The sequence below is a fragment of the Aplidium turbinatum genome, chromosome 12, assembly GCF_918807975.1.
Source record: "Aplidium turbinatum chromosome 12, kaAplTurb1.1, whole genome shotgun sequence".
Classification (NCBI taxonomy): Eukaryota; Metazoa; Chordata; class Ascidiacea; order Aplousobranchia; family Polyclinidae; genus Aplidium; species Aplidium turbinatum.
Window position 1 is genome coordinate 10,729,327 of NC_137483.1, and position 62,266 is coordinate 10,791,592.

Genomic DNA, 62,266 nt, shown 5'->3' on the forward strand with positions numbered 1-62,266 from the left:
ATACACCTTTTATTGCAGTTCAAAAAAGGCACAAAAAGAGTAAGACATTGTTCGCTTCAGAAAATGATCTTCTCTTGCACTACAGGGTAGACCTACCATTTACATAAAAAAGGGGCATACTATTTTTAGCGGGTATTCAACTGGAGTGTGGTGTAAATACAACATTTTACCGTACCTCGAAAAAAAGTTCCTGTAATATATTTGCGACTCCTTGAATCAGCTTTGCACTGTGATAAACGCCTAGAAACCCAGGAAATACAGTTCCATGTATTTTTCACTACCTCTTAAAATGACCTACATCTAGACGACTACGAACCCTAAGACCGAAAGTCAGAGCTAATAAAAATTCTTCACTTGAGGTAAAGCTGAACTTGCTTGAACATAAAGAAAGTTTAGATCAAGTAAATCCCCAAGCTTGGTAGCGCTTTTTGGAGTCACAAACTTCCATGGTGACGTCATAGAAACCCATGGGGGTCTTCTTGCCCTCCATGCAAGTCGTGGATCCAACATTTTGAATTTGCCCGGTCTGAAAAGTCGAGAACGTTATTTTTTGTTACTTTCGAAGCAAGCACGACACACCGAATCGGAGGAGATTGAAATTCGACAGCCGATGATATCTGTGAGTTGAAAAAACTTCACGTTCAGTAATTGTGCCTGTGTTGGTGGCAGAAGCATGCGCGACTGTCAATATGGAGCCACATCAAACTTTTTTCGATTTCAGGATGAATATTCACAATCCTTTGGTTTTAAGCCTGATTAGTTTCTTGGCACCTTCCAATTTTTTTTCTTGTAAATTAATCACGTTATAAATGCAGCGACTGTTAAGAAACTGAACCAGGAAGGAAGCGAGGTGGGATGAGAATGAACGAAAGACAAAATAATATGGGGAAATACTTATTAGACAGAGTTTTTTGACAGATGAAAAAAGCTAGAAGGCTGATATATGCCAATATCAAAAGAAAATGATAACACCAAGAAACGACATTGAACTGAGATAAATCAAAGGATAACATAAGTTGAAGAACATTTAGTCGGAATAGTATTTAAAAAAAACAAAAACATTCCAATTACTTTGAAACGAAAAATCATGAACAAAGTAATATTGCCAACATTAACATATGGAATGGAGCAGAAACAAAGTTAGTCACAATAAAAAAGAAAATTAGCAGCATACTGAATGTAAACAGAACGATAAAATTAGAACTAAAAACCTCAGAAAAATACCAAATATCAAAAATGTTTTTGAAATTGAAAAAATGTAAAGTGGTATTAGGCAGGACATGTAGCAACAATGACGGACAAACAGATGAGCCAAAATAACCATAGAATGGACACAAAGGGATGCACAAAGAACTAGAGGGAGACTAAACAGATAGCGAGACGATGAAGAAAAACATAGTACCACTTGAATGAGAACAGCGAAAGATAGAATGGTGTGGAAATATACATCGAGGCCATCTACCAGCAGTGGGATGACCCGTTGATGATGGTAAAACTTGCGTTTACAACTCGCATTAAAGCAAACAATTCAGATCGTGTGTCTTCCCATACGCAAATGCTAAATCAATTCATAGTAGAAAAGCTGACATAGTTGTAATTGCAGTAGATGCAAAACTATGCTACAGCACCCAGGAACAAAAGGTCACAAGGGTCAAATAAAATGTATGACCAAACGATTCGCTGACCTCAGCAATTATTTTCCACATATGACGAGGAGGCACTTTCGACGTGACCGGGACACAAGGCTGTGTAGTCACGTGAAGGTTTGACTCTACAGTGGCCAAGCAATCATCTTCACGCATGCGCAGTTCGCCTCTAGAATTCAGCTCGAAAATCTAGGATTGGAAAATACACTTGTTGTAAGCGATAGGCACATTATTACTGAAAGTAGTCGCCAAATTAAAAAAAAAAACATTTACTATTTTTTCGTTTAATTACATTTCCTGTGACCTTCTTTGTCGGTCATAGTGGGCAGTGGCGCTATATCCGTCACTCTGTTGTCTGTGATCTAGCTGAGCCAGTGATACAAACGATCTGTTTTAGCCTGATGCTGCTGGTTCGCTGTGGTATAGTAGCGGTTTGTCACTACCGTTCAGAACACAGTTCGCTAGTCATGTGCAATGACGAGTGAAGTTATGTACAATGACGTCATTGCACATGAGTAGAGATCTGTGTTTCGAACACTAGTGACAAACTGCTACTACTACAACAAACCTGCAGCATCATGCTGAAGCTGGTCGTTTGTATCTGCACTTGTGAAATAAACAACGATCGTGCTGCTAAAAGCAAAACTCAATCTATTTCATAAATCGTGCTTACACTTTCGTGTAAAGTTTATTAATCCTTATTTCAACCATTTTCAATAATCTTTTATGGTGGGAAACTGATACCAAACGATAGCTCCATGAAAGCATTTCACTACAAGCACACATGCATAAAACAAAAACCAACTTTACAAACAATCAATACGAACTGTTTTGGTAGGATATGCCATAACCTAGGCTACCTGTACGTCAAAGGATTGCTAATTTTAAATATCCCTTCAAAAAGTCGTAGTGTCTTTAGAAGTCCGCCCCGATAGCTCAGTTGGTTAGCGCGTGACTTCGTAAACCAAAAAGCTTCAAGAGCAAGCGGCGCTGGTTCGACTCTCGGGGTGTGCGCTTGAGCAACGCACGTTAAGGACTGCTCTCCATTCAGCGGCATCTAATGGATGGAATAATTCCTCGGCAACAACACTTCAATAATATCGGAAACTTTACTCTGTCAATCTCGGTTCAAAGCCTCGACAAGTACGCGAAACTGCCAGGATTAAGCTCTCAAAGAAGCTTTCCTAGTCCGAAAAGTCAATTAGCTACATTTTGGGCTTTTAATTTTTTGGTTAGATTGACAAGGCGTTTCAATCATTTTGCCTATTATATATCTTCCAAAGTAATTTAGTCTTTGGGCAGTCATCCAGTTACAGGTTTAAACCTTTTTGAGATAAATTCAAAGTTCGACAAATGAAACAAAACCCGTACCTAACTAACAATCATAATTCTCAGGTTAAATTGCTTGGCATAAGTAATTGATGAGCTGAACATACATATGACCATGACGCTTTTATGAACAAATAAACGAATGAAACGTATTTTACTTTCATTGTGGACACGTATTTTTCTGGAAAGGCTTCAGGTTAGATGACTAGCAACGACACAGAGAAGCAATCAGTCCGCTTTTACATGAATTCAAGCGTTTGCAGACGTTTAATCTACGTAAGAAAGAACCGATTTTCTGACTGACGTTAAACTCACAAACGTAGACGTCACGGTAGGCACAATTGCGAAAACAACCGTGGCTTTTGACGCAAAAAAAAGAACAAGTCTAAATGATCTATTGAGCAAACAGAAATAGGATTCTACCGCAACAGAGGACAATGGAAATTAAACATACATGAATGGGAGGCTTAAAAGAGACTCACTTGATTGTCAAAGCCATGACAAGAATAAACACCAATGCGTCCACCGGCTGTCGGGTTGTGTGAATAGTCCAGACATGCGTTATTCCTTGCTTTGCTTTTAATCTAAAAATGGTCAAGATTTTTGGTTAAATCACAATTGTCACACAAGAGTCGCCGGCCATGCTGATGGTAAAGTCACTCATTACTATCAAGAAATTGGTGGGCCAAGGTTCCTTATCAAGGCACATATGGGCCATGTAATCCGCTCTAAATACAGCAATAACCTAGCTAGCAATGGTTAGCAAGATGGCTACTTTTGAATACCGTGCTGTACATTCTTTTGAAAACTTAAGTTACAAATTTTTGTTAAAGGTAACTTTTTTTAATCATAAGCATATACAAGCAAATGTTCAACGACATGGCATCCAACATATTATAAAGAAATAAACTAGAAATTGTGCATGATTTCAACTCTTCATGTTTTTTAGCAGAAGACGTTCGCGATTTCCGTGCCGCCATAGTTGCTTGGTTTTATCTGCTTATTAGTTACAAAGTACTTTCAATGATACGGTCGAGTGAACATGTAGCGTTTTCTTTGCATTGTGGGAAGTAGAGTAGAATATACCATCATACTGGGACAATACGTTTTAAAAGCAAGCATACTGCAGCATACGCTGAGACTTCAGTTTAGACACATATTCTACATAAACTAAAGCATTAAGCAACATAGTTAACGCGATGTTCTGCTCACAGGCAATTCCAAAGTGACCATGGTAATAGAATACCACAGGAGAATACTTGATTTGTTGTGATAAAGATTGCCATCGGTAAATTATATTTTCACGCCAATCAACTGAGTGATTCAATAACTGAGTGATGACAATAATATAACATGACAATAATAACTGATAACAATTTTCAACTGAGTGATGTTGCCTTAGCTTTTTCCGCATCCTTTCGTGAAACCAACAAAGTTTCAAAATCATTTCAAACAAAACATTTCACGCATTGCATGACGCTTTGTGACGTATTGGGCGTTCCAATAACGTAAATATGTACGAATTGGTTAAAATAGGAGAAGCACAACAACATGAAAGTAAAAGCACTAACATTTTAGGCATAGTCTGGTGCTGGCAGTATCGGTATGGAAGATGAAATTCTCTGCTAAAAATGAAATTATCTGTACGAGAAGTAGAAACGGCTGAAATCCAAGTTAATATATAACTATCTTGGTATAGTTAGTGCAAAAACAGGACAACGCAGATTTACCAGGCGACTTATTTTGCATACATTCCATGTTTAGCGACGTGAAATCATCGCCAAATAGGCTAAAATAACTTTCCTTGAAAAGAAATCGCAGCGCTCTACACAATCCCAGGATGCAAGTCGACTCTGAGATAGTCTTATGAGTATTTTTTCGTTGCGAAAATAACATCCAGTAACAACTCCCAGGCAGCAAATAACAATAAATAGATAAAAAAAACTCACATTTCCGAAGCGGTTTGGCCTGTCTTCGGGAATGTAATGCTCAGGGTGAACGTTATCCAAGTACCATTTGAAGTCGTGGCACTTCAACCGATCGCGGAGTGCTTTCCTTTCCGAAACGTCTCCATATTCAGTCTAAAGAAAACAGATTTGCAACAGTCGATTTTTGTTAAAGATTGCATTCACTTTTGGTGCATGACCAAATTAATGGCGTATTTACAAAAAAAGTGCATTTAGTTCCCGTGTTAAAGCGTTCATTTTGCCGTTACCAGCACTCAACGTAATCCAACGTTGTAGATTGTTTTTCTACAGCACAGCTAGCAAAATTAGTCTGTTTTGAATTAATTTAACGTCTGTAGACGTGCATAACGAAGTCTTTTTAAATTTCAAACTAGTTTTGTTTCTTCACGCTCGAATTCCATTCGTTTTGCTTTTTCAGTCTGTACTTTCAAAGTCTATACATTGCAATATACATACCGTGTATACAGTACACGTTAAATCAATGGAAAGAAACAAAAAACACCATTCGTCACAGCAAATGACTGGGGATCTGTGTTTCCAAAAGCTAGTGACGAACCGCTACTAACACAGCAAACCCGCAGCATCAGCCTAAAACAGGTCGTTTGTATCTGCATTTGTAAAATAAACAACGATCCTGCTGCTAAACGCAAAACTCAACCTATTGCAAAAAAACAAAACATTAAACTAAGAAGCCACTAGTGCGTAGAGTAGACGATGTTGAAACGATGCAAAATTGTCAACTTTCGCGAGCTAAGAACAAAACCAATCTTGCCAGTAAATTAACATTTACTGAAATGTATCACTCGCATGAAATTTTTTGACAAGTTTTGTTTAAAACAAAAAAACTATACGGGCTTATTGTCACATTGGAAATTGTTTTGGGCAAATTCAAAGTCGTCAGATTTGCATTGTTAGCGACGTAAAAGAAACGTTGTATTTGCTGAGATTGTCACCAGAGCAGCTGTGGAGTCGGAGGTATTTTAGCATGTCCACAGTCGGAGTCGTCAAAAAAGGTCGACTCCGACTTCACACAAATCGATAAACAGTAAAATTTTTGCTAACAATCTTTTTTCAAAATATTGTTTTTCTTCTTTGTATTGCGCTCTAAAACATTAGGCTACTAGAAAAAAGTGTTTGTTCTTGCCAGTTTTTGTGAAAGTCTCTGTTTCAATTGCGATCACAACTTAAGGGTAATTACTAATTAGCCTACATTTTAAAAATATTAAAAACAAAAATATAAAAAAACTGGCAACCCTAAAAAATCTGGCAACACTGAAGTCGGCCAGTTATAAACCGAGGAGTCGGAGTCATATATTTCTCGCCCAACTACACAGCCCAGATTATCACTCGTGTATAAGCCTTGAATCTGCAGACTGAAAAACCAAAACTCATGGAATACGAGCGTGAAGAAACAAAACAAGTTTGAAATTCGGAAACACTTCATAATGTCTTCCAACGTGCTGTTACATCAATTCAATTATTTGGAAAAGCTGCACTTTCATTTAATTGCTTCCATAGCCATCTTAAAAGCAAACACACACTTACATCTTTTTCCGAAGGCGGTAGACGATTGTAAAAAAAGCGTTTGTAATCATCGAGCCACACTTCGGCAACTCTTTTCACGTTCTTCCATATCGAATTGCGTGAGTATGTATTGTGGTCACGTGATACGTGACCAATATGAGAGCAGGGATGGATGAGCATTCTGCCACCGCACATCCAGGCCTAAAGAAAAAGATACAAGGATTACAGAAAGCATGACCAAACTGAACGTGGTAAGCAATGCGAACCGTGTATTGAAAAGACAACCTTATTCATCAAGATGCCCGCGTATGCCATGATGTAACATGGTTAAAAGCAAGCAGAGCTAAATTATACAATACGGGTTGTGAAAAACATGTATTAATAACTACACAGGAACACAATGCATTAAGAAAAGCAACAGCTTTTAACATTCGATCACAATGTATTCTGAGCGAAAATAAGTCTATGCACAATTGCACATGGTTTAATATTTCTATAAGTTCAACACATGACATCATTGGATGAAAAAAGGTCTTTATTACATAGTCTTGCTGTTAAAGACTTTTCCGAGTCATTTCCAGAAATGTTATTTATGACTTGCTAGATTACATAAACTTGTAAGATCAGTGCAGTGGTTAGGCTAGAGTCTCTCTACGTTGCTGACTTTAGTTCATTTCTAAATGGGTTTTCACACAAACTTTAAAACAGAGCAGTGACAGTATTCTTTGTATAAACCAGTAAGAATAAGTTAGTTAGAGTAATCATCTCATGGCCAAGTAAGGTCATATCAGAAATAGGATACGGAGTCGAAAAGAAGTGCAGTCGCTAAAAAAACAACAATAAATAAATTTTCATACTATAAGTAATATAGTATGCGTTTGGTGGTTGTGCAGTTTATGGAATCACGTCGTGAAACAAATTCAGATGTGACAAACCCATACGAATCAATACAATTTTTCAAAGTAAAAATACCCTGAAGGACAATTCAACATTTTCTCCTCCCCACACGTCCATCCCAGCATCATAGTTTCCGATGTGGTCAAAAAAGTCTTTGTTGATGGCAAAGAGTCCTCCAGAGATGGTTGGAGTCTTAATAGGCTCCGCGAGGTTCTTCCTCTTCGCTCGCTGGGATTCGGACATAAACCTCCAGCGGAAGTAGAGCTGCCATGTGAAGCCTCCAATGCTTGGTTCATACGCTCCGTAGTAGTATCTGAAATTCGTGTGTCTTTAAGAAGATGTTTCTTGTGCTTTGCGTGTGCTTAGTAAAGGAACAAACGCACCATCACCCCCCCCTCCTAGTGTTCGGTCATACCAGGATATCAAAAAGAGGATACGAAGGCTTTTATTACGTCTGACAATAGAAGATCTTCTGTTTACCTTAAATAATCTCTGTTTGTGGTAAAATGACAATTGGCACCGATAGTAATTTAATAAATCTTGTTATTATAATGTGCATTGCGCTATTAGCACCAAGCCTGGATATTCACGGCATGCTCACTGCTCAGGTTACTACCCGTATATTTGCTTTACATCTAGCCTACTGCAAAGGCTTTGTTAAGAAAAACAGCTTACTGGTAACTTTTCAACTGTCTTTCCAAACAAGTATTCTTTAAATATGTTCTACGTAACATTTGCTAACTGTCTTCTGTAGCTGACTGTACCAGCTGCACTACAAAAGTTTCTGCAATTTAAAAAACAGCATGTTTAACGCGCTACAAACTACCGCCCTGGTAGTATCGTGAGAATACGGTCATTGCTGAGAGTCTTCGTATCCCCTTCTTTAGATATCCCTACTGGGTCATACCCGTACAAAGTATAGAAACCGGAATAAACTATCGTTGGTAGAAAAGAAGGCCTATAACAAGATTAATCTAAACAGCAAGAAACAAAACCTTCATCATTATTATTTACTTGATAGGAATCTGTCAAAAGCACATTTTCATCTTTGATTCTCGTAAAAACTACCGGCTAACATTCTCTGGTATCCTACCTGGAGATACGGCCTTGTCACATTTTGCACACTCTACTAGATTTAATCAAGTTTTAGGAATTGTTTAAATACAATTTTCTAATAATTTTATTTAAACGCTTTTATATTACAAAAATCTTTTATATTATTACGAGTCAGCAAAAAGTAAACAAAATCTTAGAAAATTTCAATCAGACTGTAGCAGCAGCGCTGGTCAAAATGTGACAAATCAGGTCGCATCTCCCGGTAGCCATGGTTCAAAATTGCTTAGACTAAAAAATACCTAGTTTTCTAGTGCACTTTCGAGTGAGCCACGAAATTTCATGCAATGCGAAACCAAGACGGAACAATTTTCGGTCAAAACAAAAATAATTTCAATGATCATTTTTTGTTTAGAACCCCCTTCACTTTCTCAAATTTAGGAAAAACTGTACCTACGTGTACACTAATGCATGAAATACTTTACCAGAAAGTACAATAATAATTAGAAGCAAAAAGGGTTCATAGCGAATTATAAAAACACGCACTTGAAGGTATTTGAGTCAATGTCATCCGTAACTGGGATAGCGACAGTGGTATTGTCTTCCACAATCGACTCCAACAATGGTTCCAACCATCCAGTTGTTGTCTCACAATGACAATCAACAAATGCGACCACTTCGCCTGTAAAGGTAGTTTGATGATTACAGTTACTGCAATCCAATCCATGGAAGACTGAAATCAAGAAAGGACTTGAAAAAATAGGCAAAAAGCAGTCAATTTAGTCTAAAATTGACTCAATCTTGTTTGAAACTGCGTTGTTGTTACGTCACACTCACTTATTGAAAGTGGTTAAGGTTGTTTATTCAATACTTTCAATATATTTTATGCAATGTCACACTTTCGAGGAAGCTTGAGTCAATCTTCGACAAGTTTTCAAGTAAGCTAATTGCTACAGTATCTGTATCAAAAGAAATCCAATGATGCGTAAGACCAACAACAGTACCGGTAAGAAAGATGTTTTAATACCGAGTGTTAATTTTTTGAATCAAGCGTATTACCATAAGCGTTTTATTGCGAAGACCATCGTCTCCGAAGAAGAGGGATAGCCATCATCATTACAGTGCTGGTAACTTTTAGAACAAGCGTGAAAGGAATACAGTTGCGAATTCAGCAACAAAAATCTGCATTTTTTAAACTGCAAGACAATCAATATGCGCGGACCTTGGCAACTCGGTACGTTGGGGCAACAAAAATATCGTTGACTTCATTTTAAGGCCGAAAGCAATTTTATCCCAGAACTAATACATACATCTTCGTTTTTGTTGGCTTGATGTTTTTGTACTAGAATGTATCGTGAAATTGGAGCCGTTACAATCCATTCTCTGGCATGGCGCCTTTCTGGTTACTATCGATTTACAGAAGGTTAGGATACAATCAATTTAACACCATTAGTGTCCTGAAAACTATTTTCGGTCCTAAATTTTGACGCGTTTACACTTCATGGGGTGTAATGACACAATACTTAAACAGCATTAACAAGCCAAAATTCACAGGGCCTATTTGGCATGTTGCGACTTTATCTCCGCAACATTTCTGTCAATCTACAAAGAAAAAAAAACGTTGCATATAAATTCTTGCCAAGACGAGCATTATTCGAATGTAAGAAAGATTTTGTCTATGATAGGATATAGGATCCACGCAGATTTTTGCTATTTAATCATAATAATGAATATTATATACTGCAAACTATAATATTCGTTTTTCAACAGTCCGTTTTTGTTAAAAAAAAGATTTACGAATGAAGAAACTGCAAAATCACGCGGCTCTGGTTCAACTCTCGGGGTGAGCGCTTCACTACGCATTTCAAGGACTCACCATTCAGCGGCACCTGGTGGGTGGAATAATTTACAGACAACAATACTTTAATAATCGGAAACTTTGTTTCTCGGCAGCCGATTTGTAGCAATCGGAAAGTTTGTTATCAGATTCGTAGACTGTGCCAATCAAATTGACACAAATGTGAAAAACTCTGATGGAAAATTAAATAAATAAAGAATCCTATTCGCATGAAGCCCTGTCAATCAGCACACGCGACCGGCGTCTGCCGTTGCGTTTTAAAACAAATGTAGGTTTAACCATACTGATTAGCAATGTTGAAGAACTCTTTCTGCGCAACTTTACCCAAAATACCACTACGTACGATTCTACGTGATGACGCAAAACCCTGGCCATTTTTTCGCTTTTCGACTTCATTTTAAACTTGATAAATTATTCAGAAAAAGGATTCATGTGCTCACGAAGGCCTACGAGTGTCACCAAGCATTAGACCAACATCAGAAACAGCAGGAGACACTGATAGGACAATCTAGCATGAATAATTCATACGAGTACACAAGACAATTATGTTTGACCTCACGCTGGTGCCAGTGCTTGTGGGCTGTTTGGCACCTCCCACATAAAACAAATGCAAAGCAAATTTGCGGTATTGGTTTACTGACGTTATTAAAACGCTAAAACAACCTGAACTAAATCTTTAAGTTGACTTCAAATGGCGTCTGATTGTGGTACTAATAATTAACTTAATTGGCATTAGACCTATGTCGAGTAAAAATCACTTCCAGGAAGAAATATCAATAACGATTGTCTAAGATTCTTTGTATTCTACATTGCGTAAATCATAAAGAAATAGAGAGTAAGTGCACGATTTTGAAATAAAGTTAACTTTGATTAAAGTTTCGAATGGAAATGAAAAGTTGGTGGCTGCATGCTAAGGTACACGAGCTCCATAACAAATCACTTCCAACGTTTCATCTGTCAACATGAACTCATTGTATCTCATAGATTTCCGGCACGCGTCAAGCTCGATTTTGCGATAGATATAAAAGTGACATTTTTGCAAAAAAAATATTAATCAAACACTCTTCTTGAACTCATACAAATATATATCAAGCGCAACCATCGAAAAGACAACAAACAAGCTGAAATTAAATTTAATTTGCTCTCGGTGAGTGTTGAACTGGCGTCCTTTCAGCACCGTGCAGGCGGTTTCATCATAAGACCTCGACATGTTGCAACATGTTGTTATTGAATTTTTGATTTAACGATTAAGCTGCCAAACGGGATCAAGTTTGATGCTGATGAAAGCAGATTAAGCAAGCAGGTTCGCATATGCTTCAGCAGCTGAATTGGTTTATCGCTATTAGTTAAACTGACAGCTTCCCGAAAAGCAACAAATCTCCTCTTTGCATTGATTTAACGTCTTCGGACGTTGTTAATCGACGTTAGTCAATCAGATGTCTTCAGACGTTGTGCAAGACGTTGAATCAACGTAAAAAAGACCAATTTTGCTAGATAGGTTTTACCTGATGCTTGAGCGAGGCCCAGCAATCTTGCTCTCATGAGGCCTTCACGCCTGGGAGCTCTAATCAAGTGCACTTTAGGTAGATTGACTAAGTACTTTTGCAGAGGTTTCTTAAGATGAGCTGCAACGGAGATTCGGTCGTTAACGTTTGTGAAGGTTGTTTCAAAGCAAAAAATTAGACTTTCATCTTTGTATTCCAGCTTACCGGGTTGCCATGTAATAAAGCAATGTAATAAACACAACATTTGTTAAGTGGGTCGAGCCCAAACCTCCTGTTGTCTTGACGGTGTTGGTTAAGTGCAATAACTAAGTTTGGTTTAAAAATCAAACACTACGTTTCGGTGGTAGAAGATTTAATATGAAAACTGTGACTTACGCATGTCACTGTAGTCATCAACTAGAATGACTTCTTTCAACAGAACATCGGGTGTTGTGTGGAGAATGCTGTATACAGTGCGAAGAAGCGTGAACCATCCTTCATTGTAGAACACAACTATCACAGATGTGGTTGGAAGTTTTGAATAGTCGAACGGCTTACGCTCTCGGCACCTGAAAGCAAGAACTAACAGTCAGAGTGGCGCATTGAACTCGCAAGATTGATAAGTTTACTAAACTCGTCAGTGTGTTAAACCAATTAAAAATTACAAGAAAGTTTTAGACAATGAAATTCAATAAAATGTTTAACTTAGTCTAGCAACTTTTTTAAATATTGATTACGAGTGACTTGGCGTTTATTGCTTATTATAGTAATTTAGGTTCTGCAAGAAGAAGCGACAATATATTTTGCTCGTCTGCGAACACGCATATTCGTAATTTGGCAATTTGGTATGCTATGGTCAAACGTCGTATAGACTATGGTCGTAAAAATATCTTTTCACATGATAATTTTTCAAAAATCTTCATAGAAAGGAAATTTATTACGTGAATTTTCACACATGGTGAAGAGGCCGAAGAGTCGTAACTTTCATGAGTTTCTTTGGAGTGCAAGCTAACTAGACTTCATTGTGAGTCGTATCTAGGCTTTAGGGCATCAAAACAAGAAATACTTATAAATGTATTTACAAAGAGATACTTTGAATAAAAATATGCAAATACTCCATAAAGTGAAGAAATTGATAAAAAAAAAGGTCTTGGATTAGCACTTAGCAAGCATTTCTTTCCGTGAGAACAATTGCATCTGAAAATTGTGAAAATAATAGCGAAGATGTTATGTGATTATCGATTCTAAAACAAGACAATAATGAACTATTACTGCCATAATTAGACCTAGTTATTGTTGCTAAATTATGTCCTTTCATAACTTGTGTGCTCGGCGAACACAAACAAAAATTACGGAGACGGAGATTTTTTTTCTTCCAAAAACATTTGAATCAACTTTTATGCGTGCCATTATATTGAACAACTATTGACCGTTGGTAAAAAGTAAAGCAAAATCAAAATGTTTCAAAGTATTTGCACTAAGCTTACTGAACAAAATATTCAACCACGAAAATAACAAATAATCGTGTTCGCACAAGGAGCATAGTATAAAGCGATGACTCGACAATAATAATTGATCATTAATATTTGAGTGACTTTGAAAATGATTACCGGTACTTAGGACTGCAATAAATCGTCCATTTCAGAAAGCTAATAACGATATCTCTTGTAATGATCATAATTGCAGCAATGCAAATCAGTTAATAATGGTGTTGAACTTTAAAAAAAATATTCAATATACTTACAGGGGGTGCCTTGCATCTTTTAAAGTGCGATGCAAAGAAATTTTACTACTTAAGTATTGGTTAATTCCATAAACTTCCAAACTGCTAGACTGCCGCTTTTTTTCTGCTTCCGTCAAGTTTACAAATATGACTCCTTCTCCGTATTGTCCGATTCCATTGGCGAGTTCTGAAGGTGGCCTTATCAGTGCTGGCCTGTCGTCAAAGGATTTGATCTTTTCCTGAAGTAGTCCACCGTTATCTGCTGCTGGAAATTTAAAAACTCTCGGTGGAACTACGTAGTGAAGAGCATCAGGTTCCTTCCGACTGGATACTTGAAGAGACTTGCCTACCGTGTAAAGACAAACCACTGCTACAACAAATATAAAAAGAACGGAAATACGCAGCCGTGTGTTTCGAGTATGCCACAATCGCCACATCTATGCCACTTTTTCTTAGCAGCTGCAAAGGAAGTGATGCACATTTGTCACGTACCTGTTGATAAATGTCGTTGTCGATGCATGGGAAAATTGCGATTTTGTTAGGCCTACATCGGGTATTGTTTGGGCGCACACCATTATTATCAGGAAGTGGCTGTATTTACGCCTTTCGCCACGAGTGTTGCCAGATAAACAATTCTATACTGATTTCGGAAATCTCCAAAAAAGCTGAAGATAAACACTTGTCAATTGTGAAATTCTGAAGTCCTGTGCAGAGAGCCAATCTAACCTGGAAATTTTTCCAGACATTTTCCAAATTTGCAGACAATTTCTAAATATTTGGGAGAAAATTTGTTTTTCTGGCAACACTGCCACGAACCAAAGCTCTTTGATCGCACAGTATAATAGCGAAAGGCGCCGGAAATATAGCCATTTCCTTATTATCACTTTTCATAGCCTAAATATGAAGTTAGAAAATAATGCTATGTATAAAGTTTTTGATGGCCTACAAGAAAAAGACCAAAAAACTCAGCTCCACTATGAAAAAAAATCCACACTTGGCCTTTTGCTTTCCGTTTTGCCAACTGCGTACAAAATACGCACTTGGATCAAAAGTAATGCTAGTGAGTCCTTTCGGTATATTTTTCCTCTGACTCAACCCTGAAGTAACGTTGCTGGGTGTTATCCAACGTGCAATCGAACTAAGGTGTAGACCCTACCGAAGACAGTGACAGCGACGTTCACTAGTCGTTAACGTATCTAGTTACTTATGTCTGATGCTACCTACACCTAACCTCAACTCAATCACCGCAGAATGTCCCCGTCAAATTTGGAAGAAGCAAATCTAATATTGGCATAGCTACGCTACGCAGCAATCCTCACTTCAAATGCAAAGATGTTTAAAATCCAATAACTGTACCAAAGGTTTGGTCAGTTTACAAACTTCAAACTTGTAAGGTTACATATGGCAAAAGATGCTTGAAAAGTGACAAGCGGGTCTTGGTTTTTCCCACCCCTGCTGTATACCTCTTGCAGCCTTGATAAAACCACACTCATGATAACGCCACTGTACTTCAATCAATGCAATCTACGCCTCCAGGGCTACGGTCTTTCGCACTCTCTCACTGGATGCACAATGTACGTTTTTGTTTTATGTACGTTTCGTATCCAAACAAAAATATAATGACCATCCAAACCTGATTCTGAATGACGTCATTTTATCGATTTGGGTTTGAAAACTGACCGCGATCTGCAAACGATTGGCAGGCTGAGCTGCGCTGTAATGAGAGTTGCTTGCTTTATAATGACTGCAGCAAACTAAACCTATACATTTTTAATATTCAACATTCTTACATTAATTCAACATGGGTCATTGTAAAATAAACTATCAGTAAAGAGTCTATGCACTTGCGCAAAAACGATAAAACCACAAACTATCATTCGCTCTTTAACGTCCTGTTACAGTTTTCAATCAATCACGAATCTATCAAACGGAATATTGATTGCTGGGCTAAGTTGGCGAGTAGCATAGCAAGCTTACTGAATGCGACTTCAGTTCGTTTGAATATGTCCTGTATAGCGTCACAACGCATTGAAATGACGTTAAAACTAAGACAGATTCTACTCACATCACGGCGATGCATAGAAATAACCACAAGCGTGTCACGAACACAAGTATCAGGATTTCGGCTGGTCATACATGGCTTACAACAAACTAACTCGAAGAAACACAGGTAGGCTACTAGGCTGCACTCTTGTTCTAACTCCGACTGCAAGCGTTTTCATTGGATAAGTGGCTCCCAACTGGGTCGGAATTCCTCACCAGAGAGGATTTTAGTATTATTCAGTAGGCCTAATATGCGTTTTAGTAGCCGTGAGCCCTGGAACGATAAAAGACACCTAATGGGTTTTGTCTGAAGATGCGTAGGAAGAATGGCTTCCCTGTATTCCGGTCCATTCCATCTAAATTTTCAATTACCTGAGCGCAAGCCTAAGCAAAATAGTTGTGTAATTTGGAAACTATATTGGATAGTTTTCCGAACTGATTTTGTCGCGTTTAGATTCATGCATGAAAGTTGAATATTATACAGGCCACAGGGATAGGCAATCATTGCATCCAACATAAAATAAAACATTGAATGTCTTGCCACAACGCAGCAGCATGCTTACTTTTGTCGCGAAAACGTCGTTCTTCCGGTGTCTCAGCCCTACGAACTGAACTATCAACTTAATCGTTCGCTGACAGTTCTGTTCCGGTTTACAGTTTTTGGGGAAGGCGGAAGAAAGCGTCGTAGTCAACAGAACGACTTTTATCGCAATGAAGGTACAATTTTTGTCTGGAAAAAAGAAAGTCGAAAATTACTGGTGTAAGGTCCTTTTAAAACAAGCTTACTGCTGTAACTTTCATCTTTCTAACAACCCGTGGCATAACTATATTAGTGCAGTGTATTATAAAATGCAACAGCTTGAATTGCCCTACTACAACGCAACTGTAACCTTTCTATGTAACTTTTTCAACTGTAACCTTTTGTTCTTTTCTGTAATCCTTCCTCTCGAAAAACACGTCAACGACCAATGCACTCTTCTAACTGTTAAAAACGGCCCGCAAACTTGGAACCTCACGAAAAAATTAATTAAAAAATTAGTCAATGCAAAAAACACATAAATGAATTATAATAGGTTTAACATGGCTAGACAAAAAAAACTTCTGAATGGATTCGAAATCAAACAAAGTTATGCAACATTGTGATAACTATCAAAAAACTAAAATGGTCGTGGGTAAATCATATAGTAAGACATCAGGACAACAGATGGACTAACAAATTAACAACTTGGACATCCTGGGAAAACAAACGCAAACCAGGAAAGCCAAAAATGAGATGGAGAGACGAGATTGATAAAGAATGTAGAACAACAAACTGGTACATGAAAACACACGATCGACTGGATTGGCAAGAAAAGGGGAAGGCCTTCGCTCAGCAGTGGGCTACTATATGCTAAAAATGATAATGAACGCAACTGAAAAAAAATTAAACCGAAATTAACAAAATGTAAATAGAGGACAATTCACATATTTTTCTATTTTCAACTGGTTAAAATATTTTAACTTAATTACAAAAACGTTTAAGTCAACGTAAAGTAACGCAAACTAACAGCAATAAATATTTGGCTTAACTCAGAGCTTTCAAAAGATTAGAAGGCGTTTTAAATATACTAGTTAAAACTGCTAGCTGAAAGCAGCGGACTAACCTATGTAAACACGCAGAAAAGTGCTTGGTGTTTTCAGTGACACATTCAGCAAAAAGTTTTGAATGGCACTGACGAGAAATTGTTGATTTAAGCCCGCTTGAACACAAACGCAAAATATCAAACACGAGAAGGTGATAGTCATACGTATACAAAACGTTTAGGCTTGCAAGAGCATTGAAAACTATGAAATATTACTTAATGACAATTCAAGAAAAAACACTTCCGCAGTCAACAAAAGTCGCTGACTTATGCAGTATGTCATGCTTGCAGCGTTCTTTCACCAGTCATTCACTTGCACGGTTGTATTGGTTACATGTTGCATAACTTACATCTAGCCTCCAACTGATAGCAACCTAATCTCAGGCGCCTATTCTCACCGAATTTAAAAAAAAAATGCAAGTCTGACTAGGTGTATTGTAAGTAATGAATGAAGTGGCAAGTAACCGCCAGAACCTAGCTTCCCTCAAATCGTTATAATTTGGAAAAGATGCTATGCAAAATGTGGCGTAGAGCTGCTGCGTGAACGCTCCGAGCGTTGCTTCAGTTCAGTTCAAACATAAGAAAAACCGGCAACACTTTCAGAACTAGCAAAATATTAATCGTTTAGCCTATGTTTCCTGCTTCATCGAGAGTCAATGATTTGCTTTGGTTCGATAAAAAACTCGTATTCTCTACTTCCAACTGCAGTAAACAAGCGAGTAATATGCTGCTTACACTGCTTCAAAATGAAAATTAACCCAACAAAAAGACGCATCATATTTGTAGAAGTTCCCTGAAGCATGTTGTCACAAAAATTGTAAAGATGTTTAAAAATTGGAAGTCGACCGATAAATATCAAAACAAGGTGTAACGTCACACAGCACGCACTTGTAGGCTACCATAACTTGATAGCTATGTAAATAGCAAGATGAGCTATACTAAACGTCTTTAGCCGTAGGCTATTGCAGACTTGCGTTTGGTGATTTCAACTGGTTACGATTTTGAAAGGTGTTAAACATAAAAGTTTCGATTTTAAGCACCCCTTAACGTTTGCGTTTTGTCATTTTTAGTTTTTTTGCATGTACCGTATATGTTTGGTGTGTCGTCTCGTGTTTTGTTCGCAGTGACCGTTAGAAATCAAAACAAACTTCATTAAACTAAACTGCGGTAGGCTACCTCTGTTTTGATGGACTCATACATGACACTACCTTGGTCTGTTGAACTCGTTTTGGTTAACATTTTTGCTTATTTTTTCAATTCAGATTGAGTCAATCTTAACTTTTACTGAGTCGAAATTAACGTAGGCTACTGCACACTTTAAATTATGAATAGTGGCGTAGGCCTGATTTGTCTAATTGCAGTCTTGTAACCTGGAAATACATAGAGGTCAAAGGAACCTTTTACTGCTGCAAAAAATGCTTTTCTCATTGTACTGAGATACAGCACGTCGTAAACGTTTCGGCAGCTAAACTATCTATCATAGCTTCTTACCTGCACCTGCGCAGGATACTTTCTCTTAATTCTCTAGTTTGTCAGTTTGCCTCTGCCAGACGCAAACGAAACAATCAACTCTCTTGTGATTATTCGCCAACCAGTGAAAACTATTCAAGCGTAACTGACTTGAAGTTTTAATTACAGCAGGGTTCGATGTCCAGGAAACTGTGGGCGATCTTATTTAGCAGCAGTATAAAAATAAACAAAAATATCTATTGATTGCGCTTAATAAATACCTATTTAATTATTACATTAGGCTAATGGTGAATATAGTGCATAAATTTAGTACATTAGTTTATTTTAGTGCAGTGATTTTTAACTTTTTACGTTGTTAGCTTAACTTTGACAGACACGGATTTCAACTATTTATATTGCTTCACCATAACATTTCACTGCTTGTGATAAAATAATAACAAAATGGCACAAACGTGTCGGTATAACTAAATTTTACTGCTTTTTAAAAATAGAATTAATGAGGTGACGTAATAGCCTACTATTCATTGGTAATTAAACCCAGGCAGAGCGGAAGATTGACAATAGCTCAACTCACCTTTGTCAATTACAAGCAGGGCCGGATTAACCATTAGGCTAATAAGGCTATAGCCTTAGGGCTAGGCCCTGGAAAAATTCGGCCCTCAATTTTTGTAAGGCTAATAGTGATACAGATCCAATACCAGTACGTACAGTAGGCTACAGTTTTTGCTTAAAAACGAATGACTGAGTTGAGTTAATACATATGAAGAACCCATTTCCAAAACCACGTAGGCGTCAATTTTACCGAAATTTAGTTTAGAGCAGGGCTTTTCAACCTGGGGGTCGCGAGCCGTTTTTCGGAGGTTCTCGAGGCGCTTGAAATTCCAGTGTATTGTTTTCAATTCTTTTTTGCCAGAAAAGATTAAAAACTGTGTGTTTTTCGCAATCGCCCATTCCTCTCCTTGAGGTTATTATATCGTTTAAGCTTTCAGACGTTGCAAAGGCTTTAACTATAGGAAAGCATTCGATATATTTCACCAAGTTCTTGTAGAAATGTAGGCCTACGTTGTTTTGTGCAGACTAAAGTTAACCACGCTATGGTAAAAAAGCAAAATTATGTAGAATCCTATGCAAAATATAGATTTCTCAGTATCGTTTTCAATAGCATTGAAAAAAATTAGTGTAGGTCATTTTGTTTGAAAGTTCTTTCAACAACACAGTGGCGTAGCCAAGGGGGGGGTTTTGGGGGTTACAACCCCCCCTTGGCACGCGTGTGACGTCACGATATTGAGAATGATGCTTTCAGTCTAAAAAAAAATTGCCTAATTTTAAACAAAATTGCATTAAAAGAGCGGGTTTTGCCAATACCAAACATTCAACCATCTCAGCCAGGAATTAGCAACAAGAAAACACAGAGACTTATAGCTTTATTTTCGAAAAATGCCGAAGAAAACATGATCTTATCCTTTTGCTATGCTACCAGACAGCACCATTTTACAGGAATATTCGTACCCACATTTTTGTTGAAAATGCTCTCAGAATGCACCAAATTCAAAGTAATTTTTCAAAATTTTCTGGGGGAGGTCCCCCAGACCCCCCGCCGCTGGGTGGTCAAAACCCCCCCTTTTCAAAATTTCTGGCTACGCTACTGCAACAACAGGTGCACGCATTAACAAACTTAATAGTTAAAAATGTGCAGCACCAACCATCTCACTGAAATTGATTTAAATAAATCCATAAAAGATTGCAATAAATTCAACCGGTGAAAGTGCGAAAACGTAGTTTATTCTCATTATTGTTTCTTCTATTATTTAGCTAAGCTTGATAGAAAATGGAAATAACAATCGGAGGAAATGTATTGAAAGCCGTGATAACATCGCAAAAAAACGTTTTTCGTTTCGGAAGTTTACGTTGGAACAGCCAAACTAAACATAACTGGATGTCGGCATGAATCAAATTTGGTTAAATTTTGCATTAAATATGCTTTTGTTGAATACTTTTATGGGGGGGGGGGGGGGGCGACACTACATTGATTGCTCTGAGGGAGTCGCGGTGGAAAAAAGGTTGAAAACCCCTGATTTAGAGGGTCATTAGGTAAAGTATTACCATAGGTACGTAATCCGTTTCTTTCCTTCCAAAATATGTTCCATCTGCTTCACAATAAAAATTGTGTTTGTTTCCAAAACCAATTATGCGCCATCATTAGCCATTTTTCTCTTATGTTTATGTTATTTTGCAGTAAATAATTTCAATTTTTCATATATGTATTTTCATTACTTTTTGTAGCTTGGTTTGCAAAATTAGGCCCTTTTCTAGTAAACAGCCTTAGGCCTACAGTACCCTTAATCCGGCCCTGATTACAAGCTATAGTAGCCTATCCATAGTTTGTTTTTATAGACGCCATTGCAGAAAATACTACTTTACGCCGTTAAATATTAAATCATGAAATTTGATGCTTTTCTGAATAAAACGAGTTCTCCTATTCATGTTGAAGACCAAGCCAAAAATTATTTATGTCTTTCTTTGCAAAGCCAATTTTGAGATGTAATTTTTACGAAATCTCAGATAGGCTACTAGTCTACTCTAGTTTAACTATTATAGGCTATAGCCTACCTGTAGGCCTATAGCCTACTTATCAATAGCTAACAGAGTTTTCTTTGGCAACAAATGATGCTGATTTATGTCCTAATGTCAACCTTCAATTCCTAGTTCCAGAAAGGAAGTCTTTTCCTCATCAGCTCAGTGGTTAAGCGCTTGACTCAAGATAGCACGGCGCTGGTTCGGCTCTCGGGGTGAGCGCTAATTGAGCAACACACTTCAGGACTGCTATCCATTCATATCAGCGGCAACTATAGAATCAATGTAAAAACGACAGGTTTTGCTGTAGTGGGAAGTACCGTAGTTTAGGACTTTCTAAACTGGGGGTTGTGACCCCGCAATTGATCGCGTAGCCTAACGAACTTCAGAGGTCGCAGAGAGTAGGAATCAATTTTACATAAAGTAGGCTACTGCATATTATCCTATGGTAGCCTACTTTTCAGACCTTTATTTCAAAACGGAGTTATTACAACTGATGTAACTGTTCAAAGCAATATTCTTAACTGAGCTGAAGATTCTGCATAAATAGGCCTAGCCCTAGTAGTGGGCTAGCTTGAGGACTGCATGCTCGTAGCTAATTATTGAAAAATTAAAACTAATCGAATCAAAGGATACTTCTTCCTTGTGTGCCATGCCTGTTCCAGGCTTAAACATTCATGCATAGTTCGGCTCAAAATCACGCGGGGCTGGTTCGACTCTCGGGGTGTGCGCTTGAGCAACACATTCTAAGGACTGCTCTCCATTTAGCGGCACTTAATGGATGAAATAATTTCCGGTAACAATACTTCAACAATCGAAAACTTCACTCTGTCAATCTCGGTAACCGGCACTGTGTCGAGAGCCTCTACAAGTATGCGAAACTACCAGGAATAACCAATCAAGGCTTTGTCAGTCCGAGGATAAAGATTCAAAACCAAACAAGTTCTTTCCATTTAGCCTATTACGGTACTGTATTTGACTGTATTAAAAATTGTTGCTGTTGGAACATGATCCTTAAAGTTATTGAGAAAAGTGAAAAGGATAGCTGCTGGTTGAAAAATGGAACAATAATTAGGCTAAGGTACTTTTTTTTCACGGAATTTGGGTTATTTTGAAAAGACTGTTTTGGTAGGCCTGGCCTATGTGTAGCCTACTGAGGGAGCTGCTGCAATGACAGGACATACAAATGGGTTTCATGCAAAAGTGCGATTTGCGAGTGATAAACATATTGCTTTTACACACTGTATGATTCATTGCGAGACCCTCATAGCTAAAAAAATTTCCTCATCGAAATGCTGTTGTGCAAGATGCTGTGAACTTTATTAGTCGCGCACTCAGTACCGTACCAGTATATTTGCAAGTTTATATGGTGAAATGTAATTAGAATTCAGAGTTTAAACCTCTTTTACTGCACTGTGAAGTAAAGTGGCTCACAAAACCAGCTTTTAAAAGGCTATTAACGTTGAAAAATGAAGTCGTGGTTTTTTACCGAAAAAAAAATCAGACTTGATCCATCATTTCTGCAATTACATCTGGCTTTTAAAATTCTGCTACGGTATTTGTGAAATTTGCTTGAAAAACTGGAAGAAATTAATTTATCCATCTGAGGAAAAAACACCAATGTAGGCTATTTAACTTACATTGAAATCAAAAATTGAAGCGTTCGTCAAAACATTAAACATCTGGAAAGAAGAGGTTGAAATATTCGATTTACTGAAGGGTTTTTGACTAATAATGCAGTGGAACCAGGCCCGCAACCAGCAAATATTTTCGGGGGGGGCATTTAATTTTTATCAAAGAACAAACATTAAAATGATGCATTGTGACATTTTTATGTTAATGTCCATGCCCATTGATAGAGTGTGTGGCACTACCATGTTACGGTTCAGTGGTCATAACTTATGTCAATCACGTTTTTGTTTAGTACAGCATTAAAGGAAACTAGCCTTTGTAACCTTTTCTCATTTAGCTATGACTACCCAAGGAAGAAAATTACGATAATACAGTAATGTGTTCAGTCGATTACAAATAAAATACAACATCTGTAGGCTACGAACTGCATTGGCACGACTGGAGTCATAAATTAATCAATAACATATATTTACATCAACATAAACAAACAAATACATATGAATCAACTCAACACGGTAATTACAAATTACAATCCTGAAACATTTTGTTCGCTCAACAAGTTTTTATGTTTGTAGGCCCAAAGAAGTTGACTTTGCAAATGAAAAATGACATTTTAATTTAGATCATAATGTCTAACTTTCTACTTGATTTGGCAAGTTCGTTTAACACCAATTCCGCGCTTGGAATTTGAGTACGATGGTGTCCTGCCCCATAGTGCTTCTAAGAAACTTTTCAAGCGTCGTAGACAGCTAAATGTTCTTTCTGCAGAAGCAGTTGTGACTGGAAGTGTAGCCAAAATTATCAAGAGTTTGTAAATGTTTGGATAAAACTCTTTTTGGGATTCTATTGCTGACACCGCATCAATCGCACTTGCTGGCCTTTCACTTTCAAAAATTCGTTCCCACTTAATTTTCCACCTGGCAAGTTCATCTATCATGGCTTCGCAGTCAATGTCTCCTTTGTAAAATTGTACTGTATTGTCAATGTCACTATACCTCGTTGAAGCGACATTTCTAGGCACAATGAGTTGAATTTGGGCAGCTGTTTTAAAATGCTCATGAAATCTTCCTTGCAATTCTTGTAGAAGGCCATCTACATACGGTATGTATACAGATTGACGATAGAAACCTTCCGGATCATTTGTCTCGTAGTTTGCTCTCATTGATTGGCGACCAGCTTTCCTAGGTATTGTTATTGCATCTAGAGACAGCTCTTGGGCCTTAGAGTATATTGTTTTGAAATCAGCAACTGCATTTTCTCTGCAATCAAATACAACTGCTTGAACTCCGCTAATTTCCTTTGCACACTGTGTGAGGTCCATATTTGGAGATTGAAGAATTTTAGAAATCGGCAAAAGTAATCTTGAAAATCTGGCGCACACACAAAGAGATACAACAAACTTTGGAGAGAGCATAGCACATAAATATTGCGATGGCTTGGCAGCAGCAGTTGTATCTGACCACTCTGTCATTCCTTTAAGTGTGTCAAGCACGACAGGAAACATTTCCACAAATTTTGTGACATGGTGTGTGAGTGAGTACTTTCGGTTTCGATAGTCTACTCTACACTCTACAATATGGCTGTACGTGTACGACGTACTATTCATAGTACATTTCATACTGCATAGAACGCTTAAAATTTTTTCAAAAAATTTCGGGGGGGGCAAATGCCCCCCCCTGGTTGTCTCAGAAATAACTTGCTGATCTATTTTCTGAGTTTAAGTAGCGGAATATCTATAATTATCTCAACAGTAACCGCACTCCTGCCGTTTGTCTCCGCGTATCTGTGCGAGTCAACGTTTCCAAAGTTGACGGCAATCGCAACAAAATACCGCTTCAGACTAAGCAACATTGAAACCGCCTGGAGACCAGCAGTAACAAACATTGAGCAACGGCTGAATTTGCTTTGCAGCAGAAAGCAGTCGCACTTATTAGACTGGTTTTGTTTCCAATAGGCTACGTGTAAAGTAGCAGGTTTCGAGTAGCCTACCGGTAGCTTGTTTTTACTGTAGGTTTGTTCGAATTAAGCCTTTTAATCAATATCACAACTGTATATTTCCAAGATATTTCGCAATGTTTATCAGTTCAATAATTGTAAAGAGTCGCGGAAAATTTTAGGAGAGTAAAAGAAGTCTGGTGCAAAAAAGCTTGAAAAGCCCTGGCCTAGGCCACACGCTGTAGCAGGTTGTGTGACATGTAGCTAAAATGTGACCTGCCGAGTCGGAGAAAAGGATGACTTCGACTTGATATGACACGTGAAAACAATAATATTTCTTACGGTCTTCTTCGATATAATTTTTCTCAGACTACAGTCTTATTAAAACTATAGCCAAAACTGCACACATCGGCCATTTACCAAAAAAAGGAAATTCTTCCACATGTCTATTAAAAATTAAGGAGTCAAGGTTGTGAATGTGAAGCCTTCGTCCGAGTCCACAACTGCTGTGATGATCAGCAGATGTAGAGAAATTAATGCAGAAAAAAGTGGGAAAATAAAGAGCCTAGTTTGTGACGCATTTGGGTGATCTTGATTGTTTTGGAAAGCAAAGCTTATTAGGCTACATTATTTTTTTTGAAAAAGTTTTACGAAAATTGTCATGACTCGAATACAGATCAAGATAGCCAACCAGGCTGCAGGGTGCCGGAAACGTTTTTCTTAGTAAATGAGTTTACTTCGCACTCAAAATACACGATAATAAAAATAAAAAACATTAAAAATTAGTTTTCGATCTTATCCAACGGCAGGCCATCCAGCCTTGCAGTAGGACTTTTACTATTTTTAGAATACGTCGATTTTGCTTGGCTTTGTCGAACAGATTTCTTGAACTTCTTATGATACTGCTCCAAGGCCTGCAAAGTTCAAAAAAACAGCAGGTGATGAACGACATTTCGTAATTAACATAGCACAACAGGCGAACTCCAGAGCCAAGGCTTTGCAAAAGTTTCAAAATTTGCGGTGTTGTGTATTTCTTTTTTCAAACATTTCAATCGTTAACTTTAGTAGGCTACATCATTCTCATTCCACATGATGAAAGTTACAACTTGCGTTTACATAATAACAATCTTTTACAGTTTTCTTTGATGTAAGAAGTCTACGTTTGTAACCTACAGAGGTATGGTAACCATTATTCAACTCTCGTTACACCAAAGTTTACTAAATTATGTTTAGTCGGAGAAAAGGAAAAAAATCTAAAATAAATATCACTAACCAATGGCACAGCGCTTGATTTGTACTCTTTTCCCATGTCTTCAAATTTCGTTAAAAGTTTGTCTCTGTTTGACAAGTTGGAATAAAAGTTATAGGCCAATTACATTTCAAGCAATGATTGCAACGACATTATCTGCTTTGTAAAACGCTGACGAGCAACGTATATCTGCTATGGATACAGCGCTATAAAAAAAACACACACACACATTATTTCTGAAGGAATGTACGTTCGCCACAATGGCTCGGTTGGATAAATGCCCAGCTTTGTGAAAGAAGAAATGGCAAGATCGACTATCGGAGTGTGCAATCGACCAATGCACTTATTGAAAGACAGCTTTTTAGCCTATTCGGCGGCAACTAGTGAGTGTAATAATTCGCAAACAACAACACTTCAACAAGCGGAAACCTTACAATGTCAATCTCAATGACCGGCCTGGGTCGGTGGTTTCAAAACTCCTAAGATTAAGCTTACAAAGAGGTTTCTCAGTGTGAGGATGCAGACTTACACGATTATACATATTCTCTAACCTACAAAAAAAAAATTACATCCACTTTTATCGAACGGTTACATTACTGCCAAGCTTGCCTGCGGAATGGAAATTTCACAAAGTAAAGCTTACTGAACACAAAAATGAAATACAAAACTTTCATCATAAAGCGACATGATTGTTGGGAATAGGTAGAAGATTTTCGATAATATAAAAAATATTCTTTTTCATGTCCTGTCACTAACAGTTACAATTCCAAACAGATAAACAACTTCAGTAAACTTACCCTAGGTCGGGGATCGTCCTTAAGGTAAGAAACTTATTAAAGCACGTCATGACGTCAGGGAGATCCGTCGATAACAGCAACACCAGTTCGAAACTCAGCCGCATTATTTTACTCCACCTGAGAAACCAGAGGATTAATTAAAAACTTTAAATTCCAATTTAGTTTTTCAAACCAACAGACAACAGTTATGACTAATGTTATGTTATAAAATCATGTTCATTCTACACGATGTTGCGTCCAGCTCAGCTTTATATTTTCAAAAAATAATGGTGAAAAAAGTGGTTTAGTTATGTTATGAAGTATGAACTTATCATGTTCGAATAATTTTGCTATTATTACTGATTTTGCTACATTTTATTTGTGAATATGCAACCATAAGATCCAAACGGCTTCCAAGACACACAAAAGTCTGTCAAAAACAATTCGACTAAAAAAGCAAAGGTTTAGTGCAGGTTCGTTTTGACTTAAAATTGATATGAGATGGGAATTGAGATTTGTTGCACGATCGTATTCAGTTCAAACTATAATATTGATCTATGGCTATCTACTGTAGAGATATGAGCTGATTTGTAACACTCTACAGAATTTTTCCAGACTTTGCCAACCTGTCTGAATGAAATTTCCCAAAAATTATAATTTAACGTCTTCTTTACTGTCTTTACCAGGTAACAAAACAGGTTTTAACATCACCAGGCGTTGAAAAGCAAAGACAGTTTGATGCATAAAATTTCAGTCAGACTTAACCACTCAAAAACAGTCTGATTGGACGTTTTTTAACTTCCTAATCTGTGTTTCTACTGCTTCACAAGGCAACAAAAAGCTTTTATATTATTACGAATCACCAAAAAGTAAAAAACATCTTAGAAAAATTCAGTAATAGACAGTAACAGTAGCAGAAAAGAAAATCTGCAAAATGTGACAAATAGGAAGCCATGATTGATTCAAAAGTCAACTTCCATTTTTGCATTGTTTAAAGCTGTTGATCTGGACAAGTGGATTTTTTTTATTTGTGACTTGCAAGAAAATCAGCTACACCCGCTACTGGGTCTTTTTACATCACGAATCAAACCAGCAACTGTTCAAAGATAGACTCCAAATTCTTCAAACTTTTTGTAACAAATAAAAATCAGAACAAGAAGCAAGACATGGGTGATAACACTTACTCTGATTCAAAAATAATTACAGTGCAAAATTGAATTTCCATCATAGCTATGTGCTTGAGCTGCGTTTTGGTATCTTCGTCGGCATGCTCAAGCAGGCCTAATGAAGCCATGAGCACGTCCACGACGTTGCTCACATATGCACGGCTTGTGGAAAACCCTGGAGAAAATTAAAGTTGTGACAAAGATTAAAAGGAACTGTCTCGACCACGATTATCAAACAATCAGCAAACTGACATACAGAAAAGCGACTCAGGGGAATCAAGAGTGAACCAGAACGCTGAAATTGGCCTTTACTATCTTAGTTCTGAGAGTAGGGTGCCTTATGCAAAAATGTTGGCAGGTCCTTTTACATTTCCAGACAAAACTGTACTTTCAATCACGTTGCTTATTCATTTCCTAACACTGTTGCAGCAAGGAGTGGATAAATTAAGGTTGTGGGGTGTTCAGACAGCTTTACCAAACAAGCATCGGTTTATACCTGAGAAAGTTATGAAAAGCATTTCTTGGTGATAAAACACCTGAAGACTTTTCTATTTAACGCACCCAACTCTAAGAAAGAAGTTTTGCATCCCGCACTTTGCAATCACAAAGCAGATTGGCATAAACATAACAACCCTCTATCACTTCATGCGTCTGTGACTCTGTGTGTGTCACTACTGAAAATAAGACTAGATCTTTCTATCAGTCATCTTCCCTCCAGCAGTTCAACACAACACGGCAACGAAACTGTTTAAATTCTTGTTGAGTGTAAAAGTGTTGAAAGTGAAGAGAAAGCACCAAGGGGGGAAAACTAGCAATTAATATTCATCCGCATTGACCAATCAGTGATCGAATCAGGTTTCCATGAGCGAAGGTGCCGATCATAAATAGCTCAAGCTTTCTTGGCATAAAAATGTCACAATTCGTTACCACGACAAACATGTTGTAGGTTAATCAGTAGCGTTAACAGGGGGTGCACGGGGTACATTTTGGCCCGGGGCTCAGCATGATTTCAGGGGCCCGAAAGTTTGAACAAACCATCGCATTCTTTGTTTATGGTGCGTTTTTCTTCAAATTGTATATTTGTGGCCCGAGAGTCATTGGTACCGGGCCTAAATTCTCGTCTCAACGGCCCGGGTAGGTTTCATGTGTAAAACGATAATGAGCAGGCATTGATTTGTAGCTGTTCCATTCCAGCTTCACAAGCGATCCATTTCACGGCGCAGTTACAAAACGTCGATTTCGTTTTGAAACTGAAAAATAAGGAAACTATTTCGATGTCTACTCTCTTACCTGCATACATAATGGGCAGGTACTCCGGCCGCTTCTTTGCACGAATGTAACGAATAAAGTTTTGACGCCCTTTTGTGGTTAAGTACGTTCTCTGAATATACGACAACGTTACTTCTATAAGAACAGTTATCAAACTTCGGATAGGTGGGAGCATAAACAGATCGCATGTCTTCAGTCAGTTTCAACTGTTCCAAAGGGCAATGCAAAAGTGATAGTTAAGAAAGCTTCAACACCTCAAAGTTTTTAAGAGAGTTTTCTCTTTCAGTGTTGCCAATTTTTTTATTCAATAAAACAAGTTTTGTGATTTAAAATACTTTTAAACTTCTGTCATTATGAAATCATTATTTTTCCACAAAAGATAAAACAATTTACAAATCAGGAAAAAAATATCCACCTGTGCCATAATTTCAGTTTAATTTCTTTCTACTTTTTTATTGTCATAATTTCTTTCCAAGTTTTGAGGCGTTAAGTTAACGAAAACAGATGGAAGACAAACACGCAACTCACCGCTGGTATGAGTGTTCTGTAATAGTAAAAAACGTTTTCAATGCTGTCTTCGTTTCGGAGAATGTCGAAAAATGTATTGCTGCAAAAACACACAGAAACTTTCAAATAGAATAACCAACAGAAGTCAAGTGCCTGACCTCATGTGTTTCTGCCCAAGACTTTAAAAACGCCACCGCTGTCTCAAGTTTATGTTGATTGTTACATTCTGGTAGCGTTTTTAAGTTCTGGGTTTCGCAGAAGTACACTACCATGCATCCGTGTATATAACGTATACCAGCGTGAACGTTCTACGTGTTAAATATTCCAAATTCTTTGTTGTGTCAGTCAAACAATGCATGTAACATTGTACAACCACAAACGCATGGCATGCATTAAATTGATTAGCAGATTTTTTTCTATAATCGTGCAATGTATGACTGTATGTATTGCATACGTATTTGCAAAATACCTCAGGCATACCAAACAAAGTAACTTTAATGGGTTCAACATATTTTATTTTTATTACACAAAGAAAATACATAATTAAAATAAACTTTCAAATGTTTTCGACACGTCCTTGTGCCCTAACCAGGAATTACTTAACATCTGTAATGTACATAAAGGTGAAGAGTAAAAGATAAATTTGACTATGCATGACTAATGACTATTTAACTATAACTGCGCACTATACCGGCCTCGACTATACTCCGGACTAAAGTAATTGCTGGTGAGGACATAAGGCCGTGTCGAAGACGTTTGGAAGTTTATTTTGATTATGTTGTATTTTCTTTGTGTAATAAAAATATGTTAAACGCATTGAAGTTACTTTGTTTTGTATGTGTAGTACAACAAAGCGAACTCTCTACCAAAGCTTTATTTGTAAAAGGTTGAAAAAAAAAATCAAAAAAGTCCAATGCTGTGTTGGCATTCGCTTCAAAGTGCCACTTAATTGCTATCACAGAAAACGATGGCTCTCAGCACTCACTAGAAAGAATTCGCACCAAGCGATGAGCAAGCTACCGCCAAGCTGTTGTTGCCATACTGTACGATGTCCATAACTTTCTTCACAATATCCACATCTTTCGAATAGATTTTGAGAATCCTGGTGTATGACATCACTGAAACGTAGTTGTTTTTAACCACTGATGCATGACAACCGAAGTATGTTGCGGCTTGATATCGATTTATGGTTGAAAGAATCACAAAAAAAAATTGAAAAACATGTTTTGCATCCCAAATAATCAAGCAAAAAAACTTCTATGTGGAAGTGAGGAGTCAAAAACGCAGAAAGAAAAAGTTAGAATTAAAATTTAAACATAGGTTTGAAAAGAACTTTGTTTTCACACTCAGTGTTTAACATATTAAAAATTAGAATGCATGTTAAACTTTGATGCATATGATAATGAATACAAAGCACTGAACAACATAGAAGCTTGTTATTCCCCGCAGAGTTTCAATCCTGAACGATTATCCTGCAAGCAAATCAGTCTTTCTTTGCATTGACTCAAGGTCTGATTTGCTAAGTGACTACTTGGAGACAAAAATCAGAATTACTTGGATCAGGCTAACAGCAATAAGCTAAGAATTCTATTTCGTGGTCGGTAAAGTTTTAAGTCATCAAGTTATGTCATGATGAAAAAGACAATACAATGCTGGTGCTCTCACAGTCAATAGGATGTTGGTATCTCAAGTTCCTTCCGGCCATGAAATCGAAGATTGCGTTGAGGACCATATCTTTGTCGTGGTGGATGTGCCTCGCTGTTACTGTTATCATCGCAGAAAAGATATCTGGACCACACTCTGCATCACATGTGAGAAACGTGATTATTTCTTTGCAATGAGAGTTGATTAAAAGAAATTAAAGGCCAGCAAACTTTCATGTCACATGCATCTGATTTGAAACCACCCTTGGAAGTGCACAAGGTAACACCAGGACAAAACTATTCATGTCTCTCTTGAAAGCATACCGCACACAACCGGTATATCTACAACAGCTAGAGAAATCAGACTTCGGAGATTTTTTTCTTTCGTCATAACACTGACCTTGCTACAACGCTCATTGTGAAACCAAACCTCCACGATACAGTGCAACAGGTTAAATCATGTTGTTATAGGCAAATGTCTTTTTGTAATTTCTTCAATAATAAATACTACTAACCTCTTACATTTTAGTAATTTCCATTTACTTAAAAAGATTTGAACGACCAACTACAATTGAGCAATTATTTTTACACAAAAAGCTTATAAAGTGGACAGAAGTAACTTTGAAGTTTTTTAAGTACAAAATATTAGGCCTTCACTTTGTCAAGTTTCTGGGACACGTTAAACTGCAGCAAAGTTGTACATACTCACTCACCTATTCCAAAACTGTTCATGTCAGACAGCAGCGAGGAGAAGCGAAAGAGTATCTTGCTGGCCGACATGTTTGCAAATGGCAACACTCGGAAGAAGAGACAGAAAGTGTGGTAGTCCGGAGCGACGTTTTGCTTGTCCATCTCGTCAATGACCCTCTGTAATGAAGGATGATCACTGACATGGAAACATCCCAGACAGCAAATCAGCCTTTTTCTACATTGATTCAACGTCTGCAGACGTTGAATCAATGTAATTAGCTTATTGTAATGTATAGATTGTTTATTACTTTTTCGGTAAGCATACGCACCAAGAGCCGAGGCCGGAACTCAATTAAATGTTGCCCATTTAATTGTTGATTCTACTTGAATAAGTAGTTTTGAGAAGTTAAAGGATAGTAAAATAATAGCAAAGTCAAACTTGGGTGACTGATGAATGGTCAGTAAAAAAAATTGTATCCACCATTCCACCTATCTAACGCGTGACTTACAATAATTGGTGCGCGTACATGTTACAGGTTTAGACTGGTATCTGATTACAGATTCATCATTGGTAGGTATTTGTTTTAGAAGTAACAGCAATTGCATAGGTACCTAGTACAATGCTCTCTGACCTCTTAAGTTGAAAATATATTGAACGCAGTTCAAGTGGCAATGATTTCGTGACACTTCAAGCAATCCAGCTGACAAAAGGCATGCAACTTATATGAACAAGAAAACTTTTGTGTGCCTTGAAAGACTACAAATTATCACTGAATTGAAGCTCTACCAAGCTAAAAATTGACTACCAATGCAAAAAAAGGGACGGAATTGTTGGCAGTGAACAGCTTTTTTTACCTTTGCGGGCCCGTAGCGTTTCTTGTGTTGCAGAGTGATGGCGGAGAGCAGAATCTGGTTATAAACATGAATGGAAACCTTCATCTTGCCTGCCACGTGATTTTCAAAAAGTGATACGACTTTTAAAGCACGATCTCTTGTCTGAAATACATTACAGAAGTACGATATTTATTCGTAGGTTTGCAAGAAACATACATATTTTTTTACAACAAAACATGGCCTGTAAATTCACTTGAAACAGTTATTTTAAAGACCCCTTACAGTTCGATGACATACGGTAAAAATCAGGCAAAGATTAAAAATATTGGAAAAAATGAAGATGGTGTTATCGCAATCGCATATCAATGTCTGCTGCGATATACACGTCAAACTTTGAGTTTCTGCTTAAAATGTATCGACGCAAAACCTTCTGTTAAAACATAAATTTAAGCTGACTAAACGTAAAATAAGTGGCATTTTGGCCAAGTGGTTAGCGCTGCTCCCTTTTTATGCTGGATACCTGGGTTCGATTACGGTCCCAATCAGCCGCCATTTCATTTTTCTAAATAGCTGAGTAAATTGGTCAAAGCAAAAAGAACGTGATGAGAAACTGGTTAACAAATAACGCTGACCTAGCCAATCCCTCGCAGCGGAAGAGATACCATGGTATAAAACGGGCAAGGGAGGTGTTTTACTTTTTAAATATCTAAGCGACCAACGTACCAAGCTTCCCAATGTGAGAATGTAAGCTTGTACTAGATCAGAATTGTTCTTCCACGGAAGTCGATCGAATACTTTAGTTACCAAATCCATAGTCTCATCTTTTTCATCGAGTGATCTGTAGGTGTAAGCCTTGAAAACACAAGAATGCATAAAGTATGGTTGTAATTTGGTCATTGTATAACAATGTATTTGCATTCGAAAAGATTCCAAGGAAGGTTGGGAGTTCACTGCAGAACGGAAGACTCTTGAGATCGAAGTTACCTGGAATTATTGACCATAAATGGATTTTTTACTTTGATACTTTGAATTTTTTAGCCCAGGATTTTTTTTGGAATGAACAAAGCAAATAAACTAAATTCAAGCATGTTGAGTGTTGACCACACACAAAACCAAAGCTACATCAAAAGTGTTAGCATTAAGTCAATTTCTGGCTAGAGTCAGGGGTGGGCACACTTTTTGAATTAGGGGCCAAAATTATTTTGTTCTTAGACTGGCGGGCCAAGTGATCGAGCCGCCACTTACATATAGTTTGTCACACGAATAACAAAGGGACAAAAAAAACGGAAGATTAAATTAACAAATAACTGAAAAATACAACCAAAAAACAAAATCGAATTTAAATACGACGTCTGACAGGATTGTCAAGCTTTATTTTTTGCCAAAGCATCGAAATTTGGCATCATTTTGGTTGTGGCGATAGTCAGGATAGATTTGAGGTGCGCATCACTCAGCTGAGACCTGTGGCTAGATTTGTTAAAATTCATCAAGCTGAACGTCTGTTCACAAATATATGTGGAACCAAACAATACCAGCATTTTTTGTGCCACCTTTCGAATTTCTGGAAATCTGGTGTTGCTTAGCGATGCGTAAAACTCATTTAGCTTCAGGGCTTCGAATTTCTCCTTTAAAACGTAGTCACTCTGAAGATCGATCAATTCCAACTGCAGTTCTTGTGGTGCTGTTGCAGCGACTTGTGAAAGTGGAGCCGAAATAATCTGAAATGGTTTTTGGAGTTTTTCGAAATCAAGAAATCTACGGCAAAATTCGTGGTGCAAATCATTTAGTGATTTGCTGTATTTATTTGCATGTTTAGGGGCTTCTTTCATCGTCAGTAATGTGGGGAAATGAACAAAAGAATTGTTGGACATTTGTGCTGAGAATAAAGCCAATTTTGATTTGAAAGCCGTAACGCTTGTGTACATATCGTGAGCGAAGAGTTCTTTCCCTTGCAGCTTTGCATTCAGCTCATTCATATGTGTTAATATATCGACAGAAAAAGCAAAATCACAGAGCCAATCTCTGTCCTCCAGCTCAGGAAATTCATCAGCTTTCCCGATTGACTTCAAAAATGAGGTAATTGCCTCTTTAAGGTTCCAGACTCGTTTACATGCTTTACCCAAGCTTAACCAGCGCACATGAGAATGATAAAGCAAGTCCTGGTGATCAGAATCAATTTCCTCAAGAAACTTGATAAATTGGCGATGGTGAAGTCCTCTCCCTTTTATGTAGTTGATCAGTTTTACTACTGCCTTCACTACATGATTGAGCTGCAGTACAGATTTACACAGGGCTTCCTGATGGATAATGCAGTGCAAAAAAGTTATATCCACCCCAGCATTTTCCTCATTCATCTTATCTTGAAGTCTTTTTAGCAGTCCAACATTTTTTCCTGTCAAATTTGGTGATCCATCAGTGGTGACATTCGTAAGTTTGTTCCATGGTAATTTAAACCTGTCGATCACACTAGTGACTTTAAGAAAAAGGTCCTCTCCTCGAGTAGTCCCTTTTAACGACTCCATTGCTAAAAGTTCTTCTATTATCTCAAACTTGTCATTAATTCCTCTGACGAAAATCAAAAGCTGTGCCGTGTCTCTTACGTCATTACTTTCGTCCAGCGCTAACCAATAAAATACAAAAGAATCTGCTTTTCCTTTCAACTCGTTAGCTAAGTGCTCATCAATTTGTTCTATACGGCGAGTTACAGTTCTGCGTGATAAACTGATTTGTTCATATTTGCTTTTTGCATCTGGACACAAGAGACTTGCTGTCTCTACCATGCACTGCTTGATAAATTCTCCATCGGAAAATGGTTTGCTTGCTTGTGCTATTTTGAAAGCCAGTAAAAAACTTGCCTTGGTGATTGACTCAGAAACTGCACTCTGCTGAAAAAGAGTGCTTTGCTGAATCCGAAAATTTGCCACTAATCTCTGAGAAACGTCCTTTCTTTGCTGAGTTGACAGGCTGCTATGATGGTTTGCATGATTGGTGTCAAAATGGCGGCGGATGTTGTATTCTTTCAAAACAGCAACGTTTTTTTGGCAAATAAGGCATACCGCAGTTGATCCCACTTCGGTAAAAAAGTATTTCGTCGTCCACTCCTTTTTGAACACTCTGCGCTCACTATCGACTTTACGCTTCTTCGCTGCACTCATTTTAACAATATAATTTATTAACAACTTAGCAATGTCTATTTCGCTTAGCATTCCACACTGACGAAACTGTTGATAAAAACACTAAACTAAGAAATATGGTACATTACTGGTTAAATTGACTAATAAAACTTTCTGTTTTTAGTGAACCTCCCAGCAAACTGTCCACTTGAAGCGGTTGACTGTCTCTTATCTATAGTCTCGTTCTGTTGCTCAACACAACAAACAGTTTACCAGCCTCATTTTTTTAAAAAAATGAGGCTGGTAAACTGTTTGTTGTGTTGAGCAACAGAACGAGACATTACTGGTTAAAAGCAGAAAGCACTGTTGCGTCAAGCGACGCACAAATGTACCTGTGACATCATAATGCTCTACATTCTACATTGTATCGCTATTTAGAGACAAGAGGTATCTAATCCTCCTATTGAAACTTCACAATAATAAAACTTGCAACATGTCGATAACATCCGGCGGGCCAGAATACAAGAGCCGGCGGGCCGGATTTGGCCCGCGGGCCGTAGTTTGCCCATGTCTGGGCTAGACCGATGAAATAACCAAACTCGGCATTAACTAACTCATCAATTTCAACGTTTCAGAGGTGTAACTAAAGAACTCCAACATTTCTAGCTATTTTTGCCAATTTTCAGGATTTGAAGCAAGCTAATTAAAGGTGGGATCCTAAATAGAATGGTGGGATCCTGGTCTTAATTGCGAGTTATATCCCTTGAAATGTCACATGAAAACGTGTGTATGTGAGATACACTGACAACCTACCCGCAATGGGAGTTCATCTATCGACTCTCTCAGTTCATCTGAGCCTTTGTAAAAAGAAACAAGGCCCAAAAATTGCATCAATGCTTCTTGTGGGATGTCAACTTTGTCGTCTGAAAGTTGATGGAACATGTCAGCAGCTTGTTCAATCTGTAATGTGTCATGAGATGTTTAAAGTAGAAAATATTGTGAAGTAAGAAAGATAAAACTAGACTTAGAAACTAAACACAAGGTGCAGCTGAAGCGATAAAGTAAAAGATATTTTGCACCTTCTTCAAATCCAGTAACTTCTGAAAAGATTCCACAGAACTTTCTAGCATAACTTTTTTTCCGCTATTTTCACTTTTCATCTCGGATTCTAATCCTCCCTCGGCCGCTTCATCTTTTTCCGCAGACGATCCACTTTCGTTCTGAAGCGAATTATCGATTGACTCAGCAGCATCTGGAGGGCCAAGGGTGGTGAAATGTTCGTCATCCGTAGTGTCTATCCAAGGTGTGATGTCACCAGCGTCGAAGTCGTGTTGGAACAAGTGGTTGTAGTTGTCGATCACGTAATTTGCGGCGGCACGTCCACTTCTGCAAAGGTAGGGTGTGACGAGACTAGACACAAAAGGCAATGCAAACATACATTGCCAGCCATTAACAAAGACCCCTTTTTCAAAAACAAAACTTCAAGGCCTCATACATCCAGCTAAGTATTACCGGTTGCACAATGTTGTTGTTTTTTTTATGTAAGTTTTGCTTTGCAGCCAAACAAAAATAAATGACCATCTATCAATCAGTCTCATAAACAAAAACTTTCTTATATTACCAGTTCGCCACTAAGCAGTAAGCAAGTGCAGGGGGTGCTCAAGAGAAACTACACATAAATATTGAAATTACACACAGTATTCATATGTATTTAAATAGAAATATTGATTATTGAAGCAGCAGTCGCAGCCAGAGAGTTACATTTAAGTCTTCAATTGTTTACCCCATCATAAATAATAAACCTATGACATTGGCACAGATTATGTAAAAGTTTGGCTCATACAAATCAAAATGAGTATTTAACGACAATACACTATGACTAGAGCATAATAAGCTTTGCTTACTTCCTTAATTTGTGTTTTTGTTCAACTGGTTGCCTTCCATAATTCCAAAATTCAGGAGAATGCAATTCTTGATGTCCTACAGTGACTTCGCTTTTAACTGTGCTGGCTAATGCTTCTAAAACTGCTGTTTTTGACCTTTTTCAAAACAAAAAAGGAATAATGCCATTATAATATTCTTGTTTCTCTGCAAGAATACTAGTGAACTATCACTGGATCATTGTTCATCATCTTTTCCACAAAGAAGAAAAACATAAACAATAAAATAGTTTGTTCACCCAAATTTACTTCCCATTTAAAAGCAAAGGGTTTGACATATGCAATACTGTGGGTGCATCAATAACTTGCAAAAAGTGGCAAAATCAGGGCTGTGGAGTCGGGCAAAAACATACGACTCCGACTTCTTAGTTTATAAGTGACCGACTCCGACTTTGGTGTTGCCAGATTTTTTCAAATTTTGTATTTTTTCATTTTTTTTTTAAATTTAACTTCACTTTAAGTTGTGATTGAAATTAAAACGGTATATATCTTTTATAAAAACTAAAAAAAACAAACACCTTTATTTTCTGGTGAAGCTGTAGAGCATAATACGGAGAAAAAGAAACTATATTTTGAAAAAAGATTGCAAATAAAAAGTTTTGTTGCTTATCGTTTGTATCAAGCCGGAGTCGGATTGGACTTTTTTTAACGAAGTCCTTCAACTCAGGACATGCCAAAATCTTTCCGACTTCACAGCCTTGGGTAAAATAACAATGAAAACATTCACAAGCACATAATTATTTAGCAAATAATATTTGCTGGCATCAGCAGAAGAAATGAAACAAACTTTGATTTTTTCTTTTCAATCAACCTGCATGTGAAAAAATGATTATCGGTATTGAGAAAATAAGGCTCCAGCTGTTCATGGCTTCATTATGTCAGACACGCCACTTAAAAATGAATGCTTCAACCTGAACAGATCTTAACCCAAGCAATAGACAGCACTCAAACACCTACAAATTTTGTAAACATGATAAAGTTTAAATGTTTCAAAACTTAAACAACAACATAAAAAAACTTTTATCACGTAAATTACCAGTCTTTTGCTTTAGGAACGTTTACTCTGGGGTTGAGTTGGTTGAGTATGATATTCTTTGCTTCATTTTTGTCAGCTGTTTGAGAAAATTTGAAAGAAGTAGATGACACATGAAAGACTCTACAGCATGGCCTGAAACATGTGAAGAAAGTTTCAAGCCTATTTGCAAAGTATTAGCTGAGCTTAAATATCTGATAATGCATTTACAGATAAAATCGAGATTCGTTTTAAAGCCTACAAAACACTAACAGTCTGATAACAGTCTCACAGCCTGATAGCAGTCAAACACATCATACATTTAATGTACTTTTACATAAACTTAAAAACAACTTTTTATGAAATATATAGCTCATTTTATTAAAAAACTTGAGCTAACAATTACAGCACATAGTAATAATGTACCAATTACCAGCTAAGAACAGAAGAGATATAGCAAGCACAACATCAATAATATTAAGCCTATATTATAGGCGACTGTATCCCGACAACAAATCAACCATTTTTTACATTGACTTAACGTTTGCAGACGTTGAATCAGGTAAAAATGATTGATTTGCTGTCTAGGATGTCTAGTGCTGTAAGTATTCACCTGTTACTTGCAAACCTTCTGACAATATTCATTTTTTGCACAATAAGTTGCAGATGAACATGCACAAAGAACTTTTATGTACCACAATGGCCTTTACTCAATGGGATGTTATTGTTAAGCTTGATTAGTCTACATTAATACAACTAAGCAACAGCCTGCACAATACATCAAAGTTGACTATGTTAAAATTTACAGCCATAAACCTATATTAGATCTTAGTGATGAGTATTAGCGCACTGAGTAAGATAATTGAATTTTTGTATTATTGTTATTCAAATAAGATGGTGCACTACCGTACCAATTAGCCTATTGCTTCGTGTTTTATCATTCTGAAAGTCTGAGACATGGTGGTCCAAGCCCTGGCATGTGGCCTACGAGCAACTTTTGTGTGGATTGTGAACAATTCTTGCATGCCGGATTTTCCACTGCAATATCCACAGGCCTTATCCTACCTACCTTTAAAAAAATAAATTGAAATTAACTTATTCCCACATTTTATCTATGAGACACGACTGACTTAGAACTTCAAGAAGCTAGATCAGGAATCTAGACTACCTGTCTAGCATACCAGAACAATGGTGTTGCAAAAATAACTAACATGCAAAATTTGTGGTACCAAAACGTAGGCTATATTTGTATTTTTTTTACTTGCACAGCAGTCCAAGACCAGGTCCAGATGTTCAGTTCAGTACTTCAGTGTTCAGTTGCACTTGCACCTGGTCAGGGTTGCCAGGTCCACTTATGGAAAGAATGCCAAACAACTGGTCAAAAAATGCCAAACGACCTAAAAAATGCCAAATAGGCAAAACGCTGCAAAATCGAAGATTTTTTCATATGGATTCGGTAAAAAATGGATAAAACTGCAACAAAGCTAGCCTACACTTGCTGCTATTACACAACCTACACAATCTTCATTCTTGAGAGTAGGCCTACCGTATTCTTTAGAAAAAAAGAATTTTGAAAAAATGCCAAACAGGATTTTTTTATGCCAAATAACATTAAAAATGCCAACCTGGCTTCCCTGGTCGTGGTTCAAGGCGATCTCTAGAACAGTTAAAGAGTTCGTCTCGTCCTGGTTACTCCGCGCCGTTGTTCCACAGTCTCTATATTATAGTCTCTGTAATATAGAGACTGTGGTTGTTCATTTCACACAGGGCTTCCACAACTTTATTTCCTATTTCCTCTCATGTGAGAAGCTAAATTCCGCCAAAATTTCCTCTTTACTCCACTCGTCCATGCCTGCTCTTGCCACTGAGCCTATTACATTCATAGGCTAATCACTTTTTGGCAGTAAGTCTAGTGAAAAAACGATTGGTAACATGTTTTCAATGCAAAAATTATTCTTTGCTTTAAGACAAAATCAGTTTCAACCAACAAAATAGTTTGAATAACTCTGCTTATTCAGGGTACATAACTTCAATATTGATAAGAGAGAGGAGTTAATCGGCTGTTTTTTCAAATCCAACTTTAGCCCTGGTTTCAGAGTAGCCTACAACAACAACTTCTAAGACTTTTGGGAAAAAATTAAAATTTTTGTCTAAAACCCACAAGCCAAATATGGAAAGCTTTAGCACCACGGTTTTTGTTTAACCTGTAGCCTACACCGGTGAAAGCCCCAGCCACTTTGACCCTATGACTATAGCTTAGCCAGCCATGGGTATTGATTATACCTTGACCCTAGCCTATATATCCATAAATGCACATAGACTTGTTTCATAATAACAAATAGGCGATTGCCATCACTTACGTAAACTTTAAATGAATTCAAAACTTGCTTGAAAACGTTCTACTTCAATGAACATTATGACTGAAATTACCGCATTAATTATCACCATTGTCATGTACAGCGCCCAGGAGCATAGTTTGACTGTGGATGTGGCGCTATATAAATATTGTTATTATTACTACTATCTGTTCTAGCAATATCTAATTTACACCATCACTAATTTACATACATTAGAGTTAGACCTACTCTTGGTCATAGCCCACAACGGATCTTGTCATTAAACTTTTTACAGAGTCTAAAAAGTAATTTAAACGGCTGTAGCTTTAAAAAAAATTCCACGTAAATATTTTTATGTAAAATTTGACGTTGTTGCACGAAAAATTATTTAGGGTCCAAAAGTGTGCTAGCCTATTTCTATTGTGACAGAAAAGGCTGCTTTGGCTAGGTTTATTATATGATTTCTTCATAAACTTGTTGGTGTGTGGTGCTGCTCCATCCTAATCAACACATGATCGTTTTGTTTCGTAAAATCGGGTGTTTTTAGGTGGCAGCTGAGTTTGCTGACTTTTTGGTCTTTCGCTTTCGTCATCCTTGTTCAAATTATTTGTGCTTTGTATATTTTGTTTATTCGCCAACAAAACAAAATAAATTAAACCACCCATGCAACTTACTTTCACCACTGCATTTTTGACTGATACTTTTAAAAGAATGGCGTTTGATTTTCTGTTCAAAACGATGATTTTTCGAAAGAAACTGTCAAGTCTTCTAGTTAAATGATGTGTGTAGCCGTAGGCTACCAAGTTTAGATTTCCTAAATATTATCGCTTCTTTTTGATCCGCTCGAAAGAAGTTATGGTGGGTGTAAACTTTAACGTGTCCCTCCGTAAGTTGTTAGAACCAAATGGTGACAAAATCAGAAAAAAAAAATTTTTTGCGAAGGTAGGACCTTGTTTTTCAAAGTTACAATGAGCAGCTGAACTAAACGCCTAAGTAACCTCATAACAAATTTTAGCAAAGCAGATGTCTTGCAACGTAGACTACTGGCATAGGCTATGGAACTGCTATAGATTAAGAGTAACAAGGTTACAACACTCAAATAAGCCAATGAAACGATATTCTAAAAATACTGCTTTTTTTACACATTATTGCAATCACCCAGAGCAAAATAATTGTCATTGTTTCAACATCGAATAACATCACATCCGTGTCGAAATGGCAAACTTTTCATAAAGAAGCCATTTCTAAGCGTTGGGCCACGAATCATGCCTTCTAGCTGTTTTAAACACAGGCGACTGCACAGGTAAAAAAGCACAAAACAAGGGAATAAATAAACGTCATAAATAGCCAACAAACTTTCGTGAAAACTACGTCACGGTTTGATAACCAATACGAAATTTTAGTAAGCTACAACTCACACAGACAGACAAATCAAAACGTTTTCAACAGCGAGGAAAAATAACACAAAGCTTTTTTCACATTGCAACTGCATTCAATAGGTTACTACAATTTAGCATATTTGAGTGTAAAAGTGTTAACTCAATACTTTACTAAAGCCACTTTCAAACGATAGCTGATTCATCATAAAAACTTCAATAAAATCGATAAATAAACCTTTAGAACGGTGAATACGACATAAACAAACAAAAATTTAAATTCATGATAAGACGGTGATTAAATTTACTGTATATGCTTACCTTGGGAGTCAATTGCTATAATAGGACAGAAAAGTTTTTTTCGGTTGACATTTTGAAGCAAGATAACTCAAAATAATACCCAATTTACCTATCCACTTTTAAATAGTTTTTTTTTTTTTAAAGCCACAGGAAGCACAGGCAGTGGCCAAGTTCGCTGAATCGTTTATGTGCTTTTATTGCAAGTACGACACTAAAACGATCAACTACTTGATATGGGCAGTCAGTACCGTTGACAGGGGGATCCAGGGGGTACTTTTGGACCAGGGCCCGAAATGATTATAGGGACCCAGAGCCTTTCGAAGGGACTCCCAAAAATTTAAAAAACCACCGCGGATTATTTGGATATAATGCGTTTTGTTAGAAGAGTCATGATTTGAGGCTTGAGGATCTCATTGGTATCGGGCCCAAGATATCCTCTCAACTGTGGTCAGTAAACGCATTAAAGAACCGTTGGGTTTTGCCGGATTGCACATTTTTTAAAGCACTTGTGCAGCCTTCTATGACTACAAACGCTACAACGCTCATTGCCTGCATTCAATACTACTATTTTTCGGATTTAAACGGATTTCGTAAACGCTTAACTTTAGGAAACGTGTTTGTACGTCTTCTTTTGATACTTTCCTCTCGCCTTGGCCTCACAGTGCTTAGAAGTATCAGCGCAACATTGAGGTAGCAACAGTACTTCATGTCCAGTACCATTGTTGGTGTCGATTGTCCGCGTCACATTCCACTAACGTCAGTTCTGGCTTTCCATTTCTTGTCATCGAAGCAAGCAAGCAGCCGTTGGTGAGAAGGCTCCTAATGGTCCCGTCCTGAAACATGAGGAGAGTGAAATTTAATGCAGGAAGTGTCGATGGGGCGTGTTGGAACGACCTCTGATATAAGCAGGCAGATCATCAACCTATGTTGGTGGAAGATTTCTTGTTGAGACGGATCCTTTACAGTTTGGCTTTTTGCATTAAAAAAACAGTAAAAGTAAGTCACCGTGGTCCGAAAAACATGATGGCGGAAAAACAGACAAAATACACCGAGTATGATCTGTAAAAAACACTTCACAGATACTTTTTCCGGACGCTGGGGTTAATGGTAGAAAAGCAAAAAAACAAAAATATTTTTAGGGTAGGTAGAAATATACGAATATACGAAATATGTAGAAAAATTTTCAACACCTACGTTTTACCAGTCGTGCTGTACGGTCTAGAATGCGTAAATTGGACATCATCAACAATGAAAAAACTCACTACCTTCCAAAATCACATCATGAGAAGCATGACCAACAAAAGGTTACTTGATCACACAAAAACAGAAGATCTTCTAACTATGACAAAACTACATCCAATTGCAGCAATCTAATAAAATCAAAAGTTTTAAAACTGTTCGGCCACACTAAAAGATCACAATTCGGAATCAGCAAAGTTTGCACAGAAGGCAAAGTAGAAGGAAAAAGAAAACGTGGCAGACAACCAAAACGATGGCAAGATAACATTCAATCATGGACCGGACTCCACTTGACGACACTGGGCGAGTTGGCTCAAAATCGCCACTCTTGGAAGCAAATAAGCCATGTTGATGCGCAATCTGCCGCAGGCGGAGATAACGACTGATGATGATGAAATATACAAAACTTTTATCCCAGGTGAAAAGAAATAGCATTTACTAGTAGCCTTGAAAGGATGCCAATTATGAATTCGGAAGAGTTTCTAGCGTTGCAAATATCACCATGATACAAGTTTGCCATACTTTGAAAACTATGCGGCATATTTGAATCAACCCGGTGGATATAAAACTTACTTTCAAATGTGTCCACTGTTGGGACTTAGGCGTCGTGACGTCATCCGATGTGCAGTCAAGCATGGTGACCGTGTTGTCAGCCTGCACGGCACTCATACACATCTCCTTCTCGGAGTTGAAACGAATTTCTTTTCGTGTCGTGTATTCGAAAAACTGAGTGCAAAGAATAGGATTTTGGAGATTTCAGTAAAGACCGTCGAAAACAAAAACGAGATACGACGAAAGCTCATAAGCATAGCGATATAGGCTTAACGCGTATATACTGTAAATACATTCATATATTCACATCCACCACCAGGCTTCCATAATTAACCAATCCCTTAACCTGTTGTGTGTTTCTGCAATAAAGCGGTTAGCACAAAAATATGTCACAATGCTGATTGGACATGCTCCAGATCACCAATTATTACCAAAAAAGGTGGCGGAAGTGCTTAATATTCAATGCTGCAAGCTGAAAATTAATCTTTATTCCAGTGCAAAGTATGATAAGTTAGAATTAATATCTCCTGATTGTATTTGTATAAATTCTGTTGTCAAATTGTTTTCCATATCGTATTTTCAACGTATAAAAATCAAGTTTGCCAACACAACTTTTTTCTTTCAATATTTTTTATCGATCATTCAACCCACTCATGCGTGAACCTGCAAAGTACTCCAAGCGTAACATGACGTCAAAGTCAAGGGCCGCCCTCCCCACTGTTTGGTTAAGTTATCAAACCTTGGAAATGGAGAGACAAGATTTGCGAAATACTTGAGACATCGGTAGTAATAGTTACTACGGATCTGTCGTAAGATAAAAAAAAAAACAATATATTATCGATTTGTTGATCCATTACCTGATTACCTCCTTGACCATGACATCCAAACACGGAAACTCTTCCACCAGTTGGATGGTGTTGGGGCGGCGCATAGTCAAGACAATATTGGGTCATGCCAGTGTTACGGAACTATAGGCAATTCACAATGTTAGTTTTGCGAAATAGCTAACAAGTAAAACGTTGAAAAATTAACATGATAGTTTAGTGCTTTCAAATGAAGTCGTTTCGATTTTTTTATGCTTTTTTAGCGTTCACAAATGTTAGGTAAATGTTATTTCTGCTTTCTGACGGAAAAAGACTCAACACATTGTCTAAAAGAAAAAGTAGACTACACTAAAAGTATGCACGACCTTCAAACAATAAAAACACACACTTGATTTTACTTACAACAGTGCAGCTGAGTCAATCAACACAACTTACCGCCCCGTAGTAACCAGGTCTGTCTTCAGGTACATGCAGATCTGGGTAAATGGTGTCGAGGTACCACTTGAAGCTCTGGCAGTTGAGGCTCTCACGCAGCATCTTTCGATCGCTGATATCACCGTAATCCTCCTGTAAAAATGAGGTAAATGTCATGTTCGTGGCCGTTTGATGGAGTACCTGCAAATGCCACGTTTTTCCCATTGATAAAAACAAAAATTACGTCACTCAGAGTGGAAATGTGAAACAATAAAACTTAAAAATAAAATCAAAAATCATTTGCGAAGAAGCTTTATAGTGAAATCGTTGTTTCGTCTAGTTTACAAATGAACATGGTCAATTTTGGAGAGTCCACAAGGTGCAATGCAACGAAACCCAAGAGCTCACGTGATAGGCCCCATTTTAAAGAAGCGTTGGATTCTTTAACTGTTTCTAAAAATGAGTCCCAAGTTCGTTTTGTACGGCCTTAAAGATTGATTTTGGAGGTCGAAAAAAAAACATGACAAATTTCTTTTTCTGAGTGGAATCAGAAGTACACGTTGAAGATGGGTTCCTCCAAACATGTTTGTAATGCACCAAGGACAATAATCTCTGCTTTTATATTATGCTGCACCCATTGTACGTACAGTATGTGTTGGTCTTGAACACTTTACGAATAAAAAGACGACAGCGAAAGTAAAAAACGGGCTATGGAACCTAAGAACTTTGATACCTGCAAGAGTCGGGAATTTTGTGTCCTTTAAACATCGCGTGGTGCCAACGACTTAATTCAGTGTTTTTTACAGTTTTTTTTATTTATTCAAAATAAGGATTTGAAGGTGATCTTGACAACACGGGAACTGAACTGACTTTTCAGCCGTGCTGTGTTTGCATAGGTTTGAACAAACATTTGCACAGCGTCTGAGAAGAATGGGCGAGTTCAATCACAGACTAGGTTTAACCCACAAAAGTGACAACTGCTAGTTGCTGAGAGTGAACGTAGAAAGTGAGTAATTTTTTTATCAAATCTACGGTTTTTGACGTTGAAAACAAATTTTCTGTTGATAAACTTGAATTAACTCTCCACTATTCAGCAACTATTGTTTGGATTTGACGAAACAATCGTGAACAAGAACACTACAATACTTCTCTACAACAAATGTTCAGTGAGTAAGAAAGTGTTGATATCACTGCATTTATCCATATAGAAACGAAGGGTGAAATAACTTTTAAAAGGACACTTTGCTATTCTCACAAGACATGTAAATTGATGGTAAATCCTAGTTATTTCTAGCCTCGATCGCTGACACATTATGTCGGAAACCATTTACCGGGAGTTTTAAGATTTCAGAAACGACCATGTGTATGTGATTCCAAATGAAACGTGCAAAAGAAAAAACTTGAAAATTTATTTCTGAAGATAAAGCCAACACTGATGTGACATTAACAATGTAATCACATGTTTATGTATTTATAAGCCGCTCCTACGAACCTGATAAGAGTAAAACTTGATATTAGCTTTGGTTTAAAGCGCATTCTAACCACATGACAATACTATCAACAATAATGAATCTAATCTCCCATAAATTAAATAATTCTCGGAAGAAAACTGCCTAATGATTGCGAAAAAAGCCAGACAGCCGTAGGTGTAAGAGCAAGGGAATACACTAATTCTTTAGTGGGTGAGTTGAAACAATATAGAGCGGTTTCTCGTTGTACAGTAATACCGGTAACGTTGAAAAAACATAAAAAAATTCACTTGTTTCTTAACACTAAGCCCTTGGTGTGGTTGTAAAAATGAAAATGATTAGCTGGCAGCATTGGTGTCAGCTTCAAGTTCCCAGCAAACATAAGTTGGCATTTTGCATAGTATTGAAAATGACAAATGTTGCTTCCTGAGTTAGTGACAATTGGACAAAACGTGATCCAATTTTATGTGAACTGAGATTATATCGACTTTCGAGGAAATGCAAAACTTGACAAAAACATGATATACCAGGTAGTAACAGGTTGAAATTTTACGTACGCTTTAACGTCCGAAACGAGTTGAAAAAAATCAACTTTTTCTTACTAGAATGTAACAAAACGACACGAACCTTAGAAGCCGGAGGGTTGCGAATGTAGAAATGCTTCTTGTACTCATCCATCCATACCTCAGCAGCGCGCAAAGTGTTGGTTAAGAATTTCGGTCTGGGGTAGGGCGATTGCTTGGGGAAGACGTGGCCTACATGAGAGCAGGGTATTGTCTCTAACTTACCACCACACATCCACGTCTGCAAAACGTACAGGGGTCAGATGGTGACGGTAGATACATCAGACGCAACCGGTTTGAACTAGTTTTGAACGTTTTTCAGGTCGTTGAAGGTAGGAATACTGTGTTTTTATCTGGAAAATTTTTACGTTTGATTGTGGATTAAAAGAAAATTTACTTCACCATTTTCCGCTTCTTTCAATGTTCTTCTGCAGTACCACTGTGATTACCATGCACAAGATGTTAACGTTACAATTGGTATTGGCGTGCATATACTGCCTTAGTTTTGCTAACGTCTGGTGAACGTTTACTTAATCGAAATTTGAAGTTAACCAGTTCTGCATCCACAATCCACATGTTACATTAACTTATTATGCTTCACACAGTGAATAATTCTCTTTGTTTGTTGAAAAAAAATCTGGTATTTGTCGCGGGTTATATAATTTTACACCACTTAAAACGTCTCAAATGAATTGTAAAGCGCATGCTTAGTGTACATTTTTTTGCTGCAAAACGATAAACAAAGTATTTAAAAAAGTTTTATATAAATTTTATCAACCTTACTCAACATAGCTTTACCAACGCAAAAAGTCTAAATCACAAAAATTTACAACTTCAGGTAAAACCAACATACTCTGAAAGACAACTCCAAATTCTCTCCTCCCCAGATTTCCATCCCTGCGTCATACGTTCCGATGTGAGTGAAGAAGCGCTGACTGACTGCAAAAAGTCCTCCAGCCATCGTTGGGGATCGAATAGGATCCACGGGACTTTTCCTCCTCCTCCTTTCGTGGTCCGGAATGGAGTGCCATTGAAATGTCAATCTCCAATCAAAACCACCTATTTGGGGTTCGTGTCCTCCGTAATAGTATCTGGAGACAAAAAGAATACTTTTACCAAACGTGGCGCAAAAACTGTTTCTCACAAAGAGGTGGAGATGACCCTTCGAGACCTGTGTAGTGTGTAGTAGATACCTCATGCAAGTCAGTTATGTTTACCCTATCGTTCACAGCACAGTATTTCAATTGACACTTCAACTTTCTTAAGCAAGCAGGACCAATCCCACAATGCACGCTGGCGTTTCCAATAATTTTCAGCATATTTTTCGGTAGCATATCTATATGATAACAGATTGTGTTACGCCGTGTCAAGTGGTGAGACAGAAAACACAGCAAATAATATATCGTTAGAAAATAATGCGAAAAACACGGACACAAACAAGCCATATGATTGGTTGAAGCAATCTGGAGTAGCGGCCTGAGCCTTCCACCTCCAAGATCCATTTTAGTTTTTTTTTTTTCATAATTAAAATCGAATTTCTTAGTCAGCAACTCCATTTTCATCTTTTCACAGAATATAACGAACTAATACAAAGAGAAAGTGGACAAAAGTAGCTTTTCACAACGCATTGACGCGTTGTTGTGAGACTTTAAGTTTAACACATCGCAACATTGCTAAATGACGTTGAAAACACGATAAACTGATACAAATTGTGTTGAATAGTGTTGTGATTAAGGATATACCGGACTGAATAAATAAATGCTTCAGCTCTTGGCTAAAAGGAGGTGTTTCACGTCCACTGCCACCTGATGTTTGCCAGCAGTCAACACCAATGGTTATATTGCTAAGAAACACATATGCCATAAAATCTGAACACCAAGTGTAACGAAAAGTGGTTAGATTTAGAAACAACTTAAAATTGCTGTCTACTGTCTACCATTACAAACACTCTTGTGGTGTGCAGTTCGACAACTGCAGTAAAAGCAGCCATAAAAAAGGTGTGCCTAAAAAATTCTTTTTATCCACCGTAGGTTTTCTGTCTGACTTCCAGTCACTTAACTGAGTTATTTTCTCACACTCAAACATCAAAATTTTTTGTTACAATATTAAACATTTTTGTCCGAGTAAAAACACTGTGGGTCCGCGGTTGATCGTATTGTTCAATAACTGATAGCAAATTAAAAACGCAGTAAAAGCTCAAACAAAGCTTCTAAAAATGAATGAACGCTTCTCTTTGATTTTAACATCCTTACTGCAAGTGTAGTTTTTATACATATATCGCAAGACGGTTCACAATCCAAACACTAAACTGAAAAGATTGGAAAACTCAATTGGAAACTCAAGAACATAATTGAAATCCAAAAAGAATATCCAAAAGGTTTCAAACTGTTTCATCAATTTTGAATCAAATTTTGTCAAAGTCACACAAAGGTAAGCAAGAAACGTAGAAAAAACAAAGACTTTAAGCTAATTAAAAATGCTGCCACGTAACGTCGATAATTATTCTGTATTTCATTAAAATTGAAAGATTTCAGCTCCTGACACGAAGAACCTTCCAAACATGATTATCACCAAGTACGTTTCAGCATACAAGGATTGCTCTACTGTTGAGTTAGTTTTAATGCTAAATGGATTAAAAAAATGGCAACACTGCTGTGAAGTGTGAATCGTGATCAAGTACACTGCTATTAGAAAGGCTTTTTATGTTATCACCTTTGAGCGCATGTACTTAAGCGCTCTTGATAATTCCACCTCCATACAGGTGATACTGTGGCAATGCAAAGAACAACTGCATTGATTTGACCATTAAATGTTGTTATGGTATTGCACCTTCAGGGTCAATGGTTTTTGTTTGCTTGTCCGTTTATTAAAGCAGTTGATATAAAACGTAAATAATTTCGAATTAAAAAACATCTAATCTCTTTATTACTTTGAAATAATTGAATTTTTTTTTCTACGTGTCTGACGAATGCAGCCAGCTGTGCTCAAGAAATCAGAACGGGTGGAAGCATTTGCGAACAAACCTCGTTTGCAAACATTGGATTAACGTGCAACTACAACGTAAACAAAACCACTTTTGCAGACGTTGCATGAATTCGTGAGAGAATTGTGTTTATTTTTTGTTGTGATCCATTGAAATGCGTGTGTTCATTCAATACTCAGATTCTCGGACTTTTGAAGGTATCATCTTTGCATAAATAAATAACAATGATGTGTATGAACGTTACAATGAAACGCGACTGTTTGAAAGTTCTTTTTTTTATCATTGTAATGTTTTTGATTTGTTAAAGTTGATCAAAATGAAGGGAAAGATTTGGTTTGTCATAACAAAAACACGAATCGTTACTCTCCTCATTACCCAACGGATACATTGGCGTTTTATGTAAAACAAAAATCGTTCAGTGATGATCAGAATCATCTAAACAAAATTAGGTGTGATAAATCAAGACTTTGTGTCACGTTTTTTTACAAATACTTTCTAAGTTATTTTGGTGTGAGCATAACAACGCCTTTTAACGATCGTTCTACTTTGTCAATGTTGTAAAACATTTTTTTTAACATCTGTAACGTTGAATATTTATATAATTTATATAAAGGACCGTTTCAACAAATAGCATCATCTTCCTCCGACAAAGTGAATAAGTTAAGCTCCTTTCTTGGATAAATTTAGCCTTAAAAATACGAACGCAGGCAACAAGCTCTATCTTGGTACTGAATCTTAGACCTACTTGGCCTTCGAAAAAGCGATGGCTTCAAGGACAAAATATACTGGGCTGGACATTCATACGGCTGCGTTGAATCTGTAGCGCTATACAACATCCAGTACAATACGCTTTCTTGCGTCTTCAGTTTGAAATGCAGTGATGCCATTGCTACAATCTCTCAGAAAAGAACTCTCTCAGTGTTCGGTTAAAATTGTAATTAAAAATGCACGACTTTTCTGCAGATGAACAAAAACATTCATAATTCATTGAAATTATATTTTTACATTGAATCACGTTTATTCAACCAACGATGAAACGGTAAAATTAATCGTGCTTGTAATAATGACAAAACAAAAAGTTGACTAAACCTGTCAATAGAGGTTGGTAAACTACTGATTCAAGTTTTTGTTGGGGCAAACTATTGCTTGTTGTCATCATTGTGACGAAGCAACCGGCCCGATATATTTAGGTTCTAAAATGTGACACAGCCGGCCGTCTCTAGTGCGGTCATGCTTTAACACGTGACTACCAAATTGGCAAGAAGCACACAAGTTAACTTTGGTTAATAATGAACACGTCATAAAATACCTACTTTTGTAAAAGTGCCAGCAGACGACCCTCAAGTAGTTGTGAGAAATGCTATTTATTCTACACAGACACTTTTAGAAAGTGAGAAGTCAGGTCGAGAGAAAACTATTATGTAAATCACATCAAGCTTTCCAACTCGCATTAGTTGCAAATTTTTATTAAATCAATTTAAATAGATGTTAAATTGATTTAAAAAGTGCCTTCATGTTGTCTGAACAACGACGCACTAGAACAGTATTGCAACAAAAATGCTTTGCAATCGTGATCTGCTTGATGGGCATTGAAAGTTTTCATAAAGTTACAGCCTACGGGTTCTATTCCAAAATATAAGACCAACAGAACACAAACCATTGAAGAAATCGACGTGGACAGGTTTTCACGTAATCATTTCTTATCAAAAAGAAGCCCCCGGGCTTGTCTTTGTTTCTTCATAATTCTGTCGCATTTTGTCGAATGAGATCATTTTAGAAGCATAGCAGTGTCTAATTACAACAAGCCAAACCGCAAACGTGAACATGGCTTAGAAAAGATTAAAAATCACACTGAATCTGTGAGCTAATGCATGGCTATTGATTGTACTTGCACGTGGTGCGCGTGATTCAAGCAATTACCAAGAATTCTTCAAATGACACCGAAATTAAGCCAAAGCAAGAAATCGGATTAAAATTGATTTAAATTACATACGCTTGCTGCTACAATTAAGAGTTGCAGGTATAAAATTTTGCTTACTAACCTAAGCCATTACGTTTGTAGAACTATATTCAAAAAACACGATTTTAGGCATTTTTTGAAACACAAGAATGTTATGTCATCTAGCAGCTTGAAAAAAAATGATTGGATTGGGTTTATTGGAAAAATTGGCTCGATCAACCGTCTGGTGGGCAGACTCTTCTATTTACACTGCTCCGTGACAGAGGTGCTACCCATCTAGGAAAGCTGCAATTTTTATAGTTGTGAAAGCGTAAGTGAAGATTTGTCAAGGATTGAATTCCAACAAGTTGACAAAACAGTATAATTGTATTTAACTTCCTTTGCGTCTGACGTTCCATCATCAAACACGACCAACTTCTTGAATTGGACCAACCAACTCAGGCCTCGAAATTCACGGCGGACATGGCGGTCATGTCCGCCGTCACAGCATGTGATGTCCGCGGGAAGTACCATCTAGATCGGTCATATTTGTCCGCCGAGAAATAGCACATGAACTAGCGATACAAATCGTCATTGCATAGCACGAACAATTGTTGCGAGGATATAATTTCCCGCGCGGCGCGCATCTAGAAAATGTGAATACTGTATCCCTTAGCTTCCATTCAAGCAGGAAAACTTTCGATTTTTACGTTGTTTCAACGATTGATGACATTGAATTAGCGTAACAAAGATAGGCTAAATTCTTCGCTAAGAATCGATGGGAGTACCGCTACTTCTACACTAATCAGCGCAACTTAGTTCAAGTTTTACGTCACAATGTCCGGCTTTGATCTCCGAGTATTATTGATAAGGCAAGGTTGGTTACAAAATTAGATTCCGGTTATACGAGTAATCTATTGCAGCAAGATGCAACAAATTTGTTAAGTTTTGGTATTACAGCAAGAAAGAAACGGCCCAGGGAAAATTCACTTTCGCTCACATAACACGCAAAAATATACTTAGCAGAAAATAGAAGCGTTAGTGTAGAAGTTTTCCGACTAGTGCCAAGAGCATTGTGACGCAAAAATCCACACGACCTCGCAGGTGGAAGTTAATCAGTTATGTGACGTATTGACCAGCTACACGGCGCTTTGACTGTTCAAGCGCACGTCGTTGCTCTGATGAAAGCTTTTCAGAGTGACTTCACTGAAATTTTAAAAAGCTTTCTAAACCGTAGCTACAGTTCTCAAATGGTGAAGAATTATGAAGATAAAGTGATTAAGCACAACGATCGACGCTGAACTGGTGTGTCCGCCGTGAGACTTAATTTGTCCGCCGAGATAGCTGCTCAGACCGGACACGTTTGTCCGCCGTCAACAAAAACGAATTTCGAGGCCTGGAACTACAACACAACTGATGAAAGGTAGGGTGCGCAATGGTCATACGCGTTTCCTCGGTGGAAGTGTGACGTAACAGTTGCATAGTTAATTGTCAAACGCGTTATATTGTTGTTACACTGAATCATCACATCTTAGAAAAACTTAGATTGATTACACTTACAGCATCTTAAGAAAGTTAATGCTATGCAAATTGGTTTAAAAGAGCTTCATTTACTGTTGTATCGCAACAATGGTTTAAAACACCGTGCATTTGAAGATTGCAAATGTGAACGTGTCAGGAAGAAGTGAACTTAAATCAGCGAAAATTTAATTATTTTTTTGCTTAACCCCGTTTGGAATTTCTTTCTTCTTTTCAAACAGAATGAGGCCTTTATATATCTATTGGACCCTTACATCAAGTCGTTTGTACATGATAGCCACACACTTTCAAATACACGTTTGAGAAGATTGAGAAAATATCTGTAAGCCAGAATTAAAAGTGCAGTACCACAGTAAAATGTTTTAAATAATTTAAATGTATTATTTCAAAACGTTGCTGCAACGTATACACGGCGAATTGTGCAACAACCAAAACCAAATCGACTGACAGAGAAACGCAAATTGTGAAGCGCAGTTAAAGTGGTGTTACAAGGTCAAAGCAGACATTTATCTGACCATTGGTGATATTATATTAACGTTAAAAATACTTTTCTGACATCCACCAAAAAAAAATTGTAGACTAATTTAAACGATTGAACTGCACTGATGAAATGCATGAACAAGCCGAAGTTTATACAAAAACAAACCCAGACTGACTATGTTGTAACACATTGTTAATTAAAGTGGAATTTGAGACGTTGGGTTTTGATCTGATTAACCTATTGAAGTTACGTCGTGCGTTTACGCCCAGTCTTGCATTTACCTCTGTTGTAGCACTGACGGCATATCACGCACATACTAATTGACTATGTATTTCAATGTGCAATATCTAATATGCATGTTTTGCTTCTATGTGGATACATGAAAAAGAAAAGAGTTGCACATGCCGCCCCCGTAACTTTTAGCTTTGAGAAGCAGGGCTTACCGCAAAAGAGCAGCCATATCATATCCATTGAGAGAACACTTAAAGACAATAGCAAACATTTCTTTTATGTTTATGTTCATGTGAAAAATGTTATGAAATTAAACCTTGCATTCACAGACATGTTGCAACGAGGTCAATTTACATAACTTGCCTTACCTTTACGTCTACATTCGCCCTTGAAAAACATATTATAATCAGCCAGCAAAACTGATCCTTTTTCAATAATTTCAGTAATTCAGCTTCTACACAGTAATTTTCAGTAATTCAGCTTCTACACAAGTGAAACCAACATGTAAAAAAAACAATGTTTTAAATGAGAGTCATTTTCGTTATCAAAAACTCACTCGAAGCTATCCCAGTCAATGGTGTCGATAACAGGCACTGTGACCACAGACTCATCTTCCATTATTCGCTCCAGGAGAGGTTCCAGCCAGCCTTTCATGCACTCGCAGTGACAATCCAAGAATGTCAGGACATCCCCTGAGCATCGCATGGCAGTTGAAATTACATTTAGCTGAAATGGTCTTTCGGGGGGCTAAAATTAGAACCCGTCAGCGCAATGACAAACGCATCTACAGTTTGATCTCAGCCAGAAAATCAGCCAGAAAATCAGCCATTTTTCACATCGATTGGATAAGAGACAATAAGTTAACACACAAAAGAAGATCGCCACAGCCGGTAAACACATAAACATGTGACGCTCAATAATGACGATTTGAAACTGAAAACGTCGCAATAATTTGCATGCTATCGCAACAAAAGCCAAATACAGGTTATGTTTCACAGTTTCATGAAAAACTATAGCAATTTTGAAACTTATCACAAACAATCTGATCACCTTTCGCCTGTGAAGCCCCGAGCAATCTAGCACGCACCAAGCCTTCTCGCTTGATCGTTCGAACCAGCCGCACTCGCTCCAGGTTTTGAAGATGATTTTCTAATTCTTCTTTCAGGTGTTCTAAACAGGGGGTTTATATTTTTATACCGTACTTAAAAAGTTTAATTAAGTCTCAATAACAGGTTTTACGGCGTTTATGCAACAAATTGCAGCTTTATTCTAATAGAATTTTAATGTGGTTGAGCAGAGGGGTGAAGCTGTAAAAATTCAATGTTTGGATCACTTTTGAATACAGATGAGCAGAAAACAAACAACTACTACTAAGCTTCGCTATACGTTTAGATCAGTGGATTGACTGCAAGAGACGTTTGTCAACATTTATTCGACGTCTGAATGGCGCAATGTCGTGAGTAGAATTTATCAGCAAAATTTGATCGGAAAACGTGATTGCAATTTAGCACCAACAAACACCACGCCTGATATGAGGCACCGTTGTAAATCCGTTTATTTTTTGACTTCAATCTACACATACCTTTATCACTGAAATCATCCACCAAAATGATTTCAGTCAGCAGGCCGCTGGGTGAGTTGTGCAAAACGCTGTAGATCGTCCTCAGCAGAGTGGTCAAGCCTTCGTTGAAGAAAGCTATGATGACACTTGTTGTTGGCATGTTCGCGTAATCAAAAGGTGGTCTATTGCGGCATCTGCAATACGAGCTGTGTTATAAGGTGACTTTTAAAAGATTCCCCGAACTCTTCAAGTAAAAGATCGAGATATTAAAAATAATTCTGGCGTTCAAGAATGGTAGTCATCAGAAAAAAGCTTACATTCTTTCTTTGAGGCTTCGACCCAGCGTTTTTACATTACGGCGTTAAATAAATGCAAAAAATGATTTGCTGTGGTAATGCTGGCTATGGTATCGCAAAAAAAACAAGCATCGCATCCATAGAGAATACCAATCATAGTGCAATGAAAAAAAATGCATCATGGCGGATCGAACCGATCACTTCACAGTTCAGTATCGTCACTTCAACGAAAAGATTCAGTGGTTATTTAATTATGACAGGATTCTGAAGTGATAGACCATCGCAATAAAATAACATTATATTAATTGGAAGCGTTTCAAAAGCCACCGTAATGTTTTATTTCTCAGAAGATAGTTACTTTGACTGCAAAAACGGAAGCATATGCGCTATAATGAGTACAGTTAACGTTTAAATTATACACCACAGCCAGTCCAGACAATACAGTATATATACTTCTCGCAGTCTTGCCAAGCCAATGTCCATTATTAAGCGAAATCCCTTTCTTTAGAGCACGTATATTTTATGAAACCAAAAAAACAAACTTATTAACGATGTCAGTATCCAGTCATAGCGCGTTTAATAGTGCTTAAAAAACGAGGTGATATTGAAAAAAAATCAGGTTAATGTACAGTTTGATAAAGTAAAAACTATGCCTACAGCAAAGCGGTGGTGTCGTGTTGTTTAAAAACTTACAGTTAGACGTTAACCAGGGAAATATACTTTACTGACACGGCATATAATCTCCTACCACCGGCTTTCATTTATTTACTTTTGAATGCAGGCACTGTATGGCATTTTATACCTTTATGGAAAGTTATATAATAAAGCTCGACTTTGCTGTAATAGCATCTTCAGAAAGCACATGATTCAAAAGGCTTTAAAAATAAAAATGAATGAGAACGATAAAACAATTTGAGAAAAAATACTGAAATCATTCTGATGCAAAATTGTTGTACTCGCTTAGTATTTAACAATCAAGCATCAAAGAATAGTAAGTCCAACGCAATTTTACATCAGATCGTATAAAATCTAAAAGTGTAGGTCAGTTTTATAACTTTTATGAAATAAATGAGAGATTGAAAATACTAGCTGTGATTAAATTTACGTCATCTAAGTTCTAAAGCGATTTATCACATTAAATATTAATGCACAGTCTGAATGCATGATTAAGCATGAAACAATGATTAAGCAATGCACAGCATGAAACAAAACAAAATTCTAAGTTTCACTGCCAAACAAAACATTTCAAACGATAAAAAAGAGAAGTGTATGTCATGTCGGATAAATTATGTGAATCAAGATTTTCTCTCCACGTCATCAGGGCCAGACAAAGCTGCCCTTTTACATCATTTCAACGTCATCGGACGTGGACCAACAATCCTACACAAAAATGTGCTGATGTAGTTTTTGATTTCGTACACAAACAACATAATTTTAACCAATAGACGTACGTAATAAGGAAAATCATAGGTTTAAGATAGTAGTTGATTTAAAATGGAAATATTTTTCCTTAGATAGAAAATAAAATTAATAACTTCCGAGACGACAAAGCAAAATCATCCAATGAAAGTTATTTTGAGTGTTCAGCATCGAATAACGACTTACAACTGACACATCGAATCGTAATGGAAATACAATGTTATAGTAAAGCGTTACTCTTTCATTGCTTTATATAACGACCGGTGATAAAATGATCAATTAACACGTTTCTTCTAATGTTTTGACCTCATTCTTACGTCATTTGAATGATAGTTTGACGTCACGGCGACATTTAAAAGTGACATTGCATTACAGCTATGACATAAATAAATTGAAAGATTACAACAACAAAAAAGGTTGATTTGCTGTCGGTTTTACGAAAAACAAAAATCCATCAATTCAAACGAGATTACGTATGACATCTATGGTAAAATCTGTATCGATTAGTCTGATCCGCCGGGTTTGAGCAAATAGTTTAGTTGATTTCTTACAGTACTTTAGCTTCAAGAATAAATTTTGTACTTTACAAGCGTGGATATTTAGTTGCAATACTTAAATATAGATAAGTTTGGTGATCCTAACTGAGTAACTGTGTGAGGATCAACTGCCAACACAATGTTGATTTCTTTGGAGTAGACTAAATAGCTCTTTGTTTCGCTTGTAGAAGTAGACATATACGAAAACCAAAAGTCATATGTATCTTAAACTAAGATTCAACAAGTCGTTTGTAGGTAAATAAAGCGCCAGGACTCAAGTGTTTTAGTGAGTTGGTTGAACATAAACAATGATTTAAAACAAACCAACACACATTTCGTCTGTTTGAAATACGAAACTTAAAAGAATACTTACAATCCATGACGTGGGTCTTCGAGATTTCTGTGAAGAGATATTTTTTTGCTTATGAATTGATTTACAGCGTAAGTCTGAATGATCTTCTCTTGCTCTTCTTTCTCTTTCGGGGACAAATCGGACAAGCGGACAGGTTTTCCTCCCTCTCCCAGCCCATTTACGTCGTGGTCTGCAGGCCTAGGTAACGCTGGCTTTGCCATGAACAAGTACTTGTCACCTAAAACTTTATTTTCAAATTTCCCTAAGTTGGCACGCTCCATCAAAATGTTGTTTTCATTTGTTCCGCTGTTGTTTTTCGTAATGTATAGAGTTAAAATCGTAAAAACACAAGCAATCAATCCTCCAACTTTGATAGCTCGGTTTCTTCTGAGGCTGCAGGTCCGCATTATTCGACTGAAGTAGGTCGAACAATCCAAAATCTTATGAAAACCGGCAATTTAACTTTTATCAGCCAAAAATACCAACCGCACTAGTGCAAACTACCAGCTGACAACCGCAAGCAACAAATTTTCTGCAAAAAACACACAAAGATAACTGATTTATTTCCGAGTTCACTGAATCACTAAGCGTTCAGATGAAGTAAAAATTAGTAACTTTTTCTGGCTGGGGTACATGTCACAGAAACACCTTCTCTTGTCAACAGGACAAGATATTGGCCGTGTTTATAACTCTTTACTGAGCTGATACTGAGTGATATAATACAGTACCAGCGATATTTAATCGGTTAAATATAGATTTTGACAAATTTTTCTGGTTTGTCCATTCCATATAGAAAGCAAAAATACATAAGAAAAAAATACTTCTTCCCAGTAGGCTGAATAAGAACAAATCTTCAGAAAGATAATTGTGAAAAACCACCTTCACCGTCATGACTCATAATATACGTAACTTAAGCCGCATAAACGCGAAGTGGGTCGCTATAAGCCTTGTTCCACTAGCAGCTGTGGTTTATAGTAGTACGGTATCTTCCAAACACAAATTGATCTTACCTTACAATATTCCCTATTTAAGGTGCATAAAATGTTGAAGAAATATTGCTGCGTGGGCCAGGCAAGGGAAATTCCTGATTGTTTATTGCTGAGAGACAAAAGCCAAAACCGTTTTTCTCACAAAAAAACTTATCAAAAGTGAAATGAACATCCCACTTCCCACGCACTGTGATGATGAAAGTAGTATGTTCTTTTAGCTCAGGGGTGACGAACCTTTTTGCGGTCGCGGGCCACTTTGTCAATTACACATGAGTTATCGGGCCACACAACTTTTTAATCGTAACCTACTATGAAATCTTTTCAAAGCGACTCAAGATATTATTCATGAAAAGTAACAAACGGCAGATGAAAGTAATAAAACCCACACAGTTGAAATTATCTTACGCAGAATCGAAACATACAACAGTAAAAAAATAAAAACAGATCAACTTAACCAAAAAGGATAGCGCAACAGTACTTGCACTGATAATGACAACAGTTTAATTTTCGAAGTGTTTGCTTGCATATAAGTATGGAATCTTTTTTTTTTTTGGTTCTATCCTTTTTGCTCAAGTTGACTAAATGTTTCGACCATTATGCTCCGAAACAACAATTCAGTTAATAAAATTTCTTTTTCAAACAACAAACAAAAGCCCATGCGAATCATACAGCTGAAGCTATCTAATGCAGCATTGAAGCATAAAATATTAAAAAATAACATTGAAGCATTGAATTTTTTTGCTTAGTGGGATTTTAGTGGAAACAGCTTTGAGATGTCTTTTGTCTTTAATGCATGAGAGATTGGCAAAATGTTTTGCGGGCCGCACAAAATTCTTTGACGGGCCGCATGCGGCCCGCAGGTTCGTCACCTCTGTTTTAGCTCATCCTAATTCACAAATCTATTGCTTATTTGCATTGATTTACCAACTCAGATAAAAATAATTTATTTTTTCTTTCACCTGCCATTTGCGTGTAGTGTAGTTGCCATTTGCGTGTAGTCCGTCACTAGCGTGTAATTACAATAACACCTCAAGGGCAATAAGAAATTACAAAAAAAAATCAGGTTCATCGTCTGTTTAATCTTGTTCCTGACTGCATTATTTTTTAATCAAAAACAGCTATGTCTCACTTCAGACCACATTGCAATTTTAAAATAAAACATAACCAGTGATCACGTTAGAAAACTGTACAAAAATTCAAAAACGTTTGATACAACAAGGCCATTTTCAACCTGCAGTAAGCGAATGAAGACAACGCTGTGGCACAGGAAATGACAACATATGACTACTTTCAGATCAGGGCATTCGAGCAGATGTTGCATTGTTTGCTCAAGTCCACATTTGCAAATTTTGTTTCCTAAGGAATACTCACAGTGCTGCATCATCGTTTTACAATTGCCGATGCCAGTTCTTTAATATGTGGAGCAATGCATTTATGCCAGATTTTCTTCTTTTCAACGAGTTACACAAGAACGCAGTTTTCATTGTCACTCGTATTAGAACTGTCTTAGTGTCTAGTGCAGTGGTTCCCAAACTGTGGTACGCGTACCACTAGTGGTACGCGAAGGTCTTTCAGATGGTACGCGAGAAACTCACTGAAGTTGACACGTGGATGTCCATGGTTGACAGCAGTTAAAATAAAATAATACAATTTGCGATTTTGCGCAAACTTTCTGATTACTCAATGTGCATTATTGTGTCATAATTAATTTTATTCGTAGGAGATTCAAGTATTTATTACGCAACATGTAGGTCAGTGGCTTTTAAACTTTTCGTTTCGACGTTTTTAAAAAAATTGTTGGACTTGCAACGCACTCAGCGTCAGCGATAGAAATTTCAGTCATTTTTATTTATTTGTGTCTCTGTAGCCTTTATTTGTCGCGCGACGAAATGAATTTAGAATTGCGCTATG

At 37.3% G+C, this 62,266-nt stretch overlaps 3 protein-coding genes across 3 annotated transcripts in view; all 3 read right to left on the reverse strand.

The window, feature by feature from the left end:
* LOC145781248 (polypeptide N-acetylgalactosaminyltransferase 4-like) overlaps positions 1 to 13,933 on the reverse strand; it is a 15,884-nt gene extending 1,951 nt beyond the window's left edge. The window contains exons 1-10 of the mRNA XM_082593026.1: positions 13,503 to 13,933; positions 12,155 to 12,327; positions 11,780 to 11,899; positions 8,963 to 9,098; positions 7,439 to 7,676; positions 6,488 to 6,667; positions 4,925 to 5,056; positions 3,458 to 3,559; positions 1,686 to 1,835; positions 1 to 526 (exon numbers count right to left, since the gene is read on the reverse strand). The exon at positions 1 to 526 is cut by the window's left edge and continues 1,951 nt beyond it. Of these exons, the coding sequence (XP_082449152.1) occupies positions 398 to 526; positions 1,686 to 1,835; positions 3,458 to 3,559; positions 4,925 to 5,056; positions 6,488 to 6,667; positions 7,439 to 7,676; positions 8,963 to 9,098; positions 11,780 to 11,899; positions 12,155 to 12,327; positions 13,503 to 13,918 (1,776 nt within the window). The 5' untranslated portion in view covers positions 13,919 to 13,933 and the 3' untranslated portion in view covers positions 1 to 397. The remainder of the gene's footprint in view (positions 527 to 1,685; positions 1,836 to 3,457; positions 3,560 to 4,924; positions 5,057 to 6,487; positions 6,668 to 7,438; positions 7,677 to 8,962; positions 9,099 to 11,779; positions 11,900 to 12,154; positions 12,328 to 13,502) is intronic.
* An 11,000-nt stretch (positions 13,934 to 24,933) lies between these two features.
* On the reverse strand, positions 24,934 to 39,714 carry LOC145781238 (small ribosomal subunit protein mS39-like). The gene is made up of 16 exons (XM_082593015.1): positions 39,570 to 39,714; positions 38,981 to 39,112; positions 37,909 to 38,043; positions 37,084 to 37,390; positions 36,818 to 36,964; positions 33,615 to 33,743; positions 32,913 to 33,053; positions 32,081 to 32,234; positions 31,390 to 31,524; positions 30,710 to 30,842; positions 29,746 to 29,824; positions 29,239 to 29,329; positions 27,967 to 28,123; positions 26,804 to 26,920; positions 26,031 to 26,094; positions 24,934 to 25,671 (listed from the first exon to the last, which is right to left on the reverse strand). The coding sequence occupies exons 1-16, from the start codon at positions 39,599 to 39,601 to the stop codon at positions 25,540 to 25,542; spliced, it is 2,085 nt and encodes a 694-aa protein (XP_082449141.1). The 5' UTR covers positions 39,602 to 39,714; the 3' UTR covers positions 24,934 to 25,539.
* Positions 39,715 to 41,931: 2,217 nt separating this feature from the next.
* Positions 41,932 to 59,890, reverse strand: LOC145780505 (polypeptide N-acetylgalactosaminyltransferase 4-like). Its single transcript, XM_082592123.1, has 10 exons — positions 59,388 to 59,890; positions 56,785 to 56,957; positions 56,253 to 56,372; positions 55,759 to 55,894; positions 48,883 to 49,120; positions 48,094 to 48,270; positions 46,019 to 46,150; positions 45,617 to 45,727; positions 44,781 to 44,933; positions 41,932 to 43,801 (listed from the first exon to the last, which is right to left on the reverse strand). Exons 1-10 carry the CDS (start codon positions 59,771 to 59,773, stop codon positions 43,673 to 43,675), a joined length of 1,755 nt encoding a protein of 584 aa, XP_082448249.1. The 5' UTR covers positions 59,774 to 59,890; the 3' UTR covers positions 41,932 to 43,672.
* Positions 59,891 to 62,266: the final 2,376 nt, after the last annotated feature.

Coding starts and splice junctions, on each gene's coding strand:
- LOC145780505 (XM_082592123.1), bottom strand. CDS start 59,773: ATGCGGACCTGCAGCCTCAGAAGAAACCGAGCTATCAAAGTTGGAGGA. Junction 49,121..55,758: donor ATTGACTGGGATAGCTTCGA/GTGAGTTTTTGA, acceptor TTTTGTCTCCAG/ATACTATTACGGAGGACACG. Junction 45,728..46,018: donor GACCTGGTTACTACGGGGCG/GTAAGTTGTGTT, acceptor AATTGCCTATAG/TTCCGTAACACTGGCATGAC.
- LOC145781238 (XM_082593015.1), bottom strand. CDS start 39,601: ATGAATATTGTCAGAAGGTTTGCAAGTAACAG. Junction 38,044..38,980: donor GTTCCTAAAGCAAAAGACTG/GTAATTTACGTG, acceptor GTTTTGAAAAAG/GTCAAAAACAGCAGTTTTAG. Junction 29,330..29,745: donor ACAGAACACTCATACCAGCG/GTGAGTTGCGTG, acceptor TCGTATATTCAG/AGAACGTACTTAACCACAAA.